This window comes from Halichoerus grypus, chromosome 6 (genome assembly GCF_964656455.1).
Source record: "Halichoerus grypus chromosome 6, mHalGry1.hap1.1, whole genome shotgun sequence".
Lineage (NCBI taxonomy): Eukaryota > Metazoa > Chordata > Mammalia > Carnivora > Phocidae > Halichoerus > Halichoerus grypus.
The window spans coordinates 150,015,935-150,083,474 of NC_135717.1; the positions used below are offsets into that span (position 1 = coordinate 150,015,935).

Below are 67,540 nucleotides of genomic sequence, written 5' to 3' on the forward strand. Positions count from 1 at the left end.
GATGAAATTCACTATTTTTAACAGACTTTATTTTTTTGAGTAGTTTTAAGTTCGCAGCAAAATTGAGTGGAATGTGCAGAGAGTTCCTACATACCCTCGGCCCTGAAAAACTCCTCCATTCTCAGAGTGGTACTCGTATTACAATTGATGAACCTATGTTGACACATTCTTATTACCTGAAGTCCATAGTTTACATGGGTTCACTCTTGATGTTGTGCATTCTATAAATATTAAGAAATGTTTAATGACATGTATGGTATCATACAGAATAGTTTCACTACCCTAAAATTTTTCTGTACTTTACCTATTCATCCCTCTCTTCAACCCCTAGAAACCACTTATCTTTTTACTGTCTCCACAGTTTTGTCTTTTTCAGATGTCACATAGATGAGCTTATACAGTATGTAGACTTTTCAGATTCTTTCACTTCGTAATATACATTTAAGTTTATATCTTTTCATAGCTTGATAGATTATTTCTTTTTAGCATTAAATACTACTGCATTGTTTGGATATGCTACAGTTTATTTATCCATTCCATCTGGGTTACTTCCAAGTGTTGGCAATTATGAATAAAGCTACTGTAAACATCCATGTACAAGTTTTATGTGGACATAAGTTTTCAACTCTTGTGTAAGTATCAAGGAATGCAACTTCTGGATCATAGGGTAAGGGTACATTTAGTTTTTTTGTGTGTTTGTTTTTAGTTTTTTAATTTTATTTTATTGTTATGTTAGTCACCATACATTACATCATTAGTTTTTGATGTAGTGTTCCATGAACATTTAGTTTTTTAAGAAACCACCAAACTGGGCACCTGGGTGGCTCAGTCGTTAAGCGTCTGCCTTCGGCTCAGGTCATGATCCCAGGGTCCTGGGATCGAGTCCCACATCGGGCTCCCTGCTTGGCGGGAGGCCTGCTTCTCCCTCTCCCACTCCCCCTGCTTGTGTTCCTGCTCTCGCTGTCTCTCTCTCTGTCAAATAAATAAATAAAATCTTTAAAAAAAAAGAAACCACCAAACTGTCTTCCAAAGTGATTGTACCATTTGCACTCCCACCAGCAATGAATGAGAGTTCCTTTTGCTCTACATCCTCACCAGCATTTGGTATTGTCAATGTTTTGGATTTTGGCCTTTTTAATAAGTGTATAGTGGTATATTATTGTTGTTTTAATTTGCAATTCCCTAATGACATATGATATTGGACATCTTCCCATCTGCGTATCTTCTTTGCCATCTGCATGTCTTTGGTGAGATACCTGTTTAGGTATTTTGCCTATTTTCTAATCAGTTTGTTCAATTTTCTTATTGTTGAGTTTTAAGATATATTTTGGATAACAGTCTTTTATCATATATGTCTTTTGCAAATATTTTATGCCAGTCTGTGGCTTGTTTTCTCCTCTATCTCTTCACAATGTCTTTCACAGAGAAGAAATTTTAAATTTCAATGAAGTTCAGCTTTACAGTTTTTTTTTCATGGACCGTGCCTATAGTGTTGTATCCAAAAAGGCATCATCATAACCAAGATCACTAGGTTTTCACCTATGTTATCTTTGATGAGTCACTTTGAGTTAGTTTTTGTGAAGGATGTAAGGCCTACATCTAGATCCACTTTTTGCATGTGGCTATCCAGTCGTTTCAGCACCATTTGTTAAAGAGACTATCATTTCTCCATTGTATTGCCTTTCCTCCTATGTCAAAGACCAGTTGACTATATTTATCAGGATCTATTTCTGGGCTCTCTATTCTGTTTTATTGATCTATTTGTCTATTCTTTCACCAATACCACATTGTCTTTAATACTGTAGCTTATATTATTAATTATAGTAAGGTCTTTAAGTTGTGTAGTGTAAGTCATCTGACTTTATTCACCTCAAATACTGAGTTGGCTATTCTGGGTCTTTTGCCTTTCCGTATAAATTTTAGATTCAGTTTGTCAATATCCACAATTACTTGCTGATGTTTTATTTGAGGCTGCGTCTATAGATGAAGTCGGTAAGAACTGGTATTTTTACAATATTGAGTCCTCCTATTCATGAGCATGGGATTTCTCTCTACTTAGTTCTTTGATTTCTGTCACCAAAGTTTTATAGTTTTTAAATATATCTTGTGCATATTTTACCAGATTTATTCCTAAGTATTTAATTTTAGGGGCACTAATGTGTAACTGGAAATGTGTTTTTAGTTTTAAATTCCATTTGTTCTTTGTTAGTATATAGGAAAGTGATTGACTCTTGAATATTAACTTTGTGTTCTGCAGCCTAGTTATAATTATTTAGTTCCAGGAGTTAGTTAGTTAGCTTGGTTTTTTTTTTGTTGTTGTTTTTTTTTGTCAATTCTTTTAGATTTTCTATATAGAAGATCATATCATCTGTGAACAAAAAGTTTTATTTCTTCGTTTCCAATCTGTATACCTTATATTTCCTTTTCTTATTGCATAGGCTAGAACTTCCAGTACAATATTGAAAAGCTGTGACAAGAGGGGACATTCTTGCATTGTTCCTGATCTTAGCAGGAAAACTTAGAGTTTCTTACCATTAAGTATGATATTAGCTTTAAGTGTTTTGTAGATGCTCTTTATTAAGTTGAGGAAATTCCCCTCTATTCCTAGTTTGCTCAGAATTTTTATCACGAATGGCTGTGTTTTGTTAAATACTTTCTCTGCATCTTTTGATGGGATCCAGCTTGTTTAGGTGATGGATTACATTCATTGATTTTCAAATGTTAAACCAGCTTGTATATCTGTGATTTATCTCATCTGGTTATGATGTATAATTATTTTTATACATTGTTGGGTTCAATTTACTAATATTTTGTTGAGGATTTTTGCATCTATGTCATAAGCAATGTTGATTCATAGTTTTCTTGTAATATCTTTTTCTGGTTTTGGTATTATGTTAATGTAGGTTTAATAGAGTGAGTTAGCAAGTATTCCATCTGCTTCTATCTTCTGGAAGAAATTGCAGAGAATTGGTCCAGTTTTTTCTTAAATGTTTGGTACAGTTCACCAATGAACACATCTAGGCTCAGTGCTTTCTATTTTGTGTTAATTGTTGCCTCAGTTTCTTTAGTAGATATAGGCCTGTTCAGATTGTCTATAGCATTTTATGTGAGTTTTGTGATACACATTTACAATTAACCTAGGTCCGTTTTTAAACAACACTATACCACTTCACACGTAGTACAACTACCTTATAATAATAACTTATTCCTAATTTCTTCCCATCCCTTTTATTATTGCTGTCATTCATTGCACTTATACATAAGCATGTGTGTGTGTATATATACATATCTATCTTTCTATCTATCTATCTATCTATCTATCTATCTATCTATCTATCTAGATATCACAAATCCAAAGTCTAGTTCATTGAATCAAAAGACTACAGAATAATCTTTACTTTCTTCTGAGTCTAATGACATTACCTTCTTGTCATATAAAATGAATAATGTTCATGAATTGACTTAGATATTTGTATATTTTCGGGTTAAAAAATTAAGACAGACTGATTTAAATGCATTATGTACAGGATTCAAACTTTTTTTGGCACCTTTGTTGTGGGCCAGAAAAAGTTGACTTATTAAAGTTCCAAAAGGTATTAGCTATAAAAGTTAAGTAATTAAAATACATAATACATAATACATAAAATACCTCTCTACAGATTTTCAGAGATGACCAAAAACATGTTGTAATTTTCAAGTTAACAATTTGAACAGTTATTTTATATCAGCCACAGTATCCTGGTTGCTGAAAGAGGACTTTTTCTCTATAAATTCATTGAGAAATGTGGCCTCAGAAAATACCCTTATAACATTGCAAAACAGGGTATTACCTAGTGCCCAAGAGCACTAATCCATAGTATATAATTTAGTGCCCAAAGCTTCAAAAACAAATGCTATAGAAGTTCAAAGACACAAGAGAGTATCATGAGATTGAGAAATCAAGGAGAAATTTTGGAGGTTAAAAGAAGAATGAATTGTGTTAGCATACATGGTGATGGAGGAAAAAAAACACGTTTTAAGCAAAAATCCATCAATAGTAAGGAGCACAGACAAAACACAGAAATAGAAATGAACGGGATATTTGCAGAAAAAATGTTATTAGACTGGAAGATTATGTCAGAAGCTTATTGGAGATATATTTATAGAGAAACTGAGGGCAGTTTGTAGAGATCCTCAGAAGCTGGCTAAGGCTCTTGGTTTAAATTTTTTTGCAGCCTGATTTCAAGCTCAGCTCATGGGCTTACTCCCTAGGATTTTGAGTAAAGAAGAGGCAGTTTTCATTAGCATCAAATTTGCTAGTGGGATTGTAAGTGTCTGGATTGTCCCTAAAAGAAATTAGGTTTCACGGAGGAACAGGGAATTGATGGTAGACAGCTAATTACTAACGACCATCCTCTAAATGGCATTCTGCTTATATGCTTTTTAAGTGCTAGCTTTTAAAAAACTGTATTTTCAATTGAAAAAATGGATTAATTATTAAAAGCAAAAATCTGAACTGTTAGCCTGCAATCTGATGAAAATGCTCAAGATAATGAGGGATATTTTTAATAACCCCAAATCACTAGTGGTTATTGAAGTTATGACATTGTTCATAATGAAAACAGTACCACAACATGATAACTGGTCAACTAAGTGAGCTGCAGTAGTCAGTCTGTGAAAGCCTAGGTAGTTCTTAGATGTTTCCTTAAAATAGAGTCTGTATTATTGTGGGAAAGAAAATGGGCCTAAACACTTTTTTTTCTTCTTTGATAATTTAATATGATCAAAAATTAATTATTCAAATATTTAAGAAAAACTACTAAATATTGTTCTACTTAAACCTACACAACATGCTGGGTAAGGAACAAAACAAACAAACAAAAAACAAAACAAACAAAAAGCATAAACAGGTAATGCATGTTGCTAGAAGCTTCTTCCAAATTCTCTTTAAGAATTACCTTAGAAAGTGAAACTCATAATTAGAAGAGATGGGGATAAAGGGTCAATGAAATTTTAGGTTGAAAAAATGAAGCCAAATGTAAAATATTCCTTTATCAATTGACATACTGAAATAATAGGTTCTACTTAAGATGTAAGCAATGTATATTATAATATGTTAATAGTTACAATTTGATCAATGCCTTTTGTTGGGGATCATCAAGAGGATGTGACCACCAGTAGACCCACGAGTTAGACCCAGGCAATGGGAGGCTCCTCACCCCCTCCCCTGTTCTTGGAAAATGTATGTTCTGTTCACCATTCCCACAGTGGGAGCTGTCTTCAAGGATGCAGCCTTGAGAGAGCAATGTGTTATTGAGGCTATCTTTTTCAGATATGGGACTAAAATCAGTTAAGGCTTCTTTACAAACTTTTAAGATCTAGTGGGCAGGTGGGGAAATTTAGTCATCTCACAGACATTCAAGAGAATTCTTGAGTATTTAGGTTCTCTTATTACACTTGCCACTTACAAACCTGGAGTGGTCTGCCTTTTTCTTTGGTCACTCTGTGCCCTCCCTGTCTGGGGCCCAGTTTCAGATTTCACCTAGGAATCCCTCAAGGTTTCCAACAAACAGTTAGAAGAAGAAAATAAGGCTTCATAATAGTTAGAAGAAGAATATAGGGCTTTTGCAACATTATTGATCATTGATTGCAGTATTTATAAAGATATTTTCTATGAAAATAAGCCTATTACTCAGTCCCTCGATGGTCAAGTGAGGGGTTCAGAGAGGTTCTCTGGAGTTAGCTATCTCAGATACAGAAACACACCTACATTTAAAGCCGGAAGATGTGGGGAATGGAGACCTCTGTTTCTTCTATTTGGAGAACAAGCACATCTCCAGAAGACCTACCCAGCACACTCTACTTGTGTTCTATTGCCCCCAAATGTGCCATATGACCATCTCTAGTTGGAAAAAATGGGAGATGACAGTAAAGAGAAAGGAGTGTTGGGAATGAGTGTTGAATTAGACAACAGTGTATGCAAAAAATAATAACATGCAAAGAACATCAGTGGTCTAGTCCAGTGAGTTTGAACACTGCCAAACCCAGTATTCCAGTCTCATTTAGTATCCTTCTGTCAAGATGAGGTGAGGATCATGACTAACATCCTTTCTACAGTTTTCAATTTTCACCTCGTAATCTAAGTAACTACTTAAATAAGAACTCATGTACCAGGGTGCCTGGGTGGCTCAGTTGTTAAGTGTCTGCCTTCAGCTCAGGTCATGATCCCAGGGTCTTGGGATCGAGCCCTGTGTCGGGCTCCCTGCTCAGCGGGAAGCCTGCTTCTCCCTCTCCCACTCCCCCTGCTTGTGTTCGCTCTCTCACTGTGTCTCTCTCTGTCAAATAAATAAATAAAATCTTAAAAAAAATTAAAGAACTCATGTACCTACACGCAGGATTCTACACAAGTAAAAGCATAATTTTCCAGAAAAATAAAGTCTAAATTTACAATTTTAAAAAACACATTTTTTAAACTGGGGAACATAATCTGCAGAGACAAACCTCTGACTACAAAGAAAATTGTTTCTTCTTTTATGTTGCCAAGAATGGATTAGCTCCTTAGTGCCACAGTTTTACAAACACTGCATTTCAAAAGAATGTTTGCAGCTTTATAACTAAAAGCTACATTAAGATGATTTTAACAACATAGGAGAACAGCCTTCTCCAGAGTTGAATTTATATCTCTCCCTCTTTTGGCACCAAAACTTTTAATATGAACTAGCATGCTTGTTTACTATTTATTTTGTTTCTGTCCATGTCCATCATGGTTTTAAAGACTGATGCTAAATTTCAGGGAGAAAACCAAGTTGTAGTATGAAATAAAACTCAGATTTAGATTCCTTTTAAAGTTCAAAAAGAAGACTTAAAAATTGGGGTCTTATAGCATACTCTTCATCCAAGCTTCCAAAACCACCGTGGAGTACATGTTAATGTTTCCAGGTTGAGGAAAATTTCAGAAGACTTTAAGCACAGTGTAAGATTTTTCCAAAGTAAGCCTAACACCAGAGACTTAGAGTAGAATTTGTAGCTCTACCTTTGCCTGAGGAGCAGATGAGAAAGAAAAGCATATGTTAGTATAAGTGCTGAGATAAAATAAAAAGAGGGAGAATGTAAATATGAAGATTGGGAGGGGAAAAAGTGAGAGAGGAGGAGTGGAGATGGAGGTCAGGCTGGGGCAGATTGCAGGAGAGCAATTTCCTTTCTTTTGGAGAAACAGGATGTACTATCTCCTAGGTTTGTACAAAGAATTAAGGACAAGTTGCTCTTCACCCTTAGCCATGACAAGGGTCTATAAGGATGCAAGCTCCAGTTGTGGAAGAATGGCAAAGATGCCAGTGTGTGGAGCAGCAAGGAGTGATTAAAAATTGCTGAACAAAATACAAGGCTTCTGTTTAACAGCACTGTGGAATGTAACAGGAAATGTTGAGAGTAGCATATAGTAATGGGGACATAAAGTAGAATATGAGAGAAGTGACAGCATGGGCAGCAGTGTCCCTCACACTTGAGAAGTAATAACACTACAAGTGGGCCATATTAAAGGGAGGAGTTTGGGATGGGTAAAGGTTAAGCCAGGATTGAACCGTGATGCTAAAAGGGGCTCATTGCGATGCCCCTGCCCAGCAGAGTCATTACTTCAATGTGTTTGTTCATCTCCACTCTGGTTAGAGGGAAACAACTGGTGTGCATCCACACAGTCGAGACTTTTATGAAAGTGCCTATTTTTCAGGGTTTGGTGCAATATTCTGTTGTGTGGCAGATGAAAGAGAGAATGATCTTTGTAGCTTCAGTAATGGGAGATGTTTTCAAACAGCAAAAGGTACATAAGGTGCACTTTATCACATTGGAAAATTTGGGAGAAATGGCATTTAATAGAGAAAAGAATGTGTAATGCTGTCAGGCTATAGACCCTCCACTGCTGGCAGAGTGGAGGATCTGCTGAGGGCATGTGGGAAACAAGGTCATAAAGGTGAGTGACAATGGACAGGAAACAGTCACATGATGCTAGTTGAGAAATCTGCAATAGCAATGGGTCTAGAGGCTAAAACAAAGTATCAAGGATTATGGAACACAAGTCTGAACAGGTAAATACATTATATCTTGAGCTTTCTGGTATACATTTCATTTTATTATACATTTATTATACATTTCATTTATTTGAATGTTACTGTAATATTATTTTCTAACCTATAAATATAATATTACTGGTATGGAATTCAGTGAGGATATAAAATGGTTAATTCCTCAAATAATTTGCACTACCTCTTTCACCATAAATAATTATTAAACATTAATAAATATTGCTGCAGAAGAAAACAGAACAAAGCTAAAAGAGGCAATAATCAAACATTTTTCAGAAGAAAGCTTTCCAGAACACTAGGGGGAAAAAAAGAAAAGATTCTGGATCTGTAAACTAAAAGCCTTAACATGTTTTTTAGGACAAATGAATAAAAGGAGTATCTACCTTGAAACATGTCTGAAAATTTTAAATTTCAAAAAATAAAGAAACAATTCTGAAAGTATCCAAGCAAAGAAAATAAATTATCCCCCAAGGAACTAAAATCGGGTTAGTAAGAGACTTCAGTAAAACTGTAAATTTCGTAAGACAAGAAATAACGTCTATAGAGCTTTAAAGGGGAAAATATTGTAACCTAGTAACTCTGTAGCTACACAAATTATCTTTAATTAAAAATTCGAAAGCTTGGATTAGGCAAATTATAGAAAAAAGGACTGGTAGTGAATGTGGAAAATATTAAACTTTCATGTTTAATATTGCTAGAAGTATATACTACTGTGAGAAACTGCTGATGGTGATAAAGTAGGTGTGACCATTCACTTATTTATTCAGTGGAAGTATGTCAAACACCTGCTGTGAGCTGGATACTCCAAATAAAGCATTTGGTTTCATTCCTGACAATTATTACACCAGGGGCAGGGTAAGACTGGAGCCCCAGATTCCAAATTTCTGATGTCTAAAATTTATAAGTTAAATTAGTTTGAAAAATATACCTTCATAATAAAATTCAAAAAATATGTGATCAATTGTTTTTACATGACTTAAAATCAGCAAAATATAAAATATAATTTAATTATTGTTTTTTTACTTATTTAAATTCAATTAGCCAACATATATTACATCATTAGTTTCTGATGCAGTGTTCAATGATTCAGTAGTTGTGTATGACATCCAATACTCATCACATCACGTGCCCTCCTTAATTGTTCTTATATATATTTTGGTGTTGTATATTTGAGCCAGTGATGTTTGACTTACGGGTACATAATTCATAAGTTTTGTTTTTGGTTTTGGTTTTTAAAGATTTTATTTATTTATTTGACAGAGAGAGACACAGCAAGAGAGGGAACACAAGCAGGGGGAGTGGGAGAGGGAGAAGCAGGCCTCCCACAGAGCAGGGAACCCGATGCGGGGCTCGATCCCAGGACCCTGGGATCATGACCTGAGCTGAAGGCAGACGCTTAACGACTGAGCCACCCAGGCGCCCCCATAATTCAAAGTTATTATATATTTATTCTATGACATTCATTTTCTTGTCTCTATTATAACAAAATCACTAATTATATTCTTGCTACCAATTTCCACATAATTTGTGTTCTATTGATAATAATGCCAAATTAACCCTTCTTGACTCTTGGTAGTTCTTTGATAATTTTTAATTAATTTAGATAAACTTTGGACTACTAAAGTAGAGGCAACTGAAATTATGAATAAAACGCTCAAAGAAAACTTGGACATGAACCGCAAATTTTACATACTGTTTTTAAACATTGAAATGAAGTTGCATAAAATAAATTATTTTGAAATGTTAATTTTATCACAGAAACTACTATCACTTATATAAACAATTTTTACTGCCTCATAAAGAAACATCTAGATCTAAAAACCAGGTCAAATTATAGGTATTATGTTCCATGCATGTTGTATCTGGAACAATATATGTTCTATTTTAGGAATAATATGAATTGTTTAAATATTGCAAAATAGTCCTCAGGTACCATGTGCAACTATTGAGAGCATCACATTAATTCTTGAGTACCTCCAGGTCTGTAAATTAAAAGAGAAAGAAACAAGAATAATCAACACTACTGTAAAATGATACTTTATGCAAAAATATATTATGTTCATGTAATCTGAGAATTTTATGAGTTAATTAATCTGATTAATTATGAGTCAATTAATTATTCTCTACCTTAAGATTTTCATTACTAAAATTTTCCCTGCATTTCAAAGCAATCTCTATCACTGATAAAGGGAGCAACAAAACCCACACATCTTCACAGCACTGGGAGACAGTTGTCTTTTTCTTAAGAACATAGGGCAAGAGGTATGGAGAAGCATCTTTTCTGGGTCCTATACTGTATTAGTCATGACAGTGTAAACTGAGGATTATGGATTACATAGCATTAGTATTGAATGCCAGATCCCAGGTGTTGAGATCTGTAAAGGATCTGAGATTTTGTCCTACTTGTTCACTAATAAGTTAGCCTTCCACAGTTACAAGGATGCTTGCAGAATCTTGAGTCAGAAGAAAGGATGTTACAACTTATGGCACAGCAAGCAACAAGAACTCCATATTCTCTCATCCCATGGGGATGAAGAGGAACAGCCCAGGTGGATGCTATGCACCCAGTGGGTACAGCTGAAGAACCCCAAGTTTAGGAAAACCCCTTCTTATAAGGGGTGAGGTGCTACCAGACCTTTTCAACATTTGCCCTGGAGGGAAACACTACCTTCGTTACCCTGATTAAGAAACACACCTCCAGTAGCCCTGAACAAAATGAAGTTTTATTTCACAGGGCTTATATTCCAGTAGTGGAGGCTAGTATTAAAAATGGTCAAATATATGATATAAAGGCAGGTTAAAAAAATATAAAATAAGGTACGGAAATAGAGAGTGGGTGAAGAGAGTGAGTGGCCATGTTAGAAAGGGTGAATAGGAAAGCTCTCCCTGAGAGGGACACCTCTGAGCAGAGACCTAAATAAATTACAGAGAAGGCTATGTAAATATCTGAAAGAAAATTGTTCTGTGAAGAAGAAAGAGTGTATATAAAGTCTGAAGGCAGGGAGCTACATGTCATGCCTAAGGAATAGTAAAGGGCTCAATTTATCTGAGATGGATGGGGAAAGAAAGAAGGAGGGAAGGAAGGAAGGAAGGAAGGAAGGAAGGAAGGAAGGAAGGGAGGGATGAATAGGTAGGAAATAAGACAGATGAATTGAGGCAGCTTATGCAGGGTCTTAATTACCATGGAAAATTCTTTTAATTTTAGTCAGAATGAGATGAGAAACTTTGGAGAGCTTTGAGGGACATGATCTGACTTATGATTTTAAATGCCTACTCCCACTGCTTTGTACAGGGGTAGGTTGGTAGGAAGACAAGGGTGGAAAAAGGTAGATCAATTTAGGTAGAGTGTAATAGTCAAAGCTTTATCTGACAGTAGTAATGGTAAAGATTTTGGATACATTTTGAAATTAGAATTATCAGCATTTATTGATGGACTGAATGTGGGATATGAGCAAGAGAGAGAGGGACAAAGATGAGTCCAAAGATTTTGAATGTAACAACTAAGAGAATGGTTGGAGGACTCTGTGCAGAAGTAGTTTTTGAAGAAAAAAAATCAAAGTTTTGATTTTTGGCATGTCAGTTTGAGCTCTTTTTTTATACAGGAAGAGACTTTGCTAAGGAGCTAGTAAACAACAAAAACTTCTACCCCTTCCAAACAGGGTAGGTGAAAATAATTTATAATTATATAATATATTAATAATTTGCAAGGCAATAATAAATTGTATTAATAACAGAAAGTAGAGGTACTTAATGAGTAATCTCAGGTTTGAAATTTATATTCCCAGAAAATTTAAGAAATAGGCTTTTGAAATAAGTACATATTTAGGATATACTAATTTCTCATATTTGTTCTGAGAGTTAGGAAATCCATGAATTGCAAATTCTTACTATGAGTTCTAGGGAGCACCATGGAACCCAGGCCACTGAGGCATGCATACAAATTCACATTTTTAGACGTACATGCTTGTGAAAAGTTACATGCATCCATCAACCATGTAACATTGCTTTAAAAGGTATACGTTGGTGATTTTTTCTGTAAAACAAACAGTGCTCTGAGAAGTAAATGATAATGGTGTAATTAACACACAAAAATGTTATACTTTAAAGTAGAAACACCAGGGATAAGTTCTCATCTGTATTAAATGTTATATTGCAACGTAGCAGTGTGATAATTTCTAAGATTACTTCTATGTTTTAAACAAATATAAACAAATACAGGTGTGAGGAAACAGTGCAGGGAACTAATTTAAGGATTTGAGCCACTTTTCTGGCTTTGCAGATCAAGGGATTGTTTGTACTCTAAATCTTTGGAAAGGCCCTGGAAACTCATTATTTTTGTCTGCTTTTAAGTTAAATGTAATTGCAACTTTTTCTTTTTTTCTGTTCACGTTTTCTGTCTCTAAAACATCATCAGATCAGAAAGTCCTTATTGATAGTTTATATAAAAAAAGGGGGGGAAATGAAGCTTATGTCAAAGTTAGGTCATATTCAGGAATTTGCCACAAAGTTTGGCCTAGACATTAAGCCCTTTGTTTTCAGGAGATCAGACATTAATTAATAGTGCCTCAAGAGATAAGTAAAGATGCAACTTTTATAGAATGCCAGAGTTTGCCATTTGTACATTAGTCATTCTTCATCAGTGTACTTACTACATGTAGGTGACACAACCATGATCAAGACAAGATGTCTACCTACTTTCAGTATATCCAGTGGGGTGATAGGCAAGGAAACAGAAAATTGCAATTCACAGGGATTAATGCTAACTTTGAGGCAGAGATTGGGCATTGAATCCAATCTTGTTCATCAGACAAATTTTCCCAGAGAAATGACATCTGCACTAAGCCTTGAATGGTGTAGCAGTTAGCCTGGTAAGGAGGAGAGTGAGGCAGGTCAGGCAGGCATATAGTCACATCTAGGAAGTCCTTCCTTCAATATTATTATGATTTCCTCCTTCTCATAATTTAACTCTTCTCACATTTGTGCCCTCTAATTCATTCTAGTTTTTCTCCATCTTTTTACCCTGTTTTATATATTTCAGAGTACTTAGTTGAAATTAACTTCTTTATCTGTAACTTATCTGCCATTTCCCCCAACTAGAATATAAACTATCACCGGTCTTTTTTTCTAAGTTTTTATTTTAATTCCAGTTAATTAACATACAGTGTTATATTAATTTCAGGTGTACAATATAGTAACTTAACACTTCCTACAGCACCCAGTGCTCATCACACCAACTGCACTCCTTAATCCCATCACCTATTTAATCCATCACCCCACCAACCTCCCCTCTGATAATCATCAGTTTGTTCACTATAGTTAAGAGTACCTTTTTTTATCATCGTTGTATCTCTATTGGCTAAAACAAGTTTGACAAGTCATTGGTTCTCTCTGAATATTTATTAGGTGAATAAACAAATAGAGAACCAAAGGCGAAGAATGGTTTAGTTCTTTCTTGGAGAAATCCAGTCACACTAGAATGTCACAGAAGGCAGATGGACCAAGTGCAATTAATTAATTTTGATATGAATAATTCTTTAATCATTGAAGATACATTTTTTTTCTTTCTTGAAAGTTGTATTGTTGGTTACAGTGGGGCCTGAGAAAAGAATGTGGCTAGACCAGGGACCACCAATCATAAAGGAAAACAAGAGCGGGGCACATTCCACTGAAAGTGAGACTCTTAGATTAGGAAAACTAGCAAATTGGTTTATAACATAAACAGTATGATTTACAATGCCCCATAATCTGAACTCTGTGGTTTTACAACTATTCATCTGTAAGTCTGTTGCTTCCTCTGTTCCATTCCTCTTTATATCACTCAAAAATCTTTCACTTTGAAATTCAAACAATCTAAGTCTTGCCACAAAGCCGTTTCTCCCACAACACCTCCTTTTTGGGCCTCGTGAGGCAAAAGAGAGCATTCCTTTTTCAGTTGTTTTATAGCCAGTGCAACACATAACAACCTCACCATGTAATACGGTATCTCCCAGCATTGGCCTGGAATTTCATATTTTCATAGTTCTACCATTGCAGTTCCTTCTCAGTGTATAAATATTTGATAAACATTTATCAAATCAGATTAGAAGACAGCTACTATACATTCTCCAGAGGTTTTCTAGTTAAAAGTAAGCAGAATATGTGTCATAATTCCAATAACATGAATACCCAAGAGGTATGTAATTTCTGTGATGTAGGGAAATGAAAATCTCTACAGGAAATGTGTATTTTGGTTGTAATAATGAACCGTGAAATCTGGCAAGAAAGGATCATTAAGGACTGTGTCCAGTACCTTCTTTTTATAGATGTGGAAACAGGTCATAACTGTATTCAATAGGCCAAGACTCCGGGGATCCTGACTCTCTGATCAGTGGTCTTCCCATCCTACTTGATCAAATTATGTATATAAATTACCTCCAACACACACACAAAAAATTAGTTATTTAATAGTTTGATCCAGTTTGATTTTTTTTTTCAGATTCTGATTATGTTCTCTAACTTAAGTTGATAAAGGCCATTGTCTTTAGATGTCTTATTTAAGTTTTACAACCACAGAAATCTCATTGTCATTTTGGTACAATTATGACATACTCAATTTACTGGGAGAGTTATGACATTGGCCAATAGGCTATCTCAAAAATCCATCAAAATTTAGCAATTTTAATTTCATATTTTTAAACTATTCTACTAGGCCCAATTATAAGGAGATTAAAAAACAAAAAGCACATTGCAAAGTAGCTTGAAAAATCCAAAATAACCTACTGTTAATTATGTTAAAAATACCAAGCATTTGTCAGCATCTCATTAACATCTTATGGAGAGAACAAGCTTTATTTGCTTTAAGATGAAAGAATTTTTAAAATCAGATACATATATTTTTGGCACCTTTAAAATAACTAATATTGGTCCTAATTAAAATCTTGCCACTATTATCTTTAAATATTACTAAGTCTTTTTTTTTTTTTTTTTTTTTTAAAGATTTTGTTTATTTATTTGACAGAGAGAGACATAGCGAGAGCAGGAACACAAGCAGGGGGAGCGGGAGAGGGAGAAGCAGGCTTCCCGCTGAGCAGGGAGCCCGATGTGGGACTCGATCCCAGGACCCTGGGATCATGACCTGAGCCGAAGGCAGACGCTTAACGACTGAGCCACCCAGGCGCCCAAAATATTACTAAGTCTTAAGTGGAGTAATGTTCTCTGGCCCATGCTCTCTTCTGCTTATGTCTTAGAAAAGATTGATTTCACAATAAGGCCTTAAAGTAATACAACTCAGAGACCTAGGTCTGTTGGATAACCATGATATGGGGTTAATTTTTTTAATGTCTCATAGAAATTTCTCGTATAAATTTCTCTTTGTACTCACTCATTTTCTTAGATGTGTTTCAGTCCATTCAGGGATAAAACTTGTAGAGCTGGGAACTAATGTATAAGAATAAGTATAAGAATAATTTCTCTGTGGAAACCTTTACTAAGTATTGGTAATCAAAGCAATTAAAGAGTAGAAGGGAAATAAGAAGAAAATATGTTCTTTCTGAGAACAATAATGGCCAGCATAATTGATACTAAAAAGAGGGCATGGCCACTAAAAAGTACTTGTTTGATAAAAAGATCACGGTTTTCTACTCTCTTCAAATATACAGAACTTACATAGCTTTTTACCCCTCTTTTGAAAGAGTGACTTATGACTATCTCCTTAATTTTCAATCATATATAAATCCTGAATTTATTTATATTCTAAGCTATGATTGATAAAGTAGGACACAAATTCCACAAAAGAAAAAATATATATATTTTGAAATTGCTAATTTTTCTTTAATTTATTAATTCATTCATTTGTTCATTCTCTACAGAGTTCTGCAAAAGATTTAAGATTGCTGATTTTTCTCCATTGTTTCAGTATGTTTCCTCATATTCTGATTTCTGCAATAGTTTTTTTTCAAACTCTAGAAAAAGTTTTCAACCTAAACATTTTGGTACCTAATTGCCTGACAGTTTGGTCAGTTCATATTCTGCTCACATATTTAGGGAATATATAGAAAGTAAACACCAGAATTTAATTAATATATTTTTCTTACTGATTTACTCAATATTAATGTTAATACAAATATTATCCCTTTTATATGAGCTGTTTTCTCCTCTAGAAACCCATGAGCCAAAATATGTACTGTGTTCCAAGAAAAGTTTATCAATCAAGTGGTATTACAAAATTTAAATATAAAAAGTTTTAACTTTTGGTGGCCATCCAAGCATAATCATTATGTCTTCAAATTCTCTAGCATTCTAGAGCTATCCTTCCTTTTATTATTCAAGTAAAACAACTTGTGAAGTCTCTCACTTAATATTGTGGCAAGTCCAACATTCTTTTCAGTATTCCCATGGATATTAGGGAGATATTTGCTCCTATATATTGCTCCTGAGTCATTATTCAGACTGCCTTGTAATTGGGTATGTGAGTTGTTCCAGATATCTTGGTTCTCTATTTTTTTCAAATAGTTTTATTGTGATGCAATTCATATACCACACAATTTTTACATTTCTTGGCTGTCTTTTGATAAAAACAAACACAAACAAACAAAAAACATGAGAACAAGCTCCTTCTCTTCCTAAGGTGCAATTTCTTTGGATACAATAGATAGTTACAGAAAGTACTGAATAATTTAAATCAAATATAAGGAAAACTTTTCTTGAAGACCTGTGGGTACATCTGCTATGGAAGAATCCGGAGTATTGGGCTCCAATTTTCTAGGGCTCCAGCTTGCCACCCTATAGAGGCACACCCCTTTGGAGAGTCTTAGTTCAAAGAACAACAGAAACTTTGGCATTAGAGATTTCCCTTAATGACTTCCTGTCTGTGAATTAAATTCCAAGGCGGAGCTCAAGATCAAAGAATGTGTAGAGAAGAAAGTAAAAGATTTACTCTTCCTTTTATACAGTTTTGTTGTTTTACCTTCTAATAGTACAAGTAAGGTTTAATTGTGCTGTGTTGGATGCTTGTGCCAACTGAGTATTTAAAAAGCTTTGCCTAAAGCTACATTTTCCCCTTTCCATTTGGAAAACAGAATCTTGAGGTTAATGTTTGGTTAGTTTTTCAAAATTGTCCAAAGATCACCTACGTTAGAATTTCAGGAGAATTTTTAAGAGATTGATCCCTCTGCCCCAACACAAAATGTAAATAATCAGAACCTCTGTGAATTTTTCATTTTCTATAACTGAGCTCCACAGATAATTCTCACATACAACAAATTTGGCTTAATTTATTTATTCTCATTCTTCCTAAATAATTGAAAAATTTCAAGTTATGACCTTAACTTCAAATATATGACTTTATTCACATTCCTTTAATATCAATGTGTAGTGCTCTCATTGCCAATATTTTCTGTATGTTGTGTGTTTCTGATTTTTGTCTTCGATCAAATTAATTTTAATTTAAAAGAAAACACAGTTAAAATAGATTTTTTTCCTCATTTTTAAGATGTAAAGCAAACCCATTTCTGGGATTTAACCTGATGACTATTGGAATATTTTATGTATTATTTTACCTTTAATTCGATTTTAATATTCTTCAAATCATTTTATTAATCTACAAAAAATTTATTGAATATTCCCATTATCTTTTATGTTCTTGTATTTTATTTTTTATTTTTTATTTTTTTTTAAGATTTTATTTATTTATTTGACAGAGAGACACAGCGAGAGAGGGAACACAAGCAGGGGGAGTAGAAGAGGGAGAAGCAGGCTTCCTGCAGAGCAGGGAGCCCGATGCGGGGCTCGATCCCAGGACCCTGGGATCATGACCCGAGCTGAAGGCAGACGCTTAACGACTGAGCCACCCAGGCGCCCCTATGTTCTTCTATTTTAATGCAACTTGAAGTATTTTACATGTCATTATTTTTTCAATAATCTCTTTAATAAAAAAATTTATTTATTTTATTCTTGGGGGCATTTGGGTCTTGTGCTCCACTTGTATGACTTTTCCTACATAAAAATAAGTATTAGAAAAAGAAGGAATATTCTCATTCCACTCATTGAAACTTATGATATTATATTACACAGGCAAACTATTAGCAAATGAATAGAAAATAATAAATTCATATGAACAAATTAGCGATGATTAATGTATTTTACAAGAACATAGCTTGTTTTATTGTGCAAAGAGAATAATAGTGAATTTATATAAAAGAAAAATGATAAAAATAGAACCTCAGATTTCACTATGTGCTTTGAAAGAGAGGACAGATGAATTTTAGCATAAGAAACGTACTAATCCAGTTGCATGAGCTAAGTATTTCATTGAATTTTACCTCAGTCAATATATACGCAAAGAAAGAGATCTAGCCACTTGTTTGTCTGAATTTAAAAGGTAACACCTACTTACAACTCGGAAAATGCAGTTTTTGTATTTATGTTCTATCTCCTCAACTAAATTGTAAGTCTTTGGGTAGGAATAGAGAAGTGGCCTCAAGCTTGAATTCTGGAGTCAGCCTGCCTAGATTTGATAACTTTGGTGGTAGGGAACTGTGCATCCTCAGACAAGCAACTTAATCTCTATGTCTCTCTTGCCTCTTTAGTAAAATGAGTTTAGTAGTATTATTGATCTCATAGGGCTGTTGTGGAATTAATTAAAAAATTCCACAAAAGGTGCCTATTAGAGGAGTCTGACATTTCCATATATTCACCATTTAATAGGATCAAGATTACCAGTCATGACCAAGTTCTTATAGAGCAAAGACAAACTCATTTGTGGTTTTGAAAGAATTCACCACAGAAAACAAGTTATATGGGATCCACCTGGATCAAGACATCTTTGTTTTTGAGGCACATTGATATTTTCAAATCTCAGCAAGAGATCTCTTAGATCTTGACCGAAGGTTACTGTGCCTTGGCAATTGGAACTTTATAGATCCAAGAGATCTTTTCAAAATTTGGCTCTTTTCAGGGGATCTTGCTTTGAGATAATGCAAAACTCTCTGCAGAAAGTCTGAGAATGAACATTTCTAGAAAGTTTCTTGTCCAGCTGATTAGCTTTGCATTTTAATAAATTTCCTCTTATATGAATACGCACACAGTCATTTTGAAATTGTCCCTCACTGATCTCTTATTATACACTCATTTTCTAAATTACTAAAGTAATAGCCGGCATTATCACAATTACATGTGTTCGTGGTGCTTCACATGATTACAATAATCATTTTATCATGCTTCTAAAATATTAATAATCCAATGATTGTAATCATCATTAATTACTATTAACTTCATAGGCTACCACACAATCCCAGATAATGCAACACAAAAAGATGACAAAGAGAAGACTGCACTGGGTTCCTTTTTTTCTCCAGAAGGTTATTTTAGTGGTTTAGAAGGAAAACATATGCATGCTAACTGCACTGAAGCTAACTGCTCAAGTTCTCCTAGGGAGATAATTTTTTCATGCAACAATATGTCTATTATTAGTTCTTATACATTAGCCCTTAGTAAATAGTATTTATTCTGTCTGCATATCTTGACAATGACTTCTCCCCACATTTGCAGCCACCCACTGAGACAATCATTGCCACCATTCAGACACACAACAAACTAAGGTTTTATTACTTTAATTTTCCAAACAAATTATACCATGCTAAATTACAACACATGGAAATAATTTTTAAAAGACAAAGAGAACAGCAGATTTTACCTTTTTATTAAGTGAACGATATGTAATTTCAAATAATGGCTTGTATTAAGTATTGTCCAAATGTGCAAATGTTGTGTGACTGAGTGAGTGCTCTAGCAAGCATCAAAGTTTCCTGAACCTTTTTGAAATTAAATGGAGGGAACTATGTAAATTAGTCTTATTCTGGTGTTTTATAGCCCCATAAACTTGGATTTAAGTTAATAACTGGTAATCTCAATGTGTGTATGTTCTCCACTAGTGTATTCATGTTTGGCAATTGTATATATATATTTATATATATATTATATATATATATAGAGAGAGAGAGAGAGAGGGAGTCAGGAAAATCCCTAACTTCAAACTATAAGATGCATCTTTTATATTTCCAGCTAGTGCTGCAAAAATGTCACAAAGACTAACAGAATGTGTCCTAAAGAATGATGTGTTATTATCTGAATTGACACAGAACAATGTTAGATTAAGAATCCAGATGTGTTCTGAAGGTTAACAGTGGGAGCTTACACTAGAATCAAAGAGCTCAAAACAGAAAATGTCCTTTAGGGAAGTTTCTGCATTTCTCCACAATTTTCAGAACAGCCACCATTTAGGGGAAGATGGCGAAGTATAGTGTACACTTTTAGTTTGGACAAATTAGGAAAATTTTGTCTAACCATTATCATTTCCAGTAACGCTAATGTTCACAGTGTTTTAAGACAGAGACAGCTTTGGAAACAAAACAGTGGGAGCTTTTTAGGATACCAATTCAAATGCCACCCAGCTGAGTAATGATCTGGTTGTCGTTACCAAACTTATTATTTCATGTCTGCTCAGTGATTAATGTCACTTGGAATTAGTATATCCTTCAGTTCACTCCCATATGGACAAATGCCACCATTCAAACATCATCATCATGTTACCAGTTTGTCCTGAGAAGCTATTGAAAACTTCAATGCTTTCTCTTCATGTTTAATGAAAGATTGATAGAGGGAATGGTCTGATGTTGTTTATGTCCTGTGAGAGCAATTGATTACAGCTAATTTTCATGCCCCTGTAGTGTCCATTCAGTGGTTGATTTCAAGAAAACTTAGAGCAGCTGGTCCCAATTCTGGCCATATATAGAACCACCTAGGGAGCTTTTAAAAATATATATTACTGGGCTTTAACCCAAAGCTACTGAATAAGAATCTCCAGGGTTTATTCCCATCAAGCTATATTTAAACATGCTCTCTAAATAATTTTATTGCAGCTGTCCATGGACTGGCCTTTGGGATCCATTTGCTGAATTTTGAAATTAGCCTCAAATTCTAGCTCTGAAGCTTTCTATATGAAAAGTCCTCCTCCAGTCCAAATAATCTGGAATTTCCCACATCTGTGAAATGAAGATAATATTCATTTTAGTTGTTTTGAGGACTACATGACAAACACACAGAGGCTGTCGAGAATAGTTCATAGCACACAGTAGGCCTATAATAGGTTGTGGAAGAGATGGGTATGGGCTTGCCCAAATCCGTTTTCTTTTATTTCTGGACACACAGCCAGATTGCTTTTCTCAGTACACCTTGTGCTTAGTTGAGTTCATGTGACTAAATCCAGGCCAAAGGAATGCAGCAGAAGGAATGTGAACCACTTCCAAGTTTGGACTGCAAAGACCTCCACAGTCAACCTATGCAGTTGCTTCCCCTTCTGGTAGGCTAACTGAGATGACCTACAAAGTGACCTTGGGATCCAATGTTGAACATGGAAATTATACAAGATGGAACAAACCAGAGTTCCCGATGACCATGTGGGAGGCGACCCACCAATAAACTTCATTTGTGTTAAGTATCTATTACTTGGGGTGTATCTAGTACAGCAGCTAGTACCCTATGTGTGTTGTGCAATTATTTTAATTTTCTTTTAAAATAATAGTAACATTTGAAAAACTTGTTTCTTCACTTGTCTAACTATTGTGGTATGCCCTATATTATCAATTGTGGAAACAGTCAGGAATCTTAATGCTCATAACATGCAATGAGCGCTTCGCAGATTCCTGTGGCAACAGTAAAAACCTTCTGTGTTAGGGGAGTATCTAATCCCTTAAGAAGATCACCTGCCACCAAGCGACATGCTACATGATCCCAATGTTATTGCTCCTTCATCTTTTAGGGGCAGGAAAACAAATATATATAGTGGACCTTAATTAGGAAATTTATTGGAATAAAGGATGCTGTACTATTTATACTGTATGACAATACACTACATCATCATCTACATGTCATTTATGTATGAACAACTATTTATGAGAAATTTCTCCTAAGATTGTAATGGTTATATTTCCCTCTTCACTATTGCTTTTTGGGGTTTTCTTTTCCTTCTCCTCTATCAATTACTTCTAAGTAGCCCCTACCTTCATATTAACTCTAATGTTATAACATTATACACGTCTGGTCCAGAAGGATCTTACTTTGGAAAGAACAAATATGGGAAAATAAAAATAAACTTAAAAAAAATTTAAAAGCTTCTCCTTCCCACCTCTAAGGTTTCAGAGTAGCATCTTCAGTTCCTTATGCTATTTTTCTCAGTTCACTCATATTGTCCCAACATTATTCTATACCCCACATGCCTTCATATTTAGCCTATCCGATGCCCTGGTGAGGCAGTCTCTTTTTCTCCCTTTTCTCAGAGGTAATTAAATCTTCAGTATTTTGTATACTCAGAGACTCATTTTAGAAAATCACTATAATTTGAATTTTCCTATAGGATCTAAGTTAGAGGTCACACATATAGTTCATCTCACTTGCTAACTAGTAAATCTTTAGTGACTCCTTGGAATGCTATGTTTAGAAAGGTTTGAGATCAATGTGTCGTCTCAGCAAAAAAGAACATCCTCATCAGTTAGGGATGTATTTCCCAGTTTCAGGAGGAGAAGCAGTGGCATTCATGCCAGGTGTTTGTATCCTGGTGCCCTTTTAAAAAAAAATAAAATAAGAGGAGGATGAGAATTATTATTACTACAAAAGAAAGTTCAAACGAGCAGTTCTTTTGTGTCTTTAGGAATGGTGGAGTGTTGGCATGCTTTCTCAGAGTTCAGAAAAGATCAGTCTTCAAATATACTTTTGAGATCCAACTCTATTAAGAACCAATGAAGTACAAGACAATATTGTAAATATGGTAAAATAGTTTCAGTGCTTAAATTCAACAGTTAAAGGTCTACAAATACCATGTTTCATTCCTTTCAATGTATCCTCATGACTATATACATAAACTTATTTGGTGATAAAAGTAAGTCAAAATTTGAGGTCTTTCATTCATGGAGATTTGGCCAAATGGTCCCTTAAATTCAGCTCTGAAAATGGGCCATAAGATCTGAGTGATTTCCTGCAGTGGAAGAGATAATGGGAAACACTTGTCAGAAGGAAGAGTGAAAGAGTGAAATAGGGAACATTAAGTCAATGCCTAAAGCAAGTAGAATGAAAGAAAAGAGGTGATTGGTAAACTATTTCAAGATGGAGGCACATGGTATCAGGAGTCACTGAGACCCATAATTCCTTAAGCCTTCTCTCCTGGAGTTTCCTTCCCTGATGTTTTTCCTCAGGTCCTCTTCCGTCAAAGAATTGACCACCCCAGCTCCTAACTCTTGAGTTACCCACTAGATCGTTGACCCCGAGCACTATCAAACAGCACCAGTATTAGATATCTTACTCCTGGCACTTGGTAGAGATGGAGGCTGTGGACAGAACTTCTGTCTCATTGCTGCAGAGATATAAATATACCTGGAAACCCAAATTGTCTATCATATGACATTTACTCATGTAAGCATTGGTTTTCCAGCAGCACTTTTTTTTTTAAGATTTTATTTATTTATTTATTTGACAGAGAGAGCAAGAGAACACAAGCAAGGGGAGCAGTAGAAGGAGAGGGAGAAGCAGGCTCCCCATCGACCAGGGAGCCCAATGCAGGTCTCGATTCCAGGACCCTGGGATCATGACCTGAGCCGAAGGCAGACGCTTAAGCATCTGAGCCACCCAGGCGCCCGTGGCAGCACTTTTTAAATTGAATAGAGTTCTAAACCTTGTACTCATTATATGAATTCACTAGACTTTCCTGTGCTGAATGGATAATAATCATTGTATATAACATTGTATCTATGGGAACATATCTGTCAAATTCCAAATAATTGACTTCCAAAGAACATTTACATTGCACCAATTTGTAATTGGTAAGCTCATTTCCCTTCTTTCTTTTTTCAGTTATATAATGAAATTTAATGAAGCAGGTTTCAGATCTACATCTCCCCATACACTCATTTTACTAGTCCAGAAAATAAAGAAATGAATTTAATGATCCCAAGTCACTGACTTGGTTACATGTATTCTATCAGATCCTAATAATTTCTCACATTAATGCATTCCTCTATCAATGTCAGGTTGCTTAAGAGGAGACAGAGCCAAGGACTACTTGCTTACTAGACTGTGAAAGCTATAGGTTTGGCTACAGGTGAGGACCACAAAGGGTGAATGTTTATATTAACCTTTCTTGTTTCTTGTTCTTAAATATCTTTTTGATGAAAAAGTGACAGAAAGGAGCTTCTTAAAGACATTTTTTCTATGAATAGAGCTAGCTAAACATGTTATTTGACTTTATTGTGATCTTATTGATGATTTCGGGGAACTTAGAGAATGGAGTGCTCTGTACAATATAAAATCCACTAATGTAAAGCACACTAAACAACATGATTGTCAATGGGATAGACATATGTGGTAAGAGTATAAAAACATGCACAGAAAGGGTATAGGCTGACATTGGACAATGTTTCTGGGGAGGCAAAACAATGAGATCGTGGTAGAGGTTTTGCTATTAGATGTATTTAGTTATTTAAGATGAGATGTAAGTATGAAAATATAGTAACATATTTAAATCTGTTATATTTCTAGTTTTTGTCTATTAAAATATCTTAATTAGATTAAAAAATATACATACATATTTTATTACTTTTATTTTTTAGGTCTTTGTTTTAATTCCAGTTAGTTAACATATAGTATTTTATTAGTTTCAGGTGTACAATGTAGTGATTTAACAATTCCTTACATCACCCGGTGCTCATCATGACAAGTACACTCCTTAATCCCCATTTCCCTCATGCCCCTGCTAACCTCCACTCTGGTAACCATCAGTTTGTTCTCTATAGTTAAGAGTCTGTTCCTTGGTTTGTCTTTCTCTCTCCTTTCTTTCCCTTTGCTCATTTGTTTTGTTTCTTAAATTCCACATATGAGTGATATCATATGGTATTTATCTTTTTCTGTCTGACTTATTTTACTTAACATAATACTCTGTAACTGCATCCATGTCATTGCAAATGGCAAGATTTTTTATGGTTAATATTCCATATATACATATATACCATATATATATACACCACATCTTCTTGATCCATTCATCAATTGATGGACATTTGGGCTGTTTCCATAATTTGGCTGTTGTAGATAATGCTTCTATAAACATTGAGGTATGTGTATCCCTTTGAATTAGTATTTTTGTATTCTTTGGGTAAATACCTAGTAGCGCAATTACTGGATGAAGGGTAGCTCTATTTTTAACTTTTTGAGGAATCTGCCTACTGTTTTCCACACTGATTGCCACCAGTTTGGATTTCCACGAATAGTGCAAAAGGGTTCCCCTTTGTCTGCATCCTCACCAGCACCTATAGCTTCTTGTGTAGTTGATTTTAGCCATTCTGACAGGTGCGAGGTAATAGCTCATTGTAGTTTTGATTTGTATTTCCCTGATAATGAGTGATGTTCAACATCTTTTCATATGCCTATTGGCCATCTGCATATCTTCTTTGGAAAAATGTCTATGTCTTCTGCCCATTTTTAATTGGATTATTTGTTTTTTGGATGTTGAGTTTTATGAGTTCTTTATATATATTGGATACAAACTGTTTATCAGGTATGTCATTTGCAAATATCTTCTCCCATTCCGTAGGTTGCATTTAGTTTTGTTGATTATTTCCTTCACTGTGCAGAAGCTTTTTATATTGATGAAGTCCCAATAGTTTATTTTTTGCTTATGTTTCCCTTGCTTCCAGAGACATATCTAGAAAGAAGTTGCTACAGCCGATTTCGGAGAGGTTACTGCCTGTGTTTTTCTCTAGCATTTTTATGGTTTCCTGTTTCACATTTAGGTCTTTCATCCATTTTGAATTTATTTTTGTGTATGGTGTAAGAAAGTGGCCAGTTTCATTCTTTTGCATGTTGCTGTCCAAAAGCACCATTTGTTGAAGATGCTGTTTTTTCCCCATTGGATATTCTTTCCTGCTTTGTCAAAGATTAATTGACCATATAGTTATGGAATAAAAAATATATTTAAAAGAAGGGAATTATAGTATTGCAAAGTAAGAACAAGTTCTTTTAACTTTTTTTCAAACTTTTAGGCAGTAACAATTATGATGTGAACTGAATCAGTCAGTTATTTAATTTAGGTTTAAAAAAAATCCTACTCACTTTTTGGAGCTAATTGCAGGTTGAGTAATTTAACTTTGACACTGTCTTACTATTTTGACTTCACTTCATCTCCCTTAATAGAGTTATATTTGTTACCTAATATAAATTCATACATTTAAAATATGAATTTTAATAATCCTCTTAGTGTTTTTAAATTAGAAATAAATGATTTCACTGTGAAATATACATATTCGGGCTCTTCTTCATATTACATTATATCAAGTAAAGTAGCATTGAGGATGGTGAAAGTGGATTGTCAACAATTGTATCACTACATCATTGTAGAATAGCTATTATTACAGTTTGATTCCATAAAGGAATTACGGTTATTTGGAAAGATAACTGGGTAAGGCATGAAATGGATAGAGGAAAAGATTTTACTTTCTTTCCTTGAGAATAAACTTTAGGTAGCTTAGAAAATTCCCATAAATTGAAGTATGAAAAACACATTTAAAAACTGGTACCTGAGCTTCTGAGGATAAGAATTAAGATAGAATATAAAATTAATACAAGTGTTAACCTTTTCATTCATATAAATAATGACCTTTAATAGAAGGCCTCTAGCCTCCCAGTTAGCCAGAAATACTCTAGGATTTAAAAAAAAAAAATTCAAAATTAAGATGAGTCACATGCTATCTTGAGATCTAATAAAATGGTGTTTTCTTTCTTTTTTAACTTTTGTCTAGGTGTAACAAAGAATATTCAAATGCAGATTTGAAACTTACCAATGTTCACATAATTTAAATGAAAGTCATTATCAAAATTCAGAATTCCACTGATTTACTACATTGCTATAGGCAACTAATCAACATCAACACAGCTTTAGTAACTTAAATTGCATATTCAGTTGTATAAGATAAAATAGAAAGAAAACGTGTTAGAGCAATTATCATCATCTTCACTATCATGACCTTTATCATAATGGCGACTAACATTTTTTTAACTCTTCACAGATTGCAAAGTGCTTTCATCTCCAGCGTTTCTCACATCTTACAGTTGGCTGAGAGTAAGTAGAACATGTGTTATTTATTCACCCTACCGTTGGAAAATCTGAAAGATACAGAAAAATTAAAACAAATGCCAAAATAAGAAGACATTTATGTTGTTTCTATGTCAGGTAGCATTTTAAAAATATGAATGCAGAGGGGCCCAATATGGGAGAAGGCAGTTAGGAAGATGTGATGTGAGCTAAACAATGGGTCTATGCCTGTTTTAAGATGATTCCCTGCAGATCTCTATTGTTTGATTAGGAAAAACCCAAATAACATTAAAAGACATGGAGAAATATACATCTTTTAATTCATTATTATAAAAACACTTGAACTGTTATCCATCACTAATCTTGTTTCCTCTATACCCGCACTCCCTCCCATTGTAACCCATACTAGATTATTGTGAAGCAAATCTAGGACATCACATCATTTCATTTAGGGAAAATGCAAATGTACTTTATAATAGAAAACTAAGTCTATTAAAATTGGATGTGGATTTAAATAGAAGAAATTATTCTTTGTTTAAATCACTCAAAATTGGTGTTTTTCTTTGGAGATTTATTTATTTTCAAATTCCTGGATGAATTTGGCCTCCTTCTTCATGAATAACCCATTCTACTTGAAACATCTTAATCTTGTAAACTCTCCCTGAGACTAATCAAATATCTTGTACAGTGTAAAAACAAGTTCAGAATAATGTCCACTGGATGATTGGTTGTATGGATAAGTTACTACATTTTTAATAGATGACCACTGTAAACACTGTAAATCATCTACTGTTTTAGTTAAAAGGATTCCTGTTAACCAAGACACCTGGCTTCTAACACTGCCTACCACAAGTAGCCTTGTGATTTTGAATGAGTTGGGTAACTTTTATGGATCCTTTGCCCTGACTAAAAATAAAAAGATAAAAATTTAAAAAATTTTAAAAAAGGATTTATATGCTAGATTATCTATAAAATAGATAGGTATCATAGTATCGAAATATCAGTTGTGTTATTCTAGCTCTGAAGTACTTCATTTCTTACTTCCATAGTACATATTCATTATTTTGAGGCCATAAGTCCTTGTTCAAAAGTGACTCTTACCTCATTTAAATAAGCTCTAGTCTCCATACAAGGTAGACCTGCCAAATCTAGAAAAGGAGCAATGATCAGAAAATCAGTAGCAATTATAGTGACAAATCAATCTTCAAGGACAGAATCTGTGAATATTGAAAGCAAAATCATATCTATCAGGTCTATGGAATTACATAATTTGAGCTTTCTTGAAATGTTGGGTAGAAATTGACCCTTATTAATATCTTTGGCACCTGTCAATTTGAGCACTGGGTGTTATATGTAAGTGATGAATCACTAAATTCTACTCCTGAAAACAATTTCACATTATATGTTAACTAACTAGATTTAAATAAAAACTTGAAAAAGAAAAAAAATATTCTTTGGTAATAACTCATTGTCAACATCTGTGGCATTTTACTCAAATCAAACTATAAACTTTTGAGGTTGATAGATTTTATTCTCACTGCTGATATCCAATGTGAAATATAAATGTTAAAAATATGGAGAGATCGCTTTTTAGAATTGTTTTTTAGAGATTGTTTTTAGAATATATTGTTTTTTAGGGATTTGTTCAGTGGTATAACACAAAGAAGAAGCAACCTGCTGCCTGAAAGTTACTTTTAGGAAAGAGGCTCACTGAAAGTATTATATTGGCACCTTTGATAATGAAAGTGGTAAAACTTCCTGAAGTTCTTTGAGCATACATTTCTCAAGAATTTATTCAGCACATAATAAAACATGAAAAAAAATCCAAAAATACTTCCAGGTATCTAAATAACATTAGCTTTCATTCACATTAGTTTTTACCTTACCTAGTAATCAGTTACCACCAAAAAGTCATTATGCTTTGACATATTGTCCTCTTTGGCTAAGAGTACTTACATGAAACTTCATTTCCTAAGAGTTGAGGATAGACGATTTCAAGATGAGTGAAGCCAAATGTCCTGAAAATACTGTATGTACCTAGAAACAAAAGAGTTCCTCCCAGAGAGGAACTGTGTCCCCTTAGGAACAACAAAACAGAGAGATGCATACTTGTACTCGAATACACACACACACACACACACACATTCCTAACTGCAATACAAGGGGTAACTGGACCATGCTTTTTGCCTGTAAGGAAAGAATAAAGATATACTTTGAAAAAATATTCTCAGTCTCTGAATTTAGCTTGTTTCTACCATCCAGACATGATGCAAGATGCTTAAAAGAATGAATAGGTAACTTTTGGGAAAGTTGGGGATAAACTGCTAAAATAGTTATTGTGGGTAAATATAAGGTTTTGAGCTCTTTTAATGTTTTTTAAATTATAGAACTATAAGTTACACTCTTAACATTTTAGCATTCAAGGTGGAATCTCAGTCTCTTGAACTTCTGTGGTAAAAACCTTAAGAGACCTAAAGTCTCCTAAATTTGAAGGTAAAGACTTGAAGAAAAAGACTTTTTTAAATAAGATTTTATTTATTTATTTTAGAGATAGAGCATGCAAGTAGAGGGAGGAGCAGAGGGAGGACAAACAGACTTTGTGCTGAGTGCAGATCCCGCAGCAGGGCTCGATCCCAGGACACTGAGATCATGACCTGAGCCGAAATCAAAAGCCAGACGCCCAGCCGGCTAAGCTACCCAGGTGCCCCAAGAAAAAGACTTTTGCATCAGATATATGTTTTATCAGTTAGCTGTCTCGATGAATTGCATTTTTGGTATAATCTTGAACAACATATAAAATTATTTTAGCTTTATGTGTAGAAAATTACTCTATCCAAAATATAGCTTTAGACTGAAATATGTAGTGAAAGTGAGGGAATATTTTAAGAAAATTCACCACATGTAGTGAAAGTGAGGGAATATTTTAAGAAAATTATGAAACCATCTTTTTTAAAGGTTATAGTGATGTGGGCTTATATTTAAGAGATAATTAAAAAAAAATCTTTTATGCCTCTTATTTCCTTTTCAATTGTTTAAGGTTAGATTGTATTTTATAATTCAATTTTGAAACTTCTCCCTGAATTTTACCCAAATTTTCAGGTATTGAGAATGAGTACTACAAGAATACTTAATCATTTTGTCAGTGGAATACCTTGAGGTAAACCCCACAAAGCCTTTTGAAAATGGTATAATAAGTTGTGGCACTCAAATGAAATATTTCATGATATACATGGAAATCCTAAAAACTTTATTTTGTGAGAATAGTGGGGGAATTAGTAGATGGCAGAGTTGAAATATCCTGTTCAGAAGCTTAAGTCAAACTCTTGCCTGGAAGTCTGCTCTGCATTACTAATGAAATATCTTTATTAAAAATCTATTGTGTACAGAATTTTGTATGAAAAAACTATGATATAAAGTGCTTGCTGCCATCACAACGATGCATATGTGGTGGCTGTATGAAAAAGGACTAAATGACGGAGCTAAAATCTGCTCGAATCTTCTGTGTCTATCAAACACCTAGAAATGAAGGAGCATGTCACGTTCTGCTGTGGTGGTTTTGTTGTCAGCTAATGGCAAATTGTTGTGAGTAAATAAATTAATGCCACATCTTGGTGGCAGCATTTCTCCCTCTTGGGGTTTACAAGACCATGTGTCTCTCCAGCTTTTCTTCAAGCTTAATCCTATTTACTCCATTCTCCTTCTACCTACAATATTTTCTTACCTCTGAAACCTGGTTAAAATGAACATGAATAGCCAGCTTCCATCAAATAACCAAAAGGAAATAAGTAATCTGAGGGAGGTATATTCTGGGTAAATCAACCTCATTCCTTTGGAATTGATTACCTTCATAAATCATTCATTCTAGGAGAGCTAATTAGTACTACTTAACATTAGAACTAATGATCTGCTTTGTTTATTTCACTGAGTCCTTGAATTAATTCAGTTTCCTGACCCCGGAAATGGCTAAGGTGATCATGGACTGATGGACAGGCAAATGCATAATGTGCTTTCAGCAAAATGTTTGCTTAAGGAAGACCACATGTATAGTTTCCCAAGAAAAGTAAGTTAAGGGGCACCTGAGTGGCTCAGCTGAGAATCCAACTCTTGATTTGGGCTCAAGTCATGATCTCAGGGTTGTGAGATTGAGCCCTGTGTCAGGCTCCACATGGGCATGGAGACTGTTTAAGATTCTCCCTCTCTCTCTCCCTCCCCACTCCTTCCCTAAAGGGAAAAAAAAAAAAAAGTAAGTTAAAATAATGAAAAAAAAAACCTAAATTGTAGCCACATTATGAAACAATCAAGGGAATATAAGGGAGGTATAAATCCTCTGCTAGATCCCTTCTCCTTTCTTATTAGTGACATAGGTACTTAATTAATCCTATCTGTTTCTGGTGTGTGCATGGACACTCAGAAGGAGATAACGTCTCGATTAAAGAGAACTTCGTGAATTGTGTAAGACTGTTGAATCACAGACCTGTACCTCTGAAACAAATAATACATTATATGTTAAAAAAAAAAAAAAGGTAGCAGGAAGGGAAAAATGAAGGGGGGGAATCGGAGGGGGAGATGAACCATGAGAGACTATGGACTCTGAGAAACAAACTGAGGGTTCTAGAGGGGAGGGCGTGGGGGGATGGGTTAGCCTGGTGATGGGTATTAAAGAGGGCACGTTCTGCATGGAGCACTGGGTGTTATACGCAAACAATGAATCATGGAACACTACATCAAAAACTAATGATGTAATGTATGGTGATTAACATAAATAAGAAAAAAAAAAAGAGGACTTCAACTCCCTGGGTTTAGACCTCAGTCTGTACTTCCTAAATTGATTAAGTTCTTCTTCTCACACCCCACATGGCTGATCCCCAGACAATGATTTACCTGACATTTACTGCCAAGTTTCAGTACCCCACTGACTTTTGTCCCACATTTTCCCTATACAAAACTAGTATTTTCAGCACTTTGGAGACAGTCTTTGAGACATTAGTCTACCGTCTTTCTGGTGTTGGTCTCGCTGAAATAAATTCCTTTCTTATTTCACCACCACTTATCCTGGACTTTGAAATTTGTCAGTGGTGAGTTGGTCAAACCTGATCTGTTTGGGACCCCTGGAGCTCAGGTGTTCTTGGGCCCTGAATCCCAGTTACACACTCTTACTATCTGTCTAAGCAGTAAGATACCTTTCTCAGAAAAGAGAAACTAAGAGCCAACATAATAAAACTACAAAGGGTAAATGTCATTAAGATATTGTGATTTATAAGAAATATATTTATATAGTCTTTTAGATGACCAAAATATATCTCTCATATATATTTGGTCTTCACCACTGTTCCTGGCTCACAGCTCCCAAAACCCTTGGGATAGCCTATGTGTTGAGAGTCACCTAAGTGTCTTTTGCTATGTTAATGAGGTGACTTAGAAAGGAGGGAAGTTGGGGGCTGGTAGCTGGAGAACTAACCACATGACTAGAAGGTTGAAACTTTTAGTCCCACCCACTATCTCCTGGGAGAGGACAGAGTTTAATCAATTGCCAATGTCCAGTGATTTAACCAATCATGACTATGTAATTAAGCCCCTGTAAAAACCCAAGAAGACCAGGTTCAGAGGGCTTCTGGGTTGGTAAACACATGTAGGTGTTGGGAGAGTGGCGCACCTGGAGAGGGTATGGAAGTTTTGTACATTCTCCCCATATCCTGCCCTGTGCCTCTCTTCCATCTGGCTCTTCCTAAGTCGTATCTTTTTATAATAAAATGGTGATCTAGTAAGTAAAAGGTTTCTCTGAGTTCTGTGAACTGCTCTAGCAAACTAATAAAACCTGACAAGGGTGTCATGGGAACCTTTGACTTAGAGCCACCTGGTCAGAAGTACAACAACCTGAATTTGAGATTGGAATCTTGAGCAGGGTAAGGGGTGTGTGTAGTCTTGTAGGACTGAACCCTTAATCTGTGGAATCTTATGCTTTCTCCAGGTAAATAGTGTCAGAATTGAGTTGTATTGCAGGACACCCAGACAGTGTCCAAGAGTTCCTTGTCAGTGTGGGGAAGCCTCTGCACACACATATTGGAATTGGGTCCAAGAGCCTAATTTAGTTATGCTAGATCAGTGGTTTACATTTGGGCCCTATAGTTTCAAAATGTGGAATGCATACCCCTGGTTGTACCTGAAATTATTTGAGTTGTAACAAAAGACATGGCATTAAATAACATTGACTCACATGATGAGGGGTATTCAATTTTCTACTCTCTTAATCCTTTTATTTATTTTTTACTTTTGGAATATGTAGTTAATACCTCTTTAGGGGCGCCTGGGTGGCTCAGTCGTTAAGCGTCTGCCTTCGGCTCAGGTCATGATCCCAGGGTCCTGGGATCGAGCCCCGCATCGGGCTCCCTGCTCCGCGGGAAGCCTGCTTCTCCCTCTCCCACTCCCCCTGCTTGTGTTCCCTCTCTCGCTATCTCTCTCTCTGTCAGATAAATAAATAAAATCTTAAAAAAAAAATACCTCTTTAATATTTGCTAATTGTCCTTTATGATGAGAACATAGCTCAGTTCAGAATCTTCAACAGATAACAATATCCAGTTCGAATTTAATACTTTTTAAAATTTTTAGTTATAGTTTTCTATTTACAATAATTATAAAAAAATCTTCAAAATAAAGTTGGATACAGAGGAGTTGGATTAAAAAGTCAACACCAAAATGCTGACTTTTGAGAATATGAGATATGAAATATGAATAGTATCCTACTTTGCTAGAATTACTTTTGAAAAATTATAATTTAATAAGAAAGATAAAGAGGAAACTATCTTAACAAATACTAATTATTCCATTGCTAGAAATCTAGCATATTATTTTTTAGGGTTAGAAATTAGTATTTTTTAAAGACTAGTTCTTGTTAAGAACCTCAAGATGTGTAACTTGCATATTCAAGGTCCTAACCTTGTATCTATCTGATACTAAATATTTAAAAGTCATCCTCACATACTTTCATTTCTCTGCAGCACTTCTCAGTCTATCAACTAACTAAAATATCTTTAAGTGGAACCAAGAAAGTTGGGACTCCTGGAGATCAGGAATAATCCCATCCATTCATTCAGTCATGTTTTTTCTATTGGTTCATATTTATGAATCCCACTTTTGTGCCAGCTTTATGTTGTAAAATGAAAACACAAAGAAACATATGATAATGTGATTTCAAGAAAGTAGTAGCTGTAAAACAAACTACATTTGACTTAGGATTTTTTTTATATTTTGTATTTTGTATTTTGTTTGTCAAGGAAAGTTATAAGAAAAGCAGAGTATTAAAGTTCTTTTGTGGGGGTGCATGGGTGACTCAGTCAGTTAAGCATTCTCCTCTTGGTTTCAGTTCTATTTACAATAATTATAAAAAGATCATGGTCTCAGGGTCCTGAGATTGAGCCCCACATCAGGCTCCACACTCAGTGAGGAGTCTGCTTGTCCCTCTTCCTCTGCTCCTCCCCCTGCTCCCTCTCTTTCTCTCTCATAAATAAATAAAATCTTTTAAAAAATAAGAGTTCTTTTGTGAAGGACATGCCACATCTAAATCCATAATTCTGCCATTCTCTATTTATTATACCTGGTCCTCTGCTAGTTGTATCCCCCACCAGCCCCCTAAAGGTGTTGAACTGATGATCTCAAGTTTAGAATAAAGTGGAGCATCTTTAATTAAATAAATTGAATAAATTGATCTGCAAAGAGCACTGAGAACTATGAGAATATGCAGAAAACATACGGCCCATTTTAGTGTAAATGAAGGCAGATATGTTTGAAAAACAAGTAACGGTTATCTCAGTATAAAAGAGATTTTTAAAAATGTTCCCCAGGCAAAGGGAAGAGCATATAAAAAGATGTAGCAACTAGAGGCAGATCATGTGTTGTAGCTGAGAACATTGTAAAGCTTTACGAGAATAGAGGCAAAAGATGAGGAGATGTCTGAAGGAGAGAGTCTGAAGGCAGATTGAGAAAGGCCTTTTAAATTGCAATGAGAAGTTTGAGATTCATCTTAGAGTGTTAATACTAATGGTAACTCATATTTTCCAGGTAACAGCTAGCTTGAAGATAAAGATTTGATGACCACAGTCTCTGTTCTGGGCCCAGCCCTGTTTGGTTTGCAGGACCAAATTCCCCTAGTCCTTCACTTACTTGGGTCCTAAGTTAATTTCATACTCCTCCTGGGCATCTGCTCTCTGAGGCTGCTTTCTCTGGCATACTTAAAGTGATTTATCTTTAAAATGGCTTCAGTCCCAAGGGGGGGAGTCACTCCAAATGACTAAATCACATACCTTGGATTCTAAGCTGCTCTTTCACAGCAGAGCGCTGGAGGCACATTGAAAAGTGCATTAATTAAAGTTCATGGTGACTGTGGTTCCCACTAGTCATCTCTTCTTTCCCTTCCTCTGTTTTTCCTTCCTATTTTCTTTTTCTACCTACTATTCATGAAGGGCTAGGAGGATTTTTTTTCCTACTTTTGTAATCAGCTAAGTGCTCTTCGAAGGTATAGCATTTCAAAAATTGAATTTGGGGGAAAAAGACATGCTGTCAAAACCAAAAGAGATGATATGCTCCATTATAAAATAAAATATTCAGAGTATCATTTATATGTTTAAATTATTCATTACAGGGGCGCCCAGGTGGCTCAGTCGTTGGGCGTCTGCCTTCTGCTCAGGTCATGATCCCAGGGTCCTGGGATCGAGCCCCGCATCCGGCTCCCTGCTCCACGGGAGGCCTGCTTCTCCCTCTCCCACTCCCCCTGCTTGTGTTCCCTCTCTCGCTGTGTCTCTCTCTGTCAAATAAATAAATAAAATCTTTAAAAAAAATAAAAAATAAATTATTCATTACAATGACAGAAAATTATGATTATTTTCCCCCTGTGGTACATGTCATATTTCTCAAAACAGGTGGAAAATAGGACAGTCAGTCCTTTCTGTGTCATATTTAAATTGCTTCTTCTGTCAATGGGTTTAGTGAAATTTGATTGGCAGTTGTACTAAGTCTAAGTACTTTCAAGAGAAGATTAATAAGAATTGGGAAAACCATCACTTATTGATGCTGGTCATAACTCCAGAGAGTCTTTAAGAAACTAAAACAAGATATGGGCTTTTTTTTTTTTTTTTTTGGTGAAAAAATTTATATTTAGATTTAGCCAGCTGGACTCAGTTTAGATGATTCCAATTTTGTTGGCAACATCCAAAGCATCATAGTCAGGAGCCAGTGAAACATATGCCTTCTTCTCTCCATCAGGCCTGATCAAGGTGTTGACCTTGGCCACGTCAATGTCGTAGAGCTTCTTCACAGCCTGTTTGATCTGGTGCTTATTGGCCTTGACATCCACAATGAACACAAGTGTGTTGCTGTCTTCTATTTTCTTCACGGCTGACTCAGTAGTCAGGGGGAACTTGATGATGGCATAGTGATCAAGCTTGTTTCTCCTGGGGGTGCTCTTTCGAGGATATTTGGGCTGCCTCCACAGACACAGTGTCTTGGGTCATCGGAATGTAGGTGACATGCGGATCTTCTTTTTTTTGTGATTGTGGACACCTTTCAGCACCACTTTCTTGGCCTTCAAAGCCTTTGCTTTGGCTTCGGCTTTGGGAGGGGCAGCGGCTTCCTTCTTAGCTTTCGGTGCCATCTTCATGAAAGGGATATGAAGATATGGGCTTTTTTTTTTTTTTTTTTGTCATTTTACAGTATTTCATTTGTGTTCATTTAATGTTGATTTCCACTCCCCTCCTTGAAGTCTGTCATTGGTTCCTCATAAGCTTCAAGATAAACATGTAACTCTGACCAAGGCATGTAAAGTCATAATGACTCACCTATTTATTGATTTATTCATCATTTAGTAAATATTTATTGAGCACCTATTATATGTCATATTCTTTACTAATTGCATTGCCCATTTGGTTTGTGCTTAGCTTTTAAGCTTTTCTCCTACCATGTTCCCAGTCACACTCTTCATGACAGCCATCCAAGGATCTACTTGCAATCCTCAAAACATGCTCAGGTTAATCATACTTTCACATCTTCCCTCTCCTGTTTCTATGCTGAGAATGGCTTTTACCTCTTATTTATCTAACTTAATAGTTCCAACAAAATAGCTGATTTTTTTTAAAGGATTTTATTTATTTGACAGAGAGAGAGACAGCCAGAGAGGGAACACAAGCAGGAGGAGTGGGAGAGGGAGAAGCAGGCTTCCCACAGAGCAGGGAGCCTGATGCGGGGCTCGATGCTGGGCTCAACCCCAGGACCCCGGGATCATGACCTGAGCCGAAGGCAGACACTTAACGACTGAGCCACCCAGGCACCCCAAAATAGCTGACTTTTAAAATCACCTAGGAAGTTTCAAAAAAACATATTCCAGGTACCCAACCTCAAGGATTTGGATTCAGTAGATCCATAGTGATACCTTTAAATCTTATATTTGTAAAAGAGTCGCAAGAGATAGAGATAATCTGGGTGATTTTGAAACACTTGACCAATTAATGTCACTTTAGACTTTAAGGATCAAATTAGGTACCATCTCCCATTCATTAGTTGACCTCATAATTTTACATAAGTGGTCCTATTATGTCTTCAGTAACAGCACTTGCATTACACAAACTGTACTCAAAGTATTCATATTTTAGGTTTTTTTTTCCTTCCAGACAGAAAGTTACTAGTGAGCAAGTTGTGTATCCTCTTCACTCTATCCTGAGTGCAGAAGCCCAGATCAATCATTGTTCAATAAATGAATGAGTTTAAATCAATATTCTTTATTTGCATTGGAATACCCTGAAAATAGTGAGGACTTTTAAGTCTACACAAATATTACTTACTGGGCATAGTAGTATGATGCCCCTCAAGACACAAAATTATGAACAAGTCAATTAATCATTTATCATTACTATATCATAAATATACTTTTATGAGGATGATTAGATTACAGAGAAGAAATATTTATCATACCTCTGTTATTTAATTTCCAGATGAATCTTAATATTTTAAAAACATTATCTTTAACTCCAAGCTATGAATATTTTTTCTCAAAGTGTGATCCATAGGCCACCTGCTTAGAATTACTTAAGGCTGATATTAAAATTCAAGTCACAGCCTAAGAGACTAATGTAACATACATGACTGATGATGAAATGGCAAGAAGACTATATAAAGAATGATAAATCAATAAGAAAAGGGCAAACAACCCAAGACCAATGGTTATAAGGGAAATTCCCATTAAAAACCATGAAACATTAGTTCACACATTTAAATAAAAAAACCAAAATATCCAGCAATTTCAAGTGTTGGGAGATGATGTGGACCTCCTGGAACAGCTGTACACTTTGGGTGGGTAGGAATGTAATGTGTCAAAATCATTGAGAGAAGAATTTGGCAATATCTAGGATACTTGAATATGTTCCTATCCCACAACAGCATTTCCACTCCTTGACAAAATTTTGCAAATGTAAGCAAGGACATATAAATAAAGTATTTATAACAGGGCTTATTATAATGGCACATTTTGAAATACTATCAATACTGAAATGGATAAGCCATTTGAAATATATTATGCAAGATGGGACACTTTAATTAAAATAGTTAAACAAATTAACTAATGTCATCCATGTCAATGTGTATAAACTTCACAAGCATAATATTGAATAAACAAAGCCAAATTGCAAAAAAACAACTTACTCTAAGATAGAATATGTAAAAATGATGACTCTATGCAGAGGAGACATGAGACTACTTTCCAACACTACATATGATGGAGTTAAACTGATTTTAATTCTCTCTATGTATACTTAATTACATGTATATAGGCCAACTAATTTTTGTGCCACCTGCAAGTCATCCATCCTGTGTTTCAGCAACATCAAAGGAAGCTGTTTTATGAAGAATCTGTATTTTTTGTTCTCTGCCAGTTTTATTATGAAAGGTATGATTCTCCATGCCAGGAAACTTTTATTATGACAGTTTTCATCCTTGGAACACCTAAGTTGTTCAAGAAAATTAAAACCAAAATATTGAGTCAAGTCATTCACAGAAAAAATAAAGAAAAATATAACTTATGTGGAAGGACTAGATGTTTTCTTCTTCTTCAGAAGTTTACTATTTATTTTTATTTCTGTAAAAGCTAGAGATAAAAATTGTGATTATTCTTCCTTTAGTATTTGTGTTTTTAAATTAGTATCAGTGAGAATACAATGTTTCCAGACATCTTTGTGACTTTATTAATCTTTGTGCTCCAGTAAATAAGGCCACCAATTCTTTATAGCAACTAGCATGAAAAGATGAAGTTTAATTCTTCAATGCCTTGAATCTTGGCTGGCTTTGTGACATCTTTAAACAATAAAATGTACTGGAAATTCTGTTGTGTGAATTCAGAAGCTATGGCCTCAAGAGGCTTTCCAATATTTGCCTTTACTCTGTCAAATTGCTACTCCAAGACCATTATGTAAGAAAGGTGGTCTGGCCCACTGAAAAGTACGAGACAACTTGGAGAACTATGTTGTCACAAAAGGGACATAGCACCAACTTTCAGATAGGTGAGTGAGGCCATATGGTACCTTATGGCTAAGGGTAACAACATAGGCCATCCTCAAACAAGCCACTTTGGCATTTTGATTATTTTGAACTGTGGGCACTTGAAAAACAGCAAACACAGGGAGAGGCTTTCTAGGAACTCCCCTTATTTGCCTAAAAACAGATCCTCCAAAAGAAGATCAGTTGTCATAAATTCACTCCCTGAGAGTTTTATCAACCAGGAAAGATAGTCTCTTATTATAGGAAAAAAGACCTAAGTCTACACCACACCCAGACAAACGGTCACAAACTATCATATCTCTCATCTATTCTTTTAAGGGCCCCTGCATCGTCATTTACTCTCCCCTAAGAGGTGTAGATCTTTTTTCCCCCTGTTTAAGTCTGAACTCTAAGACGCTTCTTTGAATTACTCATTTTTCCCTGTTATCTCCCATGTGTATATGATGCACACATGTTAATAAAATTCTGTTTTTCCTTGTTAATCTTGTTCATCTCTTTTATTACCAAGTCCTCAGCAAGAACTCAGAGGGGTAAAAGAAAACTTATTTTCCTTCCCAAATAGCCCAGTTTGTCCTCCAGAAGACTTAAAGTTTGCCAAGTAAAACAGTGGGGGAATCACCTGCCAACCTATAGGATGAGGAGAAATGATAAATATTTGTGGTTTAAACCACTGAGTTGTGGTGTGGTTTGTTTTGTACCAATAGTTAACAGAAACCAGTACTTAAAAGTTGGGAGCTACTATAACATAACCTTAAAATAACTGTGCCTTGAACCTGGGTGGCAGGTACAACTTAGAAAAGCTGTGAGAAATCTATAAGCAAAGACATGCAAAATGGCAAAGGAACTGTTGGAGGTTAGAGAAAGGGCAATCAATGTGATGTAGCAGTGAAACAATTAACACACATATTCAAAATGGAAAATATATGTAACAAACAGGAACAGATTAAGGATATTCATAGTCAGAATATTGAGAGTGCAGATTCGTTTCATTTGCTGAGAATGATAAGGTATTGGAAGAAAAGATGAGCTAAAGAAGGAAATGATTTGCAATTAGAATTTAGAAAAATATAGACAGTCCAGAGCATGTTGTGTTAGAAGTATCATTCTGCCTAGCAGTAAAAAGTCTTCAACATAAAATGAGCCCAGGGGACAAAGATCTAATCAAGGCTGTGGCAATATGATTTTTGTTAAGTCCTCTGAGAGATTTAAATCGGTGCCTCATTTTCCATCTCTGTTTGCCAGAAGGGTCTCTAAGAATCTTGAGGGCGTTGTCCTTGCCTAGCTTCATATGCTTGAACATGGGCTAACCTTGTGACTTGCTTTGACCAATAGAAAATGATTCCTAAGCCTAGGCCTTGAGAGTGTTTAATGGCCACTTTGAGCTGCCCTGAGAATACCATTTCAGAAGCTAGTCAAGAATACTGTAGGATGGAAGGCTACATGCAGAAGAACTAAGATACCTCAACTAAAAGTCAGTACTGACTGCCTGAAAAGTAAGGCCTTCCTGCATATTCCAGTCCCAGGTAACCCTCCATCTGAATAAAGTGGCATACATGGGTCTAGGCAAAATATCAGAAGAACCACCAGCCCATTTACAGATTACTGAAAAATAATGAAATACCTTTTTTTTTTTTGATATGCAGCTGAGGGTTAGAAGGGTTTGTTAGGCAGCAATAGTTATAGTCTGATGTGATCTTCATTCCAAAACCCAATGCTAATGATTGCAAATGCAGATGCCAGTAAATTAACACAAAAGGCAATCTCCAGAGTAGAGTCAAACATATCTCCAAAATCAAGGTTATTAATGTCAAATTTTACCTAAGTGACTAATAAATACAAAGTATTTTATATTACTAAATGTACTATGAACAAAAATCAGCTTTTTGAAAGTATCATTTATTTACTTTATTGCACATTTGGATTTATCTGACCACTCCTTAAGATTTAAATAACCACGAAGGACAGAAAACGTCTCAAACTTCTACTAGATTTTTCTGCTAATTCTTTGTATTCCTAGCTATTATTTTCCATATATTTGATAACTTTTTGAGGGAATAACAGTTCTTTACTACACTCTTTTAATCCTGATTGTATACCCATTATGATAAAGTAACTCTTTGTCTGATTTAATGCCTTTGGCTTTGACTTTGATTGCATTCGTGTTTGTAAGGCAAAGAAATCACACCTTAACCAAATTACACTTGAAACCTCCCTAAGTTGGTCATACATCCCATATACATAATTTTATTTTGTACATAAAATAAGCACAGGAATTCTTATGCAGTTTGATAAACACTAGTCTGAGAAAGGAACAACTATTTATCTCTGCAGATGTTCAAGTAATCAAACCATTCTGCATTTAGAACAACCCTCAAATGGCAAAGGAGTGTAAGGATGGATAGAGAACTTCAAAATGTTTCTGTCTACCTGCTGGGTTAATTCTATGCTTTAGTGTTAATCCTCTATAATTTTTTTTAAATCAGTAATTTTTGTAGTACAATAATGGAGTACGTATTATGGGAGGGTAGCTTTTAAAGACATCTCCTGAGTTAAATGCTCTTCTGATAAAACTATTGAATTGTGACCCCTACAGTCTTTTGTTAGCTTTTCCCTATTGTGTTTTTGTCCAACTTTTTAAGAGAGCTTTATTAAGAATTTTCATAAAAAATTATACATATTTAAGGTATAAACTTTGACACATTTTGACATATGTATACCCTTATGAAGGGATCACCACCATCAAAATAATTTACGTATCACCCCAAAAAGTTTCCCCGTGATCCCCTGTAATTACTCCATCACACCTGTCACCCTCCCTTCCAGCCCTGGCATAGCCAGGCAACCACTGATCTGCCTTCTGTCAGCTTAGATTAGTTTACATTTTCTAGAGTTTTATATAAATAAACTGTTACAGTACATAATTTTGCCTGGTATTTTTTCATTCAACATAATTATGTAAATGATTGTTCTTTCATAATTTTCACCAGTTACACTGAGAAGTAGGTCCATGGAGCCCCTCACATTGTCAACCAGTTGAACTCCTTCCTTTATTTCTTAAAGCATGGTTTCCTTTAGTTTTTTGAACATATTTATAATAGTTGCTTTGAAGATTTTGTCTGCTTAAGTAGACACCTGGCTCTCTCACAGACTGTTTCTGTTACTTGCTTTTTTTTTTTTTTTTTGGTATGGATCACACTTTCCTATTTCTTTGCATGTCTCATAATATTTTATTGAAAACTGGCCATTTAGATAATATATGGTAGTAACTCTGGGTGCTCATCACCCCTGTTCAGGACTTTCTTACTATTGTTTGTTTATTTGGTTAGTGATTTGGATCAACTATTTTTGTGAAGTCTGTTTCCCTGCAGCATGAAACCTCTGTCACACCTCAGAGGGTGTAGGGCTTGGCCATATTATCCACAAATGACAGATTTTCAGCAGAGCTCTCTTTGACTCTTCTCCTGTTCTTCCTTCTAAGGTGTCTGCCTTGCTTGGTATTACACCCAGCTGTTAGGCTCCACTAATTGCTGGCTGATTTCTCTATTGTTCTTTATAAGGCCCTGGGGTATAAATTGCTCCACAGTGTGATCCAATTAACAGGTCCCTTTGCAGGGGTGGGGGTGGTAATTTCTGAAGTCAGTCTTTGAGGTTTGTTCTGAAAGTAGCAGGGATATTTTTAGCTGTTTCTTCCCCTGGTTCCTTCTGATAAACTAACTGGCCTGTATTTTACCTTGTTGTTCTTTTAGAGCTACCAGCCTCTTAATTGCTTGCTCTCCAAACTCCCATTGTTTTTAAGAGTGACTTTTTAGGCTTTAAATTTCCCACACTGTACTCCCACTGAAGTTTGTTCACCTGAGGAGTGTTTTGAAGCTCTCTGGTCTTATGGCCTGCCTCTCTCCATGGGCAAAAGCTCAGTCATTTCCAAAGGTATGGGAGAGAGGACAGTGGGCCACTTGTCTTGAAGTGACTCCTTTGCTTTATGAACAAAGTGCTGGGTGAGGAGCGTAGCCTCTGATTTTCTTGGCTGGCCAGCATGAAACCTCTGCCCCATGAATAAGCTGAGGCAAAGACTATATTTGTTAATATATGCCTTGCCTAAGTAAAGCCTCCACCCAAAGAGTGAAAGCTCAGTGAGGAAAGGAGTCCTCTACCTCTTGACTGGATTTGTTTGGAATTTAGCCTCTGTAAGCCAAAACTTGGGAGGATGAGAAATGCTTACAGTCTTCTCTTCCTGGGGAGATACTAGAGTATCTTATACAGATCTGGGGCAAGATAAAGCCCCATTATCTTGGTCACACCTGACCAGAATGGAGCTTCTGTCATACTGAGGGAAAGAGGGAGCAGGTTGTGGGTTAATTGTCGTAGTCACTCTGTTCTTACTGGCATTTAGTAGATTTTATTAAATAAATATTTCTTTACTTGTTGTATATCCTTAGGACAGTTTCCAGTGACTTTAAAGGACTGGGTGTTGTTATTTGGTTTTATTTTTATTTTTTAAATATTTTTTGTTCTGTCTTTATTTTATTTATTTATTTATTTATTTATTTATTTATTTATTTATTTACCAGTATAATTAACATACAATGTCATATTAGTTTCAGGTATATAATATAGGGATTCAACAATTCCAGGCACTACTCATTGCTCATCATGATAAGCATACTCTTAATCTCCTTCACCTATTTCACCCATCCCCCACCTACCTCTTCCCTGGTTTCTTTTACCATACACAAAAATAGACTCATAATGAATTAAAGACCTAAATGTGAGATCTGAAACCATGAAAATCCCAGAAGAGTGGCGGTAATTTCTCTGACGTCGGCCATAGTAACATTTTTCTAAATATGTCTTTTTAGAAAAATGTTTGCTGTTATGGTTATTTCACTGAAGAGCAGGTTCAAGGAGCTCCTCAGATTGTCGTTCTGGGAGCCCTGTTTCCAGTGTTTGACTATTACATAGAAAGCTGAAAACTGTTAAGAATATTATTGTAAAAGTCATTTGTGTGGGCATATGCATCCTCGGTACCCGCACTTGGATAAATATCTAAGAGTGGAATGGCTAGGTTTTATGACATGTGTATGTTTAACTTTTTTTTTTAAGGTTTATTTATTTGACAGAGAGTGAGGGGAGGGGCAGAGGGAGAGAATCTTTAAGCAGACTCCTTGCTGAGCACAGAGCCCTGTGCAGGACTCGATTTCATGAACCATGAGATCATGACCTGAGCCAAAACCAAGTCAGTAGCTTAACTGACTGAGCCACCCAAGTGCTCCAGGTGTGTGTTTAACTTTCCAAGAAACTGTCAAACTGTTTTCCAAGATGTTTGCAACATTTTATATTCTCATCAGAAGGGTATAAGTGTTCTAGCTACTGCACAGTATCTCCCATACTTGGTATGGTAAGTAATTTTAATTTTAGACCTTCTAATAGATTTGTAGTGGTATTTCATTGTGGCTTTAATTTGAATTTCCCTAATGACTACTGATGTTGAGCATTTTTTTCATGTACTTAATACTTATCATCTGTACATTTTTGGCAAAGTGTCTTTCCAAAACTTTTGTCTATTTTTGTAATTGGGTGTTTGTTTTTTTATTAAAAATTTTAGAGTTTAGGTTGTGCTTTTTGTTCTTGTGTATTTTCATGTTTGATTGCTTTTCAGTGTGAATTCTTGCATATTGTATGTAGTTCAAAATTTTATTTCATTTTAATTAAAACTTTTTTTTAATTGTTGAGTTAGCTATTTACTAACAAGGGAAATAATAAACAAAAGTGTGTGTGAAATCCAGGTGTAGATGTTTGTAGAAAATTATGTGTGATGAAAAGTAAATTTCCCCTGTCCTTCTTAACCCTCTGCATTCTCAGGCCTTCTTGTAAGAAAGCAATCATTTTATTTCCAAGTTTATTTATTCTGAGAAGTGCCTTCATACCTGCAGATGATAGATTTAGATATTGCTTTATTTTTATTGACTTATCTTTCCTTTATGATCTTATCTATTCACTCTCTGCCAGGCTAGTTGAGAATTTAGCTAACTTATAAAACACATTTACAAATACTGAAAATAAACACTTTTCAATTGACAAAGTTATAATGTAAGATACTTAAGTCCTATTTCTCAATTTCTCAAATTTTTATAATATTTATTTACTTAATGGAAGTTTTCCATTCCTAGACTTCTGTCAATTTTACCTTAAAATTGTGTTAATATTGATAATACATTTAACTTCTGCCAAAATAGACAGATGGATCCTCCTGTCCTGTATTCCATCAGCTTCTCAAAATAATGTACTTTCTAGTTTGCATCAACTAAAAATGGTGACTTTTCTGTATAGTTATTTGTAGTAGGGTCGGATATTTCTGACTGCCTTTCTTTTCTCTTACTGGGAAAACAATCAACCAATCAATCAATCAGTCATAGACATTGTTTACTCTTCCAGTTTCTTAGTAACTTTTTCTGTTGTTTGAGACACGTATTTGAAGAAATCCTTCTTGGAACTTTCTTGAAGGCAATTATTTTTCCCATCATGTGACCAGTTACTTTACAAAATGCACATCTGTTTCCCTATTGTTTCGTTGAGTTTTATGCTGTTTCTCAAATTCAAGATCTTCCTCTTTCTTGATTCACTTACTTAACTTGAGTAATTCATCAAATTAAAAAAAAGGTGAATGGGAGCTATAGTAATACACATTATTTTGGTTATGAATAAAAAATAATCTAACAAACTGGCTAAATCATAAAAGGAGATTTACTGGTTTAGGAAACACCTAGGAATACAGTAGTTGTATTCAAGTTCTTAATAATGTCATCACAGCTCAGTCTCTCTCCATGTCTTAATTTTACTTTCATGTTTGGCTTCTTTAAAACAGTCTATCTTTTCGTAAAGGCTCTTGAAATATCTGGACTTCTATCTGTCTAAGCTTAAGTCCAGAGAAAGAATTTGTCTACATTAGTAACCATACCACTACATAAAGTTACTGAACATGCTTATCGTGGGTGAAAGGGGTCAAGTACAGATTTCCAATTCGGTCAGCTTGGCCAAATGGGAAGGACGTGTTGAATGCTTCATGACAGGCTTATCCCCCCTCATGGAGTTAGGAATTGTGCATAGAATCACCCAAATTATTTGAATGGATTCTGGAGGAGTAGTTTCCAAATGAAAATCTCTGTGTTAACTTTAGATAAAGAGGGAATGAATGTTGAGAATACAATAAATTCCCTCCTCAAGGGGTAAAAGCCATTTTTATGGCTGTATTTTCAGTTTTGCTATGGTAATAAACATCCCCAAACCTCAGTGATTTACAATAGCACATATTTATTTCTGGCTCATGTTGCATGAGGGCTGTGGATCAGCTTCAGCTCTGTTTGACTCAGCATAGCTCAGTGTGGCTCAGGAGCTCAGCATGGCTCCATTTCTTCTCACCCCCAGTCCCATGCTGACAGAATAGCCCCTGTCTAGGATGCACATTCTCACAGCAGAAGGCAGGGATGCAGGGTCATGTCAAACCAAATCATACAACAACATTTAAAGCTTCCAAATCAGATCTGGCAAATACCATGTCCATTCACATCCCAATTGCCCAAGCATGTCACCCGGTCAAAATCTGTTGTCAGTGTCATGACAGCATATGCACAGGCAAATCACAGGTCAATTGACAGAGATGTATAATCCTATTACTATGAAGGAGTGAATATTTTTCAGTAATTATATAATGTACTACAAGAGTATGGAATTCTAGATTAAAAAATTATTTTTCTCCGAATTTTGAAGGTGTTTATTTTTTTGGCATCAGTTTTATTGATGAAAAATACAAGGTTGATCTGATATAATTAATTTACAGCTTATTTTATTCCCTCTAGAAGTTTTCAGGATGTACCCTATTGGTTTAGTGAAATTTCCATTTACTGCCTTATCAGATTTTTTGTTTAGCTTCAGGCATTTAAATCTAAACATTTTTTTTTGTTTTCTTTTATAATACACATATCCTTGTTTTTGTTATTCTTTCATTTGTATCTTTGCTAATTTAGAAGGAGTATAGTCTATTCATTGTTTTTTCTACGAGTGATTACATCTATATCTTTAGATTGTATTGTCTAAACTTACATTTTTGGTTATGAGCTATAGAAATTAAACAATATCCTTTGATTCCCTGCTGTGAAACACAAAGGGCTATTATACCCTTCCCTGTCTGGCCAGCTCTTCCAATATTTTGCACACTTTATGATAGTTTTACTTTCTATTATTTTTCAATGTATTGGTTTTTATTTCTAAAATTAAAGTACTTTCATTCTTTTTTGCATCCAGTTGCTATAATTATTAAGATTTAATGATATGTTTACCCGGATTCAGAACTCTCTCCTAGTCATTTCATTCTTTGACCTATTGATTCATGTGTGTTTAATTTTGATTTATTATTTATTTGACTGGACAGCATCTCCAAATAGACTTTGGTGGAGATACTATCTTCTTAAAAAATTCTTGTATATGTCAAAATGCCTTTTTCCTTTCTTTTTATGTGAATGCTGCCCTTGTTTAGAACATACATCTAGTATTCTTCCCTGAACATTCTTTAGATACTGATTGTCAGTTCTCAGCATTTGACTGTTGTGCTGGAATGGTCTGGATTCAAAATGACAATTATATTTTTCATGTTTGATACACATACCAATTTATGTCTTATTCTCAGATGTTCTTATTTCACATTTCTTGACATATGATAAACTCTCCATCCATGTAGTCAAGACTCACATTGCAGTAAATAGCTCTTTCTATGCTTTCTATTCTATATGTTCTAGTAGCTTTGTCAAGGTACCTTCCATTTGATTCTTCCTTTATATCTGTTCCTTCTCCTTTTAGTATGTTTTAATTCTGGCAAAATTTTGCCAGGAGTTAATCTTTCCTTTTGAAGTGTTGATCTTCCACATGTTTGAAAAATCAATCTTACTTGCTTCTGCTAATTTCATGGGGATTATATTTCCTCCAGAGACCACAGAGATATACCATGGTAACTCAGAGTTACATGGGACGGGATCTTAGAAAACACATAGACACAATCCTCATTTTATAAATAAGACCAGAAAGACGTCAGAGTGAAGAAATTATTTACATGTGGTCTCATAGTCTAACACCTTCTACCTGAGCTCTTACTACAAAGACAGAAAATCCAGATTACCAATCAATGAGGAAAGGAGGTAAGTGGTTCTTTATTATTACTTTCTCTTTGTTCTCTGTCTTCAATCATCAGCATTTTGTATATTTTTAGTTTATTGGGAAGCATGACATGATGGCCACTTCATATATACATTGTTTTTGAAAGAACCACATGAATCTTATATAATAATTATATCAAATTCTATTTCCTCAAATCTTTTCCACGTAATACTATTTACCCTAAATGAATATTTTTAAGAGTTTCCCAAAATTCATTATCCCCACAATGGAAAATATAATCTACATTATATCAAAAAGCCAGGAAATTTAGATGACTCAGGCTGAATTTCTCCATCATATTCTACACAATTAGCTCTCTATTCTATCTCTGAAATTTATAAACAGATTAAAAATGGAGAAAGACATGGTTTGGGAAAATGCTTTGTCTCTTACTGAAGAATTTGGGGCATATATGTGCCAATTCAGCCTCATCAGAAGGAAATTAGCCATATAAGATTCCATTAGGAGATTCAAAGTTTTTTAAACATTTTCTTTGGAATTAGGACTGGGAACCCTTTCTCATTCTTTAGTTTATGGACCCAGACAACCTGACACATTAAAAAGTTATCCTGAAATTGTTTCTTTTTTCTGTGTTTATTAGGCACCTGTCCATTGGCTCACTTAAGTGGTCATCCTGAATAAATCTTTTCACAGCAACAAGAAAGGAAATGGAGTATAGATATGACATATCTTTTATAACTCAACATCACAAAACATATGTATTCCTCCAAACACATGTTAAAAAATGTCAATAATAGAAAATTCAGTAAATGGAATTATATATTATTAGGTTTTACTTTTTCTTCTAGAGTACATGTATTAAAACTGAAGCTTATAAGAAAGCACTGAAACTTATTTTTCTTTTTTTTTGGTTTCTTTTACTTTTAAAAACAAGTATTGGCTTAGATATTTGGCTTACTCTCAAATACGTCCCTCTTAAAAAATGACTCTATAACATTACTTCATTTTCTTTGGTGGAGAAAATACTGTTTTACTGGAGAAGATGATTTGATTCTTATGATTGCTGGAAAATAAATTTGAATTATATTTGAAGATACTTTGGACTATTTCAAAAATATTTTAACATCATTCTAAGCTTCTTATTTAAATAGTTATGGTGATTTACAGAATAAACATCCACTCAACTATGTTTCAAGAACATTATTTATCCATTCCCTCAAACATTAAACATCAAAATTTCCTATGCACTCATGTATTTACCACAGTCTTGGTGGTAACACACAAAACATTGCTGTTGCCAAGATTTTGGATTAATGACTATGTTTACCTTCACAGTAGTGGAAAATATTAAACAATGCAAAATTTTAAGCTTGGGGGTCTGACTAATGCTACAGAGCTAGTTGAAATTTGCTTAACTCAAGCAGTGTGTCTGAAAAGTATGAATAACAACTGAGTCTTGTTCTTTGCTAGTCAGTGTCAGTAAATATATTTTGCACCAGCATGACTATTTTTATTTTTCTTTGTGTACATTAATTCTACATTCTTTTTGGGTATACAATGCAAAATAAAATATTTCTTTAGATATTATCAAAATTTGGGCATGTTCAAAGATATGTTGAGTTCTCAGTAATATGAGCAGTGTGGAGGGGGGGGAAAGGATGTTGAGTTTGTGCAGTATCTAAAAAGAAAATATGCCCTACTATCATTGGCTTGCCTAAGGGCAGGCTGTTATGATAGTGAGCAATGTCCAAAGGGATGAAAGTTAAGACCTGGTCTAAACAGGTTTTAGTACATGAAAAAAGTATTTATCAGCCAGTATTAGTTGGTTTTCAGATTTGAGCTAATATTCAAAAGTCAGTTGTGGTTTTTTAAGAAAGACCCCTCTGGATAATGGGAAATAGGACTGGATAAAGGAAAATAGGATTCAGTTGCTGGCAGTGATAGTTTTTTTCTGGTTAAGGAATTTTAAGACATATTAATGAAGGATTGGGCAAAAAAAAAAAAAAGATGAAAAAAAGTAGTCACATAGATGTGTCCACTCTGTTGGTGATAGAAGGAAGGAGAGGGAAGAAGAGTGAGAGAGGATATGGGGTTAAGTGGAAAGCTAAATGGGAAGCTCCATAGGTAACTAGAACTTACCCAAGATGTTGGTTTCATTGAAGAAAGCCTAATTCTAGGCCATATCCTCTGGTTGAACAGAGGCTCCTAATTTCCTTTTGTCCTGCTCAGAATTGACCCAAGAACTAAGAAAGACTAATCAAGTAAGGACTGATTTGAACAATTCCAACTCATGATGTACCCAGGAAGTCAGTGGGAAAAATCAATATGAATATCCTATCTATTCTTGTGCTGTCTCATTAGGGGCAGGGATATGATGATTTATGATTTATAATACAGCTATAATCTATTTCACAGACAATGTGTATGTAGGTTTGGTAGGGTTTAGTGAATTGTGAGAGAATTAATTTTCTAAAGTTTGCATATAAGCCCTCCTTTAAAAAATAGATTCTGCAGGGGCGCCTGGGTGGCTCAGTCGTTAAGCGTCTGCCTTTGGCTCAGGTCATGATCCCAGGGTCCTGGGATAGAGCCTCGCATTGGGCTCCCTGCTCTGCGGGAAGCCTGCTTCTCCCTCTCCCTCTCCCCCTACTTGTGATCCTGCTCTCACTGTGTCTCTCTCTGTCAAATAAAAAAATAAAATCTTTAAAAAAAAAAAAAAAAAGATTCTGCAGGGAAGAAAGCTTTGTTACAAAGTATCAGGGTTTTTGTTTGTTTTTTTTCGTTAGTATCTCTCAGGTCTTCTGTATGTGTGCATGAGCACTGCCATTCCTAAGCATAATCTTCATGAAAGCCTGCCTTTTTCAGCATGGCATACTCAACACCAAGAACCAATTCAGAGAAAGACCTCAAGAACGAAATGTTGAATCAACAATATCCATTACATGCTCAGAATGACTTAGAGTAATGGGATTTCTTGGCATTGGTCAAATGCAAGAGTCCATGTTAAAATTTATGGTTGTACTACTCTCTTGGATATGTGTAGGTGCCCACCTCTACTAGCCCCCATGATTTTAGTACAGTACTTTCTATAAAGTATTTCTTAAGGCTTTAGAAATTTGTATTTTGCTCTCAAATTCCTTCTCTCACTCACTTATATGCTCTAAGGCCTAAATAAATTCAAAACAAAGTGTATTTGGGCACAAAATGATTTTCTCATTTCTGTATTCATTATTCTTGTTCACAAATAGACAAGTAGATAGAAACTACCAGCTTCCCACATTGGGGATATATTCTTTTCTTCATCTCAAAAAATGGAGTATTCATTAGTCTTATAATAAATATGCCTTGTGCTGGGAAAAGGTCTTAAGTTCTGGGAACTCCAAGAATAATTAAGATCCAGTTTCTTCACTCAGGGAACCTGCAGTTCAGCAGGCAAGACAGAATTTTAAAGAGCAAACAATACTATAGTCAGATAAGAACTAGACTAGAGGGTTTAAAAAAGCGTTCGGAAAGAACTGATTAGTTCTATCACCTAATGTGTGATACGTCTCCCACACCTTCATAAATTTCCATTTTGTGACTTGGTCATTTGTGATCAAAGACTCTATTAGTAACAATTAAATACAGAAGAAAAAAATGTGTTTAATATGCAAACAATACTTGTTTGATTTTCTTTATCAAATTCTAGATAAGTTACAATACATTTAAACAAGCAGTTAACTCTTCACTTTCCTTATTTCTTTAAGAAATCACTTAAAGATGATTATCAGGCCTGAAGTGGAAGATGATAATCCATATGATGCTGAGCTCCTATTATAATTACTGCACAATATGTATGAAGCCATTAGACATGAAAGTATTGAAATTCTCAGGACAATGTCTGTAATAAATGTGTACTACACACTTTGTTAAGAGAAACACTAATTACCTATTCTTCTGGCTTCAGTAGAGTTTCATTCTGCTACCCAGGCATAAAAATACTGACACAACACTTCTGGGTCTTGCCTGTACCCTTTACCTGTCCATACCACAGAAAGATCAATAACTTACCTAGCTGGTGGAATTCGTAAAAGAAGTGCTAAGAATGCATTACTCATGGCTCTCACTCTCTCTTTCATTCTCTGAACCCATCTCTTGAACTAGTGTCTGTTAAGAAGCTTAAGACCGCTCTATTTCCACCTTCCATGCAAGAAGCAACAGGACAAGATCTAATTGTATAAAGCTGTAGTTGTATGATTTCTTTGCCTGACATAAATTTGTGGGATATGTTACAGGAAAACAAATTTGGCCTTAGGTCTAATCTGTGGTTTCATACCCCAATCCAGCTTTGCCAGGTATCTCTGTACTACTCCTGTGTCTCTATTATAATTGATTCTGAATTCAGAAGAGAGTAAATTATGATTTATCATCTAAACACCAATGCATTTTTATGTGAAAACGAACAAACATGTTGAATACTGCAGTGGATACAGAGGTCAAATATTGGCCTTCTCAAGAATTTATGACCTAAATAGGAATGAGATTATTACCCAAGGTTATTGCCCAAATAGTTGCAATATTAGGCCAAAAGTTTCAAAGAACTTAGATTACAGTTGTGACAGAGACGTCGAGTTGCCTGCTCCAATTTCCAATGTCCCTTTTTAGCACATTGACTGCCAAGAATGAAGTTCACATTTCCCAGTATCCATTCAGCTAGGTGGTGTCACTTGCTTGAATACATGCTGATCGATGAGTTGGAAGTCAAAGTTGGAAGCTTTCAGTTAATTTTTTTTTAAGAGCACTAGAATGTGACTTTTTCTTCTTTTCTCCATCTTGCTGCTTCGGATGCATCTTCTGTGAGTCTAATTTTGTCTATGAGGACATGGGTAACACCCTCGTTTTAGAGAAACGTGAAGCTAGAAACAGCCTGGGTCTCCCCTGACCGTAAGTCATCATTCCCACCCTAGAGACTATCCAGATCTGGACTTTTTATGAGAAAGTGTAACTCTCTATCTTCATAAAACACCATTTCCATGATTTGTGTGATGCACAGCCAAACTGGCCTTTAGATAATCAGTTATGAAGTAAAGGGGAGACACTTTGAGGTTCATGACATATGAGATAAGTTTGAATGATGAGTAGGAATTATGTATGATGCTGGCTTGGTGGGAGTAGAGAGTTTCAGATTAGGGGGACAGCATGTGCCAAAGCGGCTGCTCAAAAATTAAAAAAAAAAAAATCCTGTAGCTTTCTGGGAGTGAGAGTATGTGAAAAGGGCCAAAGTCTGGAGGCCTTGAAGCCAGACCGAAATAATAGGTAAATGAATAAACAGAGACTGTGACAGGTTTTTGGATGAGAAGAGACCTGATTATTCTGTACTTTAAGAAGATAAAAATGGAGGCAATGAGCAGATAGATGGGACAGTGAGACTCAGCAGAAGTGTGATGAATTAGGGGTGGTTGCACAGCTATGCGAGTCCACTAACTTGTACACGTGAACAAAGGGAATTTGATGGCATGTGAATTAAATATTGATAAAGCTGTTATTTAAAACAAAACTGCTGTGGGATGATAGACTATGCAACAGGCAAGGGCTTTAACCCAGGGACTGGCAGTGAGAATGTAAAGTGGAGATACAGACAATAATCACCAACATTATAAAATGTCTTGAAAGGGCTGTCTAATTCTTCCAGTCCTCATATTCCCCTACTCTTTAACTCTTTACAGTTTTGTCGCAGCATGCCCCTGGAACTCCTCTTATTTAAGTTACCGTTGATGAAAAGTTGCTACTCACTGGTCTCCTTTCTGTTGCAAATACAGAGCTTTCTGTAGCGTTCGACATTGCTCAACATCTAACACTACTTGAAACTCCTTCAATGGCCTCGAAGATAATCTTGGGGTTGTTACTAACTTTTGCAGCCATTCTATATCAGTTACAGTTCTCCAGAGAAACAGAACCAATAAGATGTGTGTTTGTGTGTGTGTGTGTGTGTGTACAGAGAAAGAGTTTTGTGGGGGCTGCCAAGTGCAGAATCTGCAGGGCAAGCTGGCAGCTAGAGACCCAAGGAAGAGGTTATGTCGCAGCAGCTTGAGTCTGCAGGCAGGCTGGAGTCAGAGTTTCCTCTCCCTCAGGAAACCTCAATCTGTTTTCTCTTAAGACCTTCAACTGATTGGATGAAGCCCATCCATACCATGGAGGACAATCTGCTTTGCCCAAAGTCTACTGATTTAAATGTTAATCTTGTTTTAAAAAAAGAGAGATATCTAGATTGATTTTGAGCAAACATCTGGGCACTGTAGCCTAGCCAAGTTGACACATAAAATTAACCATCACAGACTCCTTTAATAAATATGCCTTAGCCCACTCATAGAGGTTAAGTCTTCCCTAGTTTTTATTCTTGGTTCTTTTTGTTACTTAAATACTATTTACCGTTTATTCAGAAACCACTTATATATTTATCAATTTTATTCAGCAAACACTTGTATATTCTCATATCTGCTATATAAAAATTGATTTCTTTGTTATCTGCATTGAAGGGAGAAATGAAGGTAGGATGTCAACAACAGGGTTATAGAAAGGTGAGGAGGTTCAAGAACAAAATCATAGAAGATAGCCAAATTTGGAGGAGTGTAAAAATAGTCATAACAGAAAATAAGAAAACAATAAAGGCTGATGGGTCAGGTAGAAAGACTAATAGAACCAGCCAACTGTCATGTCACTGGGGAGAGTCTCAATAGTAACAAATGAGGGCACCTGGGTGGCTCAGTCGTTAGGCATCTGCCTTTGGCTCAGGTCATGATCCTGGGGTCCTGGGATCGAGCCCCATATCGGGCTCCCTGCTCCACGGGAAGCCTGCTTCTCCCTCTCCCACTCCCCCCTGCTTGTGTTCCCTCTCTCGCTGTCTCTGTCAGGTAAGTAGATAAAATCTTTAAAAAAAAAATAGTAACAAATGAATCGGGAACCTCAGAAAAGATGAAAATTGAGGAAAGGTAATTAGATTTGGTGACTAGAAGATAATTCAGGATCTTATTTGAAGGTGGCATAGGTTCACTGAAATAAAGATGTATCAAGAAAATGGCTTCAAAATTAGAAAACAGAAAACTGCAACCACAGTCACAAAGGGGAAGAGCCACCTCAAATGATAATGCTTCAAGGATATACAACTCATTAAACCATCCTGCTCAGGAGCTGTAAGAACTTGAGCAAACTAATGAACCACTCTTCCTCAGTTTCTTCATCAGTAAAATAGGTTATGTATATAAATATATATGTTATATACATTTAATTTGTACACATGCAATTTTATATGTATATAAAATATATTAATATATAAATTAAACATAAATATATATAAATATAAATTATATATAATTTAGATACATATTTATAATTATAGATAATACATATATATTATATATCAGACACTTGCATATTTATATATGGATTGCAGTAAGTATTTAATAAAACTAGGTCACTTAATTGCTTCACATATAATGAAGACTGTCACTAAGTATCTAGGACACATAGTGGAGGCCTAATCTATTATCCATTTGGGATGATAGAATGCTCTATGCTGCCAGAAATACAAGTGAACTTTCTTCTACAGTGCCCCTAATCCTCTGTCACTAAAGCTAAAAACTCGGCAAATGTTTTCCTAGTCATAGAGCCTATGTCAGGTTAAAAAAAAAAAAAAAATGTGTGTATCGTGTGGAATGAAGGCAGAGCTTCTCTCATCCAGGGATTGTGCTTGTCTGAATTTTCTATGTACCATCCTAGGCTGGTTTATATTTGTTTCTCAGAACAGGACTTGATGATATACAGTAAGGACCTATTCATTGGACACTCCACCACAGAATTTCCCGATCTGGAAGTTATTGACATTTCAGGTTGGATAATTCTTTCTTGGGGGGTGGGAGCTATCCTGTCCATTGTAGGAGCATTAACAGCATCTTGCCTCTACCAACTAGGTGTAAGTAGTGACCCACTTTAAGGTAACAACCTACTATGTCTCCAGATGTTGTCCAATGTCTCCAGGGGTAGGTATAATATCTCACCTCTCCCTCAGTTCAGAATCATTGCTCTGCAGTCCCTCAAATGCGGTAAAAAACTATTTTTGTGTGTGGCCTAATTTTATCAATGCTTGTATGTATGTATGTTGTGAGTAGAAACGATTTTGCCTTTGGTTTATTCAAAATATTGTTCTATCTTTTTCATTAACCGGTCTGGCCAATTACTGAGTGTATTAGTCCATAGCTCGTGATGAAAATCATGGGACCATATTTATTTTAATAAAACATTTTATTAGAACAAATTAAGATCTTGGATTTTGTGAATAATCTCTTGTGTCCTAATTAATAACACTCAGTAAATAATCCTTGAGTAGCATTCCCAGAACCATTTATAGTACTACCTAATGGTAGTTGCCAGAATTACAGAAAACTCTTCAGGGAACCTGTGGCAGGATCAGATATATCCTATTGTGTTTATTGATGGTAAATATCACACTGTAATATTTATAATAGAAAGACCGAAGGTGTTGGAAGTTCTCCGAGAAGTGGCAGAGGATGCCAAACAGGTGCACAAATACTCCTGCTCAGTGTCTCTGCTAGATTAAGCCCTTTCCCAAGTGCATTAGTTTCCTTATACCTCCCCAAAACACTTCAGAGAGTTTTATAAAATTTATAAAATTTTTATTTTTATAAAATTTTAACAAAATAGCCTCTAATATGAAAGAATCCCAACCCCCTATTTCTAAATGCCTTCTCTTAGTATCCTTGAATTTTAAAGCCTAGATTTTTCCAGGGATTGGATATTAATTCTTTCAAAACACCTTTAAATCCATCAAAAACTAAAAAGAAAATTATTTTAAAAAATCAGTTTACCTTCTTCAAACCTATTGTTTAATGTAAATTGAAAACCTGACTGTTGCTGAAATGAGAGCAGGATTAGTCTTTGCTCTTTATTTTTTTTCAATGATTTTATTTATTTATTTGAGAGAGCATGAGTGGGGGGGAGGGGCAAAGGGGCAAAGGCTGAGCAAGGAGCCTGATGGGATCATGACCTGGGCCAAAGGCAGATGCTTAACCCACTGAGCCACCCAGGGGCCCCTACTCTTTGCTCTTTAATAACATTATAGCAGGCAGGCAGTCTTGCACTTGCCCTGGTTAAAACCCCTCTCTGACAATTCTCCTTCAAGACAAAACCCATCTGCTTTTTGTGGGACTCCTGATGCTCTGCCCTCTGCCACATTCCCATTCTCATTTCCCTTCCTCACCACATGCCCTTTGTACTCTATGCTCAAGCCACCTCCTCTATGTGGTTTTCTGAACCTAAGGAGCACATCACGCCTCAGTGCCCTCCTAGTTTATTCTTCCCTCTTCTCTTTAGGGCACTAACTTTTGATACAGACTTATGACTGGACTCAAGTATAGGTTACTCTGAAAAGTCCTCTCAATTCAGTTAAATTCTGGATCCAGTGTGCTCCCATAAGATAGCACCCTGAGGCTGTGTCTGGCAGTGTCCCGCCACAAAGAGCATCCTTGACCAAGAAGCCAGCTGCTGTGCTCTGAAATTCATGTCTGCATGCCAAGGTGACAACCCTCATAGGTCATGTCTAGTCAATGTCTGAATGTGGTGAGATTCAGGCAGACCCATCCTGGGAGACCTCGCACTCTTCAGATTCTTGCTTGCTTCAGTGACTCCCCTGATTTGCTAGACCTTCCTCCGATGACACAGCAGTCCTGGAAACTTCACCCACTCTTCGCTCTCTCCACTCAGGGTCAGACTTGCATCATGACTGACTGCTTCTCAAACGTCTCCACTTCCTCCGTCTATTCTTTCACAGGCATTTCCCCTAAAAAAAAATCTGTACACTTGTTCTTAGCATCTGCTTTTAGGAGGACTCAGAATACACCCCTGTATGTATCTCTAACTAGGCACCCAATAGGCTGTAGTGTACTTGCACATCTGTGAGTTGGTCTTCTATACAAGACCATCATCTTTTTGTCACTGGGGATTGGACCTTCTTCTCTATCCTCAGTGGCAACATTTAGTAAGGATTCAATATGTGTTTGTCAAATGAAAGACTGAATCACTCACTTTACTGAGCTTTCAATCCTACAGACAAATACAACTAAATCCATTTTAAAAATTGACTTACTGTAAGGCACTCTGGTTGCTATAGGATACAGAATGCTATTAAGAAAGCTCCCCATTTCTCGGCCTATAATTTTAGATCTGGAGAGAGAAAATTATAAATACATTATGCTTACATAAAGACGTTTGTGTGTGTGTGTGAGAGAGAGAGAGAGAGAAAGAGAAAGAAAGAAAAAGAGAAGGGAGGGAGGAAGGAAGGAAGAGAAAGAAAGAAATGGTGCTATAAGAGATTCAGAGAAAAGTGAATTTATTATAGGCTGGGAAAATGGTATAGGTTTCATCAGCCATAGTATTTCACTTGACAGTGTACAGATTGCTTAGGGAAAGAAAAGATTATATAATAGGCGAGGAGAAGGACAATAATAAAATCTTGATGAGAGTGCTTATGGAGTCTTTGGGCATGAGCAAAGTGTTAACAGTGTTGATATAGGGTGATAAGACTGGATAATGTTAAATGCCAAACTTGGTAGTTGTTTTATAAGAACTTTCTTCATTTTCTGTACACTAGCCACCCCTACTGGCCTCCTTGCTCTTCCAGGAACATTAAGCATGTTTCTGCCTCAGGGCCTTTTCACTTGCTTATCCTTCAGTATTGTTAATTTTCTCTTTTCTTCCAGTTATTTTTAAGTTTTTATTTAAATTTCAGTTAATTAACATACAGCATAACATTAGTTTCAGGTGTACAATACAGAGATTCAACACTTCTACACAATACCCAGGGCTCATCACAAGTGCACTCCTTAATCCCCATCACCTATTTCACCCATCCCCCTATGCACCTCCTCTCTGGCAACCATCAGTTTGTTCTCTCTAGTTAAGAGTCTGTTTCTTGGTTTGTCTCCCTCTCTCTTTTTTTTCCCTTTGCTCATTTATTTTGTCTCTTAAATTCCACGTATGAGTGAAATCATATGGTATTTGTCTTTCTCTAACTGATTTATTTCACTTAGCATAATACTCTTTAGCTCTATCCACATTGTTGCAAATGGCAAGATTTTATTCTTTTTTATGGCTGAGTAATATTCACATCATTTTTATCCATTCATCAGTTGATGGACACTTGGGCTGTTTCCATAATTTGGCTATTGTAGGTAATGCTACTATAAACATTAGGGTGCATGTATCCCTTTGAATTAGTATTTTTGTATTCTTTGGGTAAATACCTAGTAGTGCGATTGCTGGATTTACCCAAAGAATACAAAAATACTAATTCCTTTTTTTTTTTTTTGCTTTTACTCGGCTATCACTTTCTCAGTGTCTCCTTCCCTGGTCATTCTATCTAAGGGTTCAAACCCTTTCCAACATTTCTCTCATGTTCTCATTAGTCCCATCACTAACATTCTATACATTGAACTTCTTTAATATGGTTTATTTTTTACCTTTCCATTAGCACGTAAGCTCAATAAAAACAGAATTTTGTCTCTTTTGTTAACTATCATATTTTCACTGTCTAGATTAATAGCTAGTACATACTAGGCATTCAGGAAATATTTTCTGAATAATTGAAAATTAAAGAATCACTAAAGGTTCCTAATTGAGGATGTGAATATTATGTACAGTATTGTGAAGGAGTGGCTGGAAAAAAAAATTCCATGCAGCTAAATTTTGCAGAACAAGTCACTTGGGGGTGGGAGTAATGATGGGAGTCAAGGAAAAGAGGTAGGCAATCATTGCAAACTGACAAGGGCCAAACTATAATAATGGCTATGTTTATAAAAACAATGATTCTCAAAATCTGACTCTTGAACAAGCATCATCATCATCATCTGGGAATTTGCTGGAAATGCAAATCCTCCATCTCTACTTCAGGCCTATTGAATCAGAGACTGAGGATAGGGTCTAGCAACCAGTGTTTTAACAAGCTGTCCAGGGATTCTGAGGACACCATAGTTTGAGAACTACTGATAATAAAGGAAAAGCTTAATCTAGGTGGGTAAATGTAGGAGGTAGATGAAATGAAAGGCACTATCGAAGATTATTTAAGATCTGGCAAGTCTTGACCCAAGGCTTTAATTGAGGACTAAAGAGTGGCAATTCCATGTAAAGGAATAAGGAAATCCAGAAAAATAACTTGAAGGGGAAAATAGATAATACTTCAAAATCATATTCTCACCAGCCTATAGATTTACACACACACATGTATTTATTAGTTAAAAAATCTTTAGTATTGTACAATACTAAAGTAAATTCATTGTGTCTGATCTGTTTGTTGTAAACCAAGGTGACCAATGATGCAGATCAGAGTATTTGGATACTTCAAGGACTTCCTGTCATCAATTTCCCAAAATGTAGTGATGCTTAAAAATATCTGTAGACTATTAATAGCCCTTGTCACAGCTCATGAACTTCATAAAACATTTGGTTATCTTAGATCTAATTTTTTTTTTAAATTGTAGAGATCAGGAAGATAGCCATGAAAACTATCTAAACTAAGATATCTAGTATCCTATCTAAGTGGTAATATTTCTATGACAACATTTTACTGAGAAGCCGGAAACCAAAATATATCTCAACAAATATTTAAAGAAAAAAAGGATACAAGTAGAAAAACTGGTTGACTTTTCCAGTATGGACTGAAACTAAAGTAAGAAAGCCATATGAATCTCACTGATAGCTTTTCCCAAGTTTTAAGATGTTGTTGTCAAAAATTTTCTAAAAATTAATGGAATTCCATAGGCTCATGATTGTTTGGCATTACCTATGGGAAAATCAGCCACACACACACACAAAAATACTTTCTGTACTCTTTGAGTTTAATTGTTATTCCTTCTCTGATTCTTCTGAATCTTAATACTTCAAACCTCAAACCTCAGTAAAACCTTGTCTTCTGATCTTGACTCACCATTTCTATAGATGTACATAATAACAGTTATTTTAGGGAACATTTTTTTTCTAAATGCTCATGCTGCTAAATTACTGTGGAAATAATTTGATTCAAAGAGTAGTTGCACTCAGAAAAGGCAGAGTGCTCGGCTGGCACTTATTCAAAATCCTACTATAGTAACTGCTTCCCTTAGGTCCTGTTGTAATCTCAGGCTCCTCACATATTTTAATGGATACTAGAAGTAAAATAAATAGAGGTTTATTTGATGAATGCTGCTTAGAATTTTCAGATGAAAAGGACAAAAAACATCCTAATTTTCATTTCCTCATCAACTATTTAAAAAAAAATGCAGAGAATGAGATGGTTGAACATGACTTTTTATTGCAAAACTGAGCCATTATTGTTTTTGGAATATTAGCTTTCCTTTCTCATAATAAGTTTTCACACTGAATTAAAAAGGAGCACTTCAATTCAATTTTATTGATTTATTTAACATGTGATTTTGTAGTCCCAGAAAATTGCACTCTTCTATTCTGATTCTCCCAATCTTATTTTTTTTTAAATGATCAAGTATTCTGAGAAGAAAGTTTTGCTTCACATATCTAACTCAGCCTCCTCCAAGAAAACTTCAGTTATTTTCCTCTTTTCAGTGCTCAAGAACCAAGCACAGAAACACATTCTATAAATTTTCAGTTTTAATATATCAGGTTATCGGGAAAATCATATCATCATGCCTCTGCCCAAATGTATAGACAATGTGCTCACTAAGGACAAGGCACCCTACCAAAGGACAATTTGCAGTCATTCTAGTTTTTTATATCATTTTGAATCCCAGGCAAAGGCTTTAATTATATCTGTATTGTTTCAGTAAGGGGAAAGGAGGTTTGAGAACAGAACAGATTAAATGCTTCTTAGAGATCTCATCAGCCTGGTTGCTAAGAGACAATCAGTTTTTCTTCAGGTGCCTAATGAAGTGAAGTCTTGGCTGCTTATAATCTTTAAAACTACTATTAGCAACTTAAAACAGAAACATAATTCTGACACATGAATGAAAAGTTTCTTAATGTTTCAGATAGGACTAGACACAAAAATAAATTTGCCATTGTTGGACATGAATAATCACAATATATGTTTTTTTAATTTTTGCCTGATTACTCCTCCCATATCTATTATGTCATAATCCCTAACCTTCACTGAGTGCTTCTTTTGTGCCAGAGTATGTGCTTAGGACTTAATGTAGAAAATATTACTTGATATACAAAATTACCTAGTGATGCAGGTACTATTATGACTGCTATTTCATAGATTAATTTTTGCTTAAAATCACGCAGCTATTACATAGAGAAGCCTTGATTCAAATGGAGGTAGTCTATTTCCAGGAATCGAACTCTTAATTACTTCATTATATTCATCAGTCTTATAAAGATATACAGAGTTTTATAGAATCTGTTTTTGAGGGAGGTAAAATGATGTAATTCTTAAATAAAAATTATTAAAAAATTATTAGAGCTGCTAAACAGTAGTAGAGATTTAACCTTTATGTTATGCATTTTACATAACATTAATTTTACATGATACAAATACAATTACAGCAAAAATACATTACTAATTTTTCCTGTGAAGAATTAAAACATTATTTATAATGAAAAAGCCTTCTTTTAGCATGCTTCCTGTACAATTCTGCATTTCACTCATGGTGAACACGTTTAGGGTAAACACTTTTTCTGGTCAAAGATTAACAGGGATTCTAGAGATACCTAGAGATTTAGGCAATGTACCCACACTAGCCTGTACTAGCCTGGTTCTTTCCTGGCTTATCGTGTGTTGTATCTTGCAGTATACCTTCTATATAAGGGCACGTCATCAGGTGCTCTTGACCAGTGTGAGGTGGTCTCTGCTAAACTGAATGTAACTTGGGCGCCTGGGTAGCTCAGATGGTTAAGCGTCTGCCTTCGGCTCAGGTCATGATCTCAGGGTCCTGGGATCGAGTCCCACATCGGGCTGCCTGCTCCTTGGGAGCCTGCTTCTCCCTCTGCCTCTCTCTCTGTCTCTCTCTCTCTGTCTCTCATGAATAAATAAATAAAATCTTTAAACTGAATGTAACTAGATGTTAAGTTAGAAACTAGGTTAGACAAATACAGGGATATTCTTACAGATTTATGCTTCTAGAAGGTCTGGAGTTACTGTAAGTCATCAAAACATTATCATGTGCAATTTTTCACTTGCTGGTGAGGCATTGCAATAAGTAATTATCCTGACCATACTGATGTCATAAATTATAAGATTTGATAATACATTCTCCTACTTTGTAGCTTGACATTTCCTATCTAAACATATAAGAAACCAGCAATACTTTATAATCATTAAACTAAAAATTTTTATCCAAAGGAATTCACAGGGGTGCCTGGGTGGTTCGGTTGGTTAAGCGTCCAACTCTTGATTTCAACTCAGGTCATGCTCTCAGGGTTGTGAGATCGATCCTTGTGTCAGGCTCTGCACTGAGTCTAGAGCCTGCTTAAGCTTCTCTCTCTCTCTCTCCTTCTGCCCTTCCCCTCCCCGGCTTGCATGCCTGCATGCACACGTGTGCTCTCTCTCAAAAAAAAAAAAAAAAAAAATGGAACTGACAAAGTATAAGTATCAAAAATATATAACTCTCACAAATAAATAAGGTCCTTTACAAAAAGTGATATCCATCAACTAACTCTGATTACTGAAAAAATTATAAGTATTTAGGACTGAATTATGAGAGAAACATTTGTTAGAAGTCTGCAGAATGTAGTCAAAGAGCTCATCAGATGGGAATGTAGAATTCTAATGTTGTTACTATTTTCTTTTTTACAAATGGTACTGAGATGTACAGTTTTACTTATTAGCTCAAGATCACACACTAGTAAGTGTTGTAGATAGGATTTGAATCTAGGTAGTTCATACTCATACTGCCTATTACAGAACAAGGTGATGGACATAAGTCTAAATAATCATCCTGATTATAATAAAAATGCCAATGTAATAAGCTTTTCCAATTAAACTAAAGCCTCTTAGTTCCAATTACAAAACAAAACTAAACAAAATGCTATTTAGGAAGAACACATAAATTATAAAAGGAAAAAAATCATGCAACATTACATAAGGCAAACATGAACAAAATGAAATCAGACAACGATTACAATAGTTATCCTAGGCAAAATGCAGTCAAGGCAAAAAATGAAGGTGATTGTGATTAATATTTTGCAATAATAAGGGGTAAAAGTCGCAAGAGAGAAAGAATTTCCAGAGACCTTTCCAGTGTAAATAGTATGTTTTTGAATCACATAGACCAAAATTAGTAGAAATACAAGAAAAGTAGTAATGCTGGAGAATAGTCCACCATACAAATAGGCAAAGATGATGATATGAGCAAATCTTTTTGCAAATTTTAATTCAGAAAAATCCTAATATTCTGTGGCTCTCAAGAGGAGAATGTAATAGTTGAGCTGATCTAAACATCTGATCTTCTTAAAAGATTACATGTTGTAAAATACTTAACTTGGCATTCTGGTTACACACTTCGGTTTTAGGGACTGTAAATCTACATCTCCAACTCACATGTACCACGGGAAGTAGTTAAACACCATTTATGAATCTGCTCAGGTGAGTACAAGGAGCTAAGTTGCATGTCTCATCATTACGCTATCATGTGACTGGCAATTGCTTCCATTGGCTCCTCACCTTCTCTAGAGAATCTTTAATTCAAAGCTTCTAGGAGTTATACGAAAGACATCCCAATAGAGATTTTCAGAAGAAATTTTTGATCTACATTTCTTTCTTTACCATAATTTATCCAACCAGTCCCCTGACTGACAGGCTTTGCTTTGTTTTCAGACTGTAAATAAAGCTTTACAGATAACCTTGAACACACTTTGTTTTGCATTTTTCTAAGATATCTTTAGTATGACACTCCTTCAAATTTTTGGAATTTGATGAGTTTTATCAGAAATTGAGAATACATTTCAAAGGTAACAAAGATTGTTTCTGTTTGTTTAAAAATTTTCTCTTAAGTTATACTACTTTTTCCTTTATGACTCCTTTTTGGTTATAGACTGGATAAAAAGGAATTAAATCCAAATATGTAGATGATAGATGATAGATAGATAGATAGATAGATAGATAGATAGATAGATAGATGATAGATAGATATAGATAGATAGATAGATAGATAGATAGATAGATAGATAGAGGATAGATTCATTATTGCCTGTGGAAAGCAAAAATAACAATATGAACTAATTGTCACCTGTGGCAGAAATAGCTCGGTACTTATAAAAATCCATTTCTTCTTACTAGACATAAAATTAAGCCACATTTCCCAGCCTCCCTTGCAAATAGATGAGACCTTTTGCCTGAGCTATATTTAACAGGATGAGTAGAAGGGTTACATGCTGTTTCCAGGCCTGTTCCATAAAATCCTTTCAAGTGTGACCACTGTGTTTATTCTCCACTTCAGTGATTTTCGAAGTGGGGTACCCAGATGAGCAGCAGCATCACCAGGGACATTGTTAAAAATACAAATCCTTGGCCTTCACCCTAGTCTGTTGAATCAGAAATTCTTCAGGGTGGACTGAATAATCTTTGTTTTAACATATCCTCTGGGTGATTCTGACAAACACTACTTTGAGAATCTTGGTTCTATTCATTGGCTGAATGCAGAGGATTCTGGGGCCTTAAATGAAGGCAGAGCCACAATGTGGAAGATAACTTGGATTTCTGGATGCCATGTAGAAGGCCGTGCTCTAATCAGGAATACCTTTATTTGTCTTTAACCTCAACAGGAGAGGATGTATTACAACAAAGACATTTGTAACAACAGGAATATATTAGTGACCAAATGTCCTCAGCCTCTGGTGGACATAGCTAATCTGTTATTGTCTGTCAACAGTATTGTTGACATTCTTGACATCACAGTATAGTTATAGACGGGAATGGATGAACAGCCATCTCCTGGTGTATAAAAAGGGAATAAAGAGGGTAAATCTCTGCAGATTAGTTTACATAAGAGACTTAACAATACAGGGTTCTAATGACTCTAGCTATTTCTTTGTTTGATAATTTTTTGTTTTTAAGTAGTTTCTGTGTAAATGGGAAGTTGCTCTTAGCTACTATACATCAGTTAATCTAGGTAGATGTTGTAATGTTCCTGTGATCACTAGACAGAAGTGCAGGTGTCAGCTTTTCACAGGACTTTGAGTAGCAGGCTGTTGCCATTTTTAACATTGGTATTACAAGCATGATATAAACCAAAAAATTAATAAAAAAGATGAAGAAGTAGTCAACTGGGGAACAATTCAACTCTGTTTTTTGTCTTTTGCTAAAATAGTCTTTGGGTCAAAACTCAGGTATATTTTCCGGGTTATAAAGACCAATATATGTTATCAAAAATAAGATAGAAATGCCATCAAAGCATGTACAAGGGCAGATAATCAAGCTTTGTTGGGTGCATGCAAATTTTTTAATTCCCTCCTGATTGTTAGTTATTTTTTAGTTGACTATCTCAAAAAATACTATAATAGATATGTTTTCTTTTTTTATGGAAGGCTTTCATATGCCACTGAGTCAGAAAGTTCTGTACAGGACTGATTATCATGAATAATTAAGTATTGGATTCAAATCATATTTGGTTCAGTAATTACCTTCCTCCTGGGATTTTTGGTAGAATACATCATTCATATAGTTAATGGCCATTTC

General features: G+C 35.4%; 1 pseudogene; it reads right to left on the bottom strand.

The window, feature by feature from the left end:
* Positions 1-36,280: 36,280 nt before the first annotated feature.
* Positions 36,281-36,832, bottom strand: LOC118548072 (large ribosomal subunit protein uL23 pseudogene; annotated as a pseudogene).
* Between the last annotated feature and the right edge of the window lie 30,708 nt (positions 36,833-67,540).